Below are 72,089 nucleotides of genomic sequence, written 5' to 3' on the forward strand. Positions count from 1 at the left end.
GGAAAAGGGTTGTACGCCCTTTGAATTTGATATGATATGGTTTGAAGGCTTTTTGAGTTGCCTTATCGTAGTTATGATAAATCGTAGTTTTTGAAAGTGTTTTAGGATTGGGCGTACAACCCTGATTTTTAATATGTACTATTAATCGCAATGATCGATAGATTTGATCACCATAATTAATAGATTAGTAGTGTATTATTACCAATTCTAATTGATAGGTTCAATTATCACTAATAACAAATGAATATGTAATATGGAATTAATTATTTAATTTTTATCATTATCCCTCGTAATCGATAGATTCGATTATAAATAATAATGAATTTTAGAGAAAAAATAGGCTAATCATCGCAACCAATAAGATGGTTGAAACCCTTTAGCCAAATAAAACTTATTTTTATTTTAATTAATCAAATATTCAAGAAATCGATCATTACCCATCACGATTAATAGATTTAATCGGGACGAATAATAAATTAAAATTTAACATTTATAATATCTTAATTAGGATAAAAAATAACTTTAGATTTTATTATTTATAAATAAATATTAAAAGTGATTTAAAGAAATATTTAAATGAATAAAATAAAAATAAGAAAATTAGAGATTTTTATTTGGTGTGGCAGTTTTATGGGTCTATAGTATGGAGAACAGATATGGGGCGTTTGATCTAACTTAGTAGGAATTCTAGGGCCAGATCTGAGGGTTTATGATGCACCCCATAGTGATGTACGCATGGGATGATGAAGTGAAATCCTGAAAAAAAATAGAAAAAGGGCCAGGGATCGAACCCTGGACCCTGAGGACAAACATACGCGCCTCCCACCAAGCCAGCCAAGCTAACCAATTGTTCATTATTTTCACCCAATATATTATATACAAAGTCAGAAAAACCACACATCAAATGCGCGCGAAATTCAAACGCGTCAGTACCATGACGACACATCATCATCGTCCCCAACCTTACCTGAGTTTTCTGCAAAACATTTGCTACGATTTTGCTACAGAATCATTCATAGCAATTAAACCCTGCAACACAAAAATCAATTGCAAGCCATATAAACTTTTCGCGACTGTGGGAACCTCTTTGTCCAAGATCCCTAAACCTAATTACGCCCTTTATTTGTCTTAATTTAACCTAAAACGCAAAGCCCCAATTTCAACCCTAAAAAACCTAACTCAGCCGTTAATGGCAAGACACAATCGGACCACGCAAACTTTAATTGAATAATCCAGAAACGTTCACAACATTGAAACAAAGCATGCCATACAAACAAATTCACATAAAGATGCATGAATTGTCCTAATCGATACAAAGTTCAGAGCAACATACCTGGGCTTATATGGAGGTATTCTGGGGGTGCTGAGGGCGTGTGATGATCCAAACAGGTTCAGAGTAATCCCACCAACGTGTATCAATGCTCGAATCCTTTTGAAAACTCCTCAATCCCTCAATCCGAATCTGAGTTTTCTTGAAGAATTTTTGTTCTTGAATCTCTGCCTCTGACCAGAATGTTCAACCCCTTCTCGTTTGCCTTGAGTATGCTACTTATAGGGGAGTGAATTAGGTTAACAAAAATAATCCAAAACCCTTTTCAATCCAATCTTGCCAAGCTTGGAAATTTGATTTAAATCTTGAATAGAAACCTTCTATTTTTACCAAATTTCATGCCAATCTTATTCACTCATTATAGCACGAAATCATATTGCAAATTTGCAATAAATAATGATTGGAATTGATCAATATGAATCTTTTAACTCATATTTGATTTTTCCTTCAATTACATCACTTTAAATCATTTTTCAAATGAAATAAAATTGTATAAAATTGATAAAATTCGTGGCACATGGTTTGGATAACTCAGGGAGCTTATGGACCAAGGTTGAGTCATAAAAAGATAGGCCCACTTACAAAAAATTCCAATTTGAACATCTGTTATTACCCATTTTGCCTCCAAAATTACCCAACTTTGACAAGGCATATCTCTCTCAATGTTTAAGCTAAGGAGTTCTAGGACTTTTTGGAAACCTCAAGATGTCCTCTATAAGCCACTTTGGAACATATTTTTCATTGGGGGATTTTATCTTGATGATATGCCTTTTGACAAAAAACTGTCTTTGGTTGACTTTTGAAAAGGACCTATAATCTTTTATACTATATCTTCCAAATGAAGCATTTCTGGTGAGGAAATTCTGATGTTCCATGTGAAAGTTATTGCCAGTCAAAGTTGAGTTGACTTTCTCCTATAAAAACCCTAATTTGAACCTTTTGAATTTGTTCATTTCTGAGTTTTTATTGATGATTCATGATCAACCCTTGATCAAATGATGGATATAATCTCCCATACTTGATGATGACCAAAAGTCAGGAGCTTTGTCTGCACTTTGACCATGGTTGACTTTTTAGGTTAACCTAGTCGACTGTGGATCATCTGAGCCATTGAATGAGCAAACTTTGGAATTGAACCTTGATTTTTTACATGGAGGTGCCTTGAAACATAATGAACCGTGGGGAACTTCATTGGAGACCTTATTTTGTTAATTTCCTCAGGAGGGTACGAAACCCAAGTTTTAGGAGATCTTTGCTTAGGAGAATGCCTTGATGACACTCTTGAGCTTTGAATCATTGTGACTGAAATGTGGAAGGAAAATTTTGGGGTATGACAGCTGCCCCTATTTAATTACCTTGGATTGAATGGCGTGAGGGTACACAGTTCTCACGTCTTTGGATCGAAGAGTTATTAAATAATGGAAGACCCCTTGATTTGCCTTGTACCCGGTAGTGAAAAAAGGGAAATGCCTTGCTAACGCCTGAGACTTACATAGAGAGGACTCGTAGTTTGCTGCGTAGAAAGTAGTTACCTTGCTATGGTGCTAGCAAGGGTTTGCAGTTCGTAGGTAACCCACTTACTATAGTCCTAGTAAGTCGTCGCGGTTGGTATACCCACTCCCTATCGTAGTTTGAGTAAGCTTATCGTAGATGGTAGAGCCCACTTACTATAGTTCTATTAAGTCGTCGCGATCGGCCGTACCTACTTAATATCGTAGTTTCAACAAGTTTATTGTAGATGGTATGGCCCAGTTACTATAGCTCTAGTAAGTTGTCGCAGTTAGCCATACCTCCTTGCTATCGTAGTTTGAGTGAGTTTATCATAGATGGTATGACCCACTTACTATCGTTCTAGTAAGTCGTCGCAGTTAGTCATAACTACTCACTATCGTAGTTGGAGTAAGCTTATCGTAGATGGTGTGACCCACTTACTATTATCCTAGTAAGTCGTCGCAGTTAGCCATACCTGCTTACTATCGTAGCTGGAGTGAGTTTATCGTAGATGGTATGACCCACTTACTATTGTTCTAGTAAGTCGTCGCAGTTAGTCATACCTACTCACTATTGTACTCGTGATTAATCCCAAAAGGATTACTTGCCATTACCCTAGCAAGTTCACCTGGACCATTGGGATCCATTTGCCCCGGTGCGGACAAGTTTACCTGCATAGAAGATTGTTTTGCAAATGCGTGTGCTTATGATCTTCTTAATTGCATAATGAGGCGTATGTATGTTTGCGTGCGAATGTTGCGTATACGAATGTTTCTGTGCAAATGAATATGTATGTATGATGACTTCAACGTTTTATCTCTTTGTCAACCATTGAATTTGTTTAACCCTTTCAAGCTATTTGCAAATCCTGGGTTGGATTGTTTTGGGATGATCTACTGGTAACATCCCTGGTAAGAGAGATCGTGGTGGATCAGAATGATTGCAGCGTGAGGCATATATTGCCTGCCGGAGATGTCATGGTTTCGTTCCCATTGCTTTTATTTTGCCAATTTGTAAGTTTCTCATTTTGAGTCCAATGCTAAAGTTTATGAAAATAATTTATCTTTTGCACATGGTATTGAAATGACGAGAAAACGTAGTATGAAAGAAAAAAAAAAAGCTTTTATTGATATTGCCTTAAATCGGCGAATGTACAAAAGTGCGAAAAAGAAAATGACAAATAGAAATGATATTAATACTGCTGTTGCTCTTTTGCTATCGAGGGCCCGAGTAATTCTTTGACCTTAGAATTAGATGATTGCACGACTCCTTATCCTTCGTGGCTTGTCTTTGGCTCGTGTTCTATGATCCTGCCTTTGCTATGATTAATACTTCTTGACAGCATCTGAATTGATTGGGTGTGGCAGCTCGTCCCCGTCCATTGTAGTGAGGAAGAGTGCTCCTCCTGAGAATACCGTTTTTGTGACATACGGACCTTCGTAATTAGGTGTCCACTTTCCGCGGGCGTCAAGTCGAGGTAGTAAGATTTTCTTGAGGACGATGTCTCCTTCTTTGTAAGTTCGAAGGCGGACCTTTTTATCGAACGCCCTTTTCATCCTTTTCTGATAGAGTTGCCCGTGACACAAAGCCGTCAGTCGCTTTTCTTCAACGAGATTAAGCTGATCAAAACTAGTTTTTACCCATTCCGATTCTTCTAGTTTTGTGTCAGCCAGGACCCTTAGTGATGGAATCTCTACTTCGATAGGGAGAACTGCTTCCATACCATAAACCAAAGAGAAAGGCGTTGCCCCTGTGGATGTACGTACCGAGGTTCTGTAACCGTGTAGGGCGAAGCGAAGCATTTCATGCCAGTCCTTGTATGTTTTCACCATATTTTGTGTTATCTTTTTTATGTTCTTATTTGCAGCTTCGACAGCGCCATTCATCTTAGGCATGTATGGTGAAGAATTGTGGTGTTCGATTTTGAACTCCTCGCACAGCTCCCTCATCATGTTGTTATTTAAATTCGACCCATTGTCAGTGTTAATCCTATTTGGAACCCCATATCAGCATATGATGTTATGCTTGATGAACCGGGTGACCACTTGTCTTGTCACGTTGGTGTAGGAGGCAGCTTCCACCCATTTGGTGAAGTAATCTATGGCAACCAATATGAATCGGTGCCCATTAGAGGCTTTCGATTCGATCATCCCTATCATGTCAATCCCCCACATTGCAAACGGCCATGGTGAACTCGGTACGTTCAACGAATTCGGCGGCACGTGTACTTTGTCAGCGTATATTTGGCATTTGTGACATGTTCTTGCATATTGGAAATAGTCCGCTTCCATTGTTAACTAGTAGTACCCTGCTCGTAATATTTTTCTTGCCATTGAGTGTCCATTTGCATGAGTTCCGAAGGTCCCTTCGTGTACTTCTCTGATACTCTCCTTGGCCTCGTTTTTATCCACACACCTTAGTAACACCGAGTCATAATTTCGTTTGTATAGGATATTCCCACTTAGGAAGAATTTGGATGCCAACCTCCTTAGTGTCTTTTTGTCAATTGTGGAAGCATTCTCTGGGTATTCTTTTTTTTTCATGTATCTCTTGATATCGTGGTACCAGGGTTTGTCGTCAGGTTGTTCCACAATTGTGAGACAATAAGCAGTGTCTAACCGTTATCCGTGGTTCGTGGTTTGGCCAAGTTACTTTGAACATAAAGTAGAGTGTCGCTAATGCATCTGCCATTTGATTCTCTTCCCTTGGGATATGAGTGAAAGTAATTGTCTCAAACTCGGCCATCAAACCTAGTATAAGGTCCCTATATGGAATAAGTTTTGCATCTCGAGTATCCCATTCTTTATTGACTTGGTGGATTACTAGTGCTGAATCCCCATACACCTCGAGTAGCTTAATCCTTAGATCGATTCTAGATTCTAACCCCAATATGCACGCTTCGTATTCTGCAATATTGTTGGTGCAGTCGAAACACAGTCTCGCAGTGAAAGGTAAGTGACAATTGTCAGGAGATGTCAAGACTGCCCCTATACCATGTCCCAGCGCATTTGAGGCCCCATCGAACATAAGCGTCCATATTGCCCCTGGTTCAGGTCCTTCGTCGGGTCTTGGTATTTCGTAGTCTCTTACTAACATAATATCCTCGTCAGGGAAGTCGAACTACATAGACTGATATTCTTCGAGGAGTTGATGAGCCAAGTGTTCTGCTAGTACACTCCCTTTTATTGCCTTTTGAGTTACGTATTGAATGTCGTATTCTGACAGTAACATTTGTCATCTAGCAACTCTTCCCGTGAGAGCCTGTTTTTCGAACACGTATTTCAAAGGATCCATCCTCGATATTAACCATGTGGAATGGTTCAGCATATATTGCTGTAGACGTTTGGAGACCCATGCTAGGGCGCCAAATGTCTTTACCAATGGTGAATACCGAGATTTGCAATCCGTGAATTTCTTGCTGAGGTAGTAAATAGCATGCTCTTTTCTGCCTGTTTCATCTTGTTGCCCTATTACACATCCCATAGACCTTTCGAGGACTGTGAGATACATGATCAACGGCCTTCCTGGGACGGGAGGTACAAGTATTGGTGGTTCTAGTAAGTAGCTCTTTATAGTCTCGAAAGCTACCTGACAATCGTCATTCCACTTGACTGGTTGATCTTTTCTTAGTAGTTTAAATATAGGCTCACACGTGGCTGTGAGATGTGAGATGAACCTTGAGATGTAATTCAAACGACCCAAGAATCCACAAACCTCTTTTTCCGTTCTTGGAACAGGCATTTCTTGTATAGCTTTGACTTTATCAGGATCTACCTCTATGCCTCGTTGGCTCACAATGAATCCTAATAGTTTCCCTGACCTTACACCAAACGTACATTTGTTTGGGTTCAACCTCAGTTTGAACTTCTTTAAGCGTTCGAACATCTTTTGTAGGTGCGTAATATGCTCTTCTTCCGTATAGGACTTAGCAATCATGTCATCCACATACACTTCGACTTCCTTGTGAATCATGTCATGGAATTGTGTGACCATGGCTCGTTGATATGTTGCCCCTGCATTTCGTAGTCCAAAAGGCATTACCTTGTAACAAAAGGTGCCCCAGGACTTCATGAAGGTTGTTTTCTCCATGTCTTAGGGGGCCATTTTGATTTGATTATACCCAGAGAAGCCATCCATGAAGGAGAATACCGAAGCTTGCGCTGTATTGTCCACCAGTATATCTATGTGGGGTATGGAAAGTCGTCTTTCGGGCTTGCTTTGTTTAAATCCCTGTAATCTACGCACATGCGTACCTTCCCGTCTTTCTTAGGAACTGGCACTATGTTGGCGATCCATGGTGGATAGTCAACCACGGCAAGAAACCCTGCGTCGAATTGTTTAAGTACCTCTTCTCGGATTTTGTTATCCATGTCGTGTCGAACTCTTCTGCACTTTTGTCTGACAGGTGCACAACCTTCTTTGAGCGGTAACCTGTGCACGACGATATCTGTATCCAACCCTTGCATGTCACGATATGACCAAGCAAATATTTATGCATACTCATGGAGAAGTTTGATCAGCGTTGCCTTTACGTCCTCATTCAACATTGCCCCAATCTTGATTTCCTTAGGTTCCTTGTCTGTACCCAAGTTTATGATCTCAATGGCTTCTCGAGGAGGGAGCATGCTTTTGGATTCCTTATCCATTAACCTCAACAGTTCTTCCGGAAGTTCATCGTCTTCCTCATCTCCTTCTTCGGACTGATTAGCGAGAGCCTCGAGTTTATATTGAGTTTTAGCAGTATTATTATCGGTAGTGTTAGGAAGTGATCTGCACATGTTTTATGTTTTGTTTTTAGTATGCAGCTTATGGTTGTGCTTTTTTTTATGCAAGAAATTTATTTGTCATTTCAAAAGAGTAAATTCAAGAAAGAACAATGTTTTCAATACCAAATGCAAATGACAATTTTATTAATAAACTTAAACTTTGAAAGTAAATGGGGTCCTTACAAACAAACTCTATGCTTCGGGCGAGGCATGAGCGAAATTGTTTTTTTTCTTTATTGAAGGGAAATTAAACACACGACAAAAGCAAATTACTTCGAAATAGAAACTATCTCCGGTATCTCCAGGCTTGTCCAATTCTGGAGCTGCTCTCCTGGTCTGATCATTCGGATGAAGTTGGACGTTCCCTCCTTAGGATCCATGCTAGATATCATAGCTACGTGTTCATATCCGCCTGTCACGAAAGTCTGCATAATCGGGGGGAATCGTTGTTCCTCCTTCGCAGCACTTATGATCTTTGTCGGTTGATATCCTAGCCCCAGGCGATCCTTCTTCTCTCGGATTTCAGGTACTTTGCCCCAGCCTCCTACATTCAAGTCTTGCAGGTCTCTCTAGGATGTTACCGCCCTTCGTATCTTCTCTACAGGTAATGTGATAGCAGTTGCAATTTCTAGCGCTTGGAATGCAGTTTCTAATCCCCCTTCTCCGACCTCGATGTATCGGTACGAGTCCAGGTTGCTAACAAATATATCCTCCTCCCCATTGACGGTTACTATAGAGTTCCCATCCACAAATTTTATCTTCTGATGGAGGGTAGAGGTAACTGCCCCTGCTGCGTGAATCCAAGGACGCCCTAATAAGCAAGTATAAGCTGGTTCAATCTCCATTACTTGGAAATTGATGCATAAAATGTGAGGACCCACTACAATAGGGAGGTCTACTTCTCCGAACACTAGGCTTTGTGACCCATCGAAAGCTTTAACCACCAGACGACTTGGTCTAACCACTAGGCCTTCCAAAGCTATTTTATCGAGGGTAGCTTTTGGCATCACGTTTAGTGACGAACCTGTATCAATCAGAACCCTAGATAGATGAGCTTTCCCACATTGTATCAAGATGTGCAAGGCTTTGTTGTGCTCTTTTCCTTGTGGAGGTAACTCATGATCACTAAACCCTAGAAATGCCCCAGCAGTTAGATTAGCCACCATTCCATCGAACTGATTTACGGTGATGTCTTTAGTCACATGGGCAGCATTCAGGATCTTCATCAAGGCATCTCGATGCTTCTCGGAGTGTACCAATAGTGAGAGGAGTGATATTTTAGACTGTGTATGTTGTAACTGATCCACCACCCTATAATCACTTTTCTTGATCAGAGCTAGAAATTCCTCAGCATCCTTGTCAGTGGCTCCCTTATCCTTGGGTATGCCTTCTACAGTTGGTGTTGCAGCAGTTTGATTACTGGCTTGCGCCAAGTTTTCATTAGATTGTGTGGCTTTGAATATGCGACCGCTACGAGTCATGCCCCCAGGCCCAACAATGTTTGACACGGCAGCATTGGTACCAAAATCGTATTCCCAAGGAACTGCTTTCATTTTGTCCACAGGGTATGGAGCTCTGATCGGGATGATCCTAGTGTGCCCTTGTGTGGGTGTAATCAATGGTGCCTTAGAACAGGGGATAATTAAGGGCTTCCTTGCCCCTTGAGTGGGTATTATCAACGGCTCCTTCTGTCTAGCATAGTCACATATTCCTCTTCAGGATGTTCTTTCCGCTGAATCAGTCCTTGATCCATGAGCCTCTGCAGAGTGTCCTTAAAAGCTTCGTTATGTTCTAGGATGAACCGCTTTGCGAATAGATACCTCTTAAGGGCATCTATGGGGGAGCTCCGTTGTTGAACTAACTCTTACTTAGTGACGACCTCGATTGCATTGACTGTGCCATCGTGATGAGGCATGGGATTCGTCTTCACATTAGGTTTGTCAAAGGCAATTGCCCCTGACTCTACCAAATCTTAAACCTTGTGTTTGAAAGCCCAGCATTTTTCCAATTTGTGTCCGGGAGAATTAGCATGATATTCGCACCTTTCATTAGGGTTGAATCTGGGTGAAGCCTTTCCGGGAAGCGGAGGTGGCATAGGTTTATGCTCTACCAATGACTCGCTCATCAAGTATTTCAGTATTTCATTTCTGGAAGTGGGCAAAGGATCGAATTTCCTTGGAGGGCCTTGGAACCTGTTTTGTTGAGGTGGGAATGACATAGGAGGTTTAGATTCTTGGTGCACTACTGTATTGGTCTCCCCTTCCTTCTTTTTAGCGAAGGTTGAGGTGGGCCTCTTTGAGTGATAAGAATTAGATGATGCTCCTTGTATCTTCTCATTTTTGATTCCGTTTTCAATCCTTTCTCCGATGACCACTAGATCTGAGAATCCTGAGTATACACTTTCGATCATCTTATCGTAGTATGGTCCTTGCAAAGTACTCATGAACATGTCTACCAGCTCTTTTTCCAACAAAGGAGGTTGGACTCGGGAGGTCATCTCTCGCCATCTGTGGGCATATTCCTTGAACGATTCCTCCTTTTTCTGTGACAAATTTTGCAATTGCATCCGATTGGGTGACATATCCAGGTTGTACTTGTATTGTTTTAGGAACGTGTTTTCAAGGTCGTTCCAGCTTCAGATATGTGTCTTTTCCAATTGCATGTACCAGTCGACAGATGCCCCACTTAGACTGTCTTGGAAGAAATGCATCATTAGCTTTTGATTGTGGGCATAAGCAGCCATTTTCCTGACGTACATGCGTAGATGACTTCTTGGGCATGTAAGTCCTTTCTATTTTTCAAAGTTAGGTACCTTGAACTTATGGGGAATAGTCAAATCTGGTACCAAGCTCATTTCATAAGTATCTACGTCAAAGACGCCATATCCTTCTACCGCTTTCAGCCTTTCTTCTAGCGCCTTGATTTGTCCGCTATTCCTAGCTTTTTCTTCAGAATCAAATTGAGTTTGCTTATACTAGGGTCCCTGATTTGTTTCATCCACATCCCCATATTGCAAATCCACGTAGTCCTCATCCTTAGGTGGATTGTTAGCAGGGATGCGAATAGTGCGAGGTACCCCTTCCTTCTGAGTAGTTGGAATGAATCACTCATGGGAAGCTTCTCCCTCTTCCTGGATTTTGATGATTCTCTTAGAGGAGTGGGCATTTGACTTGTGAGGGTCAAAGCCTCGAACAAATCCTAACAACGGGTTGCCATCGTCCGGTATTTCTTCATACTGACCATGAACTTCCTTAGCCTTTTCTTGTTTGTCCATGAGGTCTTTCATGAAACTTAGCATCTGAGTCATTCCTCCCTTAATCTCCTCCACAGTACCTTTCAATTGGGTTACTTCTTCGTGAAGGGCGGCTTGATTCTGCTCTAGTTGTTCCATTGCTTTCTTCTTCTGAGACCGGGTTTGATATGGTGGTGCGGTTGCTTGGTTGTCTTCTCCAATGGTGTGACTGGATATAAAGATAGTTTTTCTTTTTAATGCTTTGAAAATAAATATGATATGCATGATATGAATGTTATGCTTATGCTATGTCCATGTCTTATCTACATAGTATATATATATATATATATATATATATATATATATATATATATATATATATTTTATTAATTTTTTGTAGTAAAACCTTTTTTTTGAATAATCCTTTTTGGTGAATAACTGCAAAAAAAATGGATAATGCGGAAATAAACACACTTCATTAATTCAAAATACTTGAAAAGAAATACAATTTAAATTGTTCATATTGCAAAAGGAAATAAACATCAAAAGAAATTAAACTTCCAAAATTAAAGTTAAAAAACTATAAATGACTAAGAACGCCTATGAATATCCTCCTTGAACTTGTCCACCATGTCTCTACAAAGCTCCATGAATTCCTTCACTACTTCGGGAAGGATGATGGGGGATGATTCTGCTCTTTCCAAACTCTTCGGAATGTCTTGGATTAAGTCGTTGCATAAGAAGACTAGCTTGTTATAATTATCACGACATTTCTTATAATCTTCAAGCATTTTAGGAACCATGCTCACATGCACATTCACCGTGGAAACAATTGTATATTGTCTTCTCCAATAGTCCCTTTCATCCCTTGCCTCCTCAAATATCTCCCTTTGCCTTATGAATACTTGCTTATGTGAGGCCATAGCTAGAAGTGCTCTATTATACTCCCCGGTGCGCTGTAAAAGTGCTTCCTCCGTAGTCAATCTCCTTGTGCGTTCCTCTTGTCCAGAATTGCGGGCTTCTTGAAGGTCAAAATTGAGATTCCTTATTTCCACCTCTTGATCTTTAGTCCTATCAGTTAATTCAAAGACCACAACTTCTAGATTTTTCTCGGATTCCTCTTTATCATGGGAAGCCTTTTCATAACGCCTTCTCCACCTTGCAATTTCCACACCCGCTTGTTCTAACCTTTCATTATGTGCAAGTAAATTAAAGTTAGCACTTAGGACTCCTTCGGTTGCACGCTTTCTTTTACTCCTTTGTCTATCATTTTCTTCCTTAGTGGCTTAAAGCTCTTGGTTCTTTTCTTTAAGATTGAAGCGTAGTTGGCTCTTTTCGTTGGAAAGTCGATGTATGTCAAGCTCTAATTTTTCCTTTTCCTTACGGGATGCCTCTAGGGCAGCCTTGATTCCTTCTATCTCTTTGATGGATAGAGAAACAGGATTAGGAGAATCGGACTTGTATGTGGGATCCACAACAAAAGGAAGTAAAATCTTTCCAACTCTCTCTTGAACCCATTTAGTGTAAGGTTCCTTAGCAATAACATTCTTCGGCCCAAAATTATTTGTTTTAACATGCTTCCGATCTTGAATTATTTTCTTTAATGTCCTAGGATCACCTTTTCCGTTGTAATGTAAAATCAATTCCTCCACTTGTTGCTTGGAGGGCTCACAATCCATAGAATGACCCAATTGGCGCAATGCTAACACGGGGTTATAATTAATACAACCTAAAGTTCCCATTAAAGGCACATTGTTGAATTCTCCACATTTTTAAATAATTCTATCGGAGTTCAATTTCCTTGCAAACCAAAAGATAGAATCCGCTTTGAGAGCCCTTAATTTTTGAGACCATTCATGCCTAGTCAAATCTTTGATCAAATAGTTGCATTTGTAAAGATGAGAAGTCAACCAAGAGTACAATAAATGAACACAACAGAATATCATTCCCCTTTTCTTTTCATATCGATCATGGATGGTATAATAAATATTAGCAAGAATACTAGGAGTTGGATCCTCATTTGAATTCCTGAAGGATGTGAAAACATGAATAGCGCCGTGATCAACATACTCTGCCTTCTTTGGCAACAAAATAACACAAAAAATTAAAAGAGCCAAAAAAATATCCACAAATGTCCCATTGTTTCTTTTGAGCATAAGACATAGCTTGAGCTTCTAAATAAGTTCTCCTAATCCCATGTACATTACCATCAGTTTTGTAGTTAGATTCTAAATCCGCAACGGGCACTTCTAAGGCTTTGGCCAAATCAGAAATCTCAACTTTCTTTCCAGCACCTGTATAAAACTCCTTTTTAATCCTTGAAAACCCAAGCATAGTACCCATCTCTTCCAAGGTAGGAGCTAACTGAAAATCCTGAAAACTGAAACATCTAAGCGGAGGATCATAGAACTGAACCAGAGCGGTGATAGCTTCCTCTTGAACCTTAACCTTGAGCAAATCCAGAATGTCACCGTAGCGACCCACAAACCTGTTTAAAGCATTTGATGACATTTTGTCCCTGGTTATCCTTAGCTTTTTGATATCAGGCACTGAGACAGTAAGGTGGACAATAGTCTTCTTAGTGTTCATTTTCCTGAATATTCACCAAAAAGAATTATTATTTTTTTATTCTTCTTTTTTTTTACCTGTGGATAAGACATGATAAAAAAATGCATATGATGTATGATGCATGCAAACAAATATACTGTAATACGGTGAACTGACTTTATCGAAATACCGCGGTAAGCAAGAGTCGCCACCGACTTTTATTTTATCCAAATTAACAGAAAGGCTAAAAGAACAGAAAAAGACCTTTTAAAAAAGATTTTGAGTTCGGGGGGGTAATTTATACAAAGGGAAGGTTTAAAGCACCGTTTGCATCCATGGTTATCCATGGGCTCTTAATTGCTTAGCTCACTTTGTTTTGTTTGAAATTGTTTGAAGAAAAGATGTTTTGAATAAGGACTTTAGCTTGTAAGTAAGCGTGGCCTTTTTGAATTGATTTGAAAAGAGATTATGAAAAGTAATTTGAAGTATTGAGCAAGCAATTAAGAACTACCTACCCTAATTTTGTCTTTCATGTTCTTTAAGTCTTTCGGGCGAAAGGGTCTATCCATACCATAGGTGGGTAGGGAAGTCCTTTTATTTGGAGGTTGAAGGGTCGTCGAATCATCGTTCCTCACAAGACTGTCCCTGCCATAGAGGGGCAAGTAGTATAAGGGAAGGATCAGAATAGCCATTCGTTAGGCAACCGGAGGATACTTAGCACTTCGTAGGCAACTTCAAGGGACGAGATCATATTAGTGAATTGAAGGCAGCATCATTAGGGACTTATGATCTGAATGAACTGGGGGCAACATTGCTGAGGTATCCTCGTATTCGAGGGAATTGGCTATTCTGCACTGAAAAACATAAGGCAATAGGAAACATGCAACAAGAGGGGTACCATAAAAGGTGTGTGGGTGCAACAATCACGTGATCAGATTCAGAGTAAGTTATCTTGTAATTAAGTGATTCTAGATTCAGTTCAAGGTTGCACTCCCTAAATTACTAACCCCGCGGTAATATAATGCAGCTCGAAGCAGTTACATGATAAAACATGGGGAAGGGGAAAAGGCAATAATAAAAACCCCACCAGAGGAAGGAGGTTTGACATAAGTAATAATTTAAAGCAAGAAAATTAAAAAAAAAGATGAGTTTCTAGGGTTACCGGACATTTGAGCTTTGACCGGTTGGCTAACCCTGAAAATTGGAAAAAGAAAAATAAACACAAAAGGGGTGAGTGTATGGCCAGTTCATTGATATTGAAGATAAAACCATAATTTTAAATTAGAAAGGCAAAAATAAACATTTAAATGAATAAGAATAAAATCAGGGACTTAGTTTTGATCAGATATGGTTAGTAGTCGGAGGAAATCCTGATGCTAACCCTGAAACTGCACAAAGAAAAGGAATTTTTTTAGTGTAGGCGTGATCCTCGTAAACCCTGATTAGGGCACGAATTAATGTGATTAACGGAATAAATAATCAATTTAATTAAATACTGGTTTTTCAACCTAATTAATTAAATCGGTAAAAAAACAAGTTCGATTAAATATATGACCTTAATATATAAATTTTTTTTTATCATTTAATGATTAATCAATTAAATAATCTAATTTAAAACAATTAAAATACAATTGTTTAATAGTAACTTAAAACAAATAAATATTATTTATTAGGTTTTTTTGAGAGAAAAGGGAATTTAGAAAAGAAATTAGTTTTTTAAAGAATTTTTATATGATTTATTATATACATAAACCTAATTAAATAAAAAATATATATATAATAAAAATAAAACACAATGCTATGCAATTAAAAAGAAAAAAAATTAGAAACTTAGCGTGTGGATCAGGTGTTGCGCAGGTCTGAATGTCTATGGTGCATCCTCGCTCTGGTAGGCGCAAGATTTCTGGATGATGGGATCTGATGGCTCTGGGCATGAGGGAGTACCATAACGCTTACATCTTGATGCGCATGATCCATTCGTTCCAAAGTTAAAAACGCGCGCCCAGGAACCACCAATGGGAAACTGACACGCAATCATCCCCTACCTCTGGCCGTCATCTTAGACTCTGCAATAGTCTATAGCGACGGTTCCTTCCGTAGCTAAAAATTGCTCCATTACGAATACCTGCAAACGGCCATGGAAATGTTTCGCGAGGGTGCCGTTAGAATCGTATGATCCTTACGTGTCCCTTTATGGCCTTAATTTGGGAAACAAACACCTGTAGCAAAAATCCCTTAGAACAGAAACCTAATTTCTAACAATGGCATACCTTGGTACAGTCACGTATTCATCCAATAAATTACCCAGAATCAATCTATGCATCATAACAAATCATACTATGCATCCAAATCATGTTTATATGCTATGAATCATGAATTACGAGTCAAGAAAATTCACTATCAAACTTGGACTTAGGGGAGGTAATTCTGGGGTTGCTGAGATCGTTCAATGATCCACACACCTTCAATGAATGCCTAGGAATGTATTGGAATCTTTTAATCTCCCTGAATGGCTCTCCAACTTCAAAACCGAGTTCCAATTTTCTTGAATTTTTGGAAGCTTGTTATGGCTATTAGGGCTGCAAAATTCGTAACCTAATTGTTATACCCCAAAATTTGCCCGCATCTTTTTTCAAGAAAACTTCAATCTAAAAATTAAGAGTTTCATATAATCTTGGATTTTTATATCCTGATTTATGAATACTTGGTTTTTAGAATTTTTCTTATACGGTATTTTGGCTCGCTGTTGAATTTATTCTTACGCAAACGCCAATTACTGTTTATTACTTCACATACGCTATTTATTTGATATTTATCTTTAGATAAATAGTACTGACGCAATTGGTACAGAGTTAAATCTTTTGCAGGCGCATAGTTCAGGGATTCAGACTGTACTGGTAACAAGTAAATTATTATTATCTTTTGTTTTCCACTAATTTTTGTACTATATTCCATTATTTTCAAAATCTTTTCCTTTCTTTTCAAATCTCTTCTTTCAAAATCAAATCCTAACTTTATTCTATACATCTTTCTTTTTTCCAACACTATCATACACTTTCTTTCAAATCTCACTTCCACTCAAATTTACCTTTTGTACGGAATCACTTCATTCCCCAACGTCTCTATCCTTCTTTTCATTCTATAAATACCTCTCATTTTTTCCATAAAATCTCACATCAAATTCTAAACTCATCTCTCAAATTTCTACTTCATATTCATTCTCTCTTCTTCCCCGGCAAAATGGCGAAGCGGATGGAAACGTGTTTTCTTATGATCATCACCGTCGTGGTGGTAATCATGTCTTTCTTCTGTCTGCATAGCCCTGAAAAATGTGGACCTGGGATGTTGACACTCCCAATCATCTACATGTTACTGTTTGTAGCATGGGTTATTAATCTTCATTCCTAAAGTTTGCCGTATCTCTTATTTCTTAACGTACCGTTTACTCATTGTACTGTTCAATAAATTATGTAATGTCTATACTGTCAGTATTAAATGTCGTACTATTTGTCGTACTGTTGCTTAATTATCCAGATAATATTTTGTGTGTTTTCTGCCAGTTAAATATTTATTTTTCTGTGCATTAAATGATTTTCAGGGTCATTATCGGTAATTTTGCTCGCATACAGTATTTATTATTTATTTACTATGTCTGTGTTTTACTAACCACTCATGTAAATAAATTTTCATCATTAACACAAAACAAAAACAAAACAAAAACAAAACAAAAACAAAACAAAAACAACAAAAATATTAACTTTGACTGTTGAATTTTCACTCTAAACAGTCAGTTGACATTCAAACCGCTGACAGTGCAATTCTCCGTGTTTTGCACCCACAATCAAATCAAACTTTTGCATTTCAAAATTCCAAGATTTTTATCCTAGAAGTCTTTTGAATATCACATGATTAGCAGAGACTCAGCACTGCACAAAAATCAGGTACGCTTAACTGTCTCCTACACAAACAGTCCCTAACTAGGGTTTCTTGTTTTTTTTCAGGAGAACAAGTTTTTGAGACCTCAAATGGATTTCATGGACCTCCATATATCTCAAAGTACCATCATACAAATTTTCAAACTTCAAATCGCTCAGACGCACAGTCAGCAGCTCAAACAGTCAACAGACGACCCGTTTGACCAGAAAAGTCAACAGACAGTCAAAAATGAAATTTTTTGTCAAAATCCATATTTTGTCAAAGGATTCATCATTTGATCATTGGTTGATCATAATTCATCAAGGAAAGATCAAAAATCAACAAAACCCTAAGTTTCAAAATTAGGGTTTTCTCCTAAAAAGTCAACTAAACTTTGACTGGTCATAACTCTCTCATCCTTCATCCAAAAAATTCAAACCAAAGCTTATTTTGAAGGAAATTCAATTATCTTTCAAATGCAATTGGTCCCATGGTCATTAGATTCACCATTTGAAAAATATGAATCAAGACATTACAGGTCATTTTCAAAGTCAACAAAAAGTAACTTTTTTCAAAAGGACACACAAGGAGCATGGAAAATCATTTTGACATGAGACCAAAGACATTGGTTAGAGGACTCTTTGAGGTTTCTAAAAAGTGCAAGAACTCCTTCATATGATAAAGATTGAGGGATTTACACCTTGTTGAAGTTGGCTAAATTTTGGGAAAATGCATGAAATCAACATTGATCAAAAATGTTTTTCTTCCAAATGAAACCCAATTTCCATGATCCAAACATGTTTACCATGATGTAAAGGGCCTCCCACGACCAAGACAAAGCCCACATCATTTTTGTTCTTTTTTTGATTTAATTTTATCACATATAAGATTAAATTAAAAAAAGAAAATGGAAGGATAATATGTAGCTTTGTTTCTAAGCATGAGTCATCAAAGAATCTTCAATTATCTGCAGCAAAAGGAAGTACAAAGCAAGAGAAGTGAAGAAGAGCAAGACTTAGTCAAAGTTTCAAAGATTTTTAATATTTAAAAATCAAAGTTTCAACAAAGCTCATCAAAGCTTCTTGGCTTAGATTTTAAGCACATCCTAGCTTATAAATGAAGCAGCATACTCTACAAATAGAGGACACACGAAAAGATAGCAAAGGCATAGCAAAGAAACCACAAAATTCTCACAAAATATCAAACACTTTGTAATTTTCGTTTTGCAACTTCTAGCTTACTTCAATAAAAAATAATCATTCAAATCATCCTTTGGGGTCACATAGAGTAAGATTGATGCACTAAACAAGTCCCATAATGCTTTAAATACATGTATCATCATCTTCATGTTCATAACTTCATAACTTTCGTTTTCCAAATTTTCACGTGTAATAACTTAATCTAATCTTTGATTTGAGTTCCTGACATCATTTGGAGTAGATCCAATGTATCTCATGCAAGGTTTCACTCCTCTAACACCTTCCACCATTGTTGGTTGTCCAAACTTGAGAAGCTTCGAGTTGCATCTTCCAGGAACTTTTAGCAAAAACTAATGCCACTAATGAACTCAGAGGGTCTTAATTAGGCTATCTGGGTTGTTTGCAACCATTTATTTTCTTGTTTTTACAGGTTTAAAGAAGGAGAAAATCGGAGACCAAAACCGTTGCCAAAACCCTTGAAAAACCGTTGCCATAGCTGTGAAGAAGATGATGAACAGTGACTGAGACTTGTTGACCTCCACGCGTGCGTCCCTGATTGGCTCGTCAACCATCAGCGCTCTCTCCCTCGTTTCTATTCGTCCACGCATGCGTAGTGGGACCAACCTGACTTATTAAAAGTCTTTATGATCCCACGTGACTAGTCAATACAAGTGCACCATGTTCTCTCCAATCTAGACCATAGATCTCCAATAAAAAATGAATCCAACGCATCAGACAAGCAGTCCATACCATGGACTCACTAGCATACCACACATGATCATTGTTTGTATATTTTTTTATTTTATTTAATATTCTTTGTAAAATTATTTTAAAAATAGTTTTAAAAATCAAAAAAATACACAAAAAATATTTTTAAGTTGATAAAATAATATTTTATTTTCTGATATAAGAATATTTTATTTTTCTTCATAATTTAAATATTTTGTATAATTAATTAGATAATAGGTATATATTTATCTTTTAATTATTCCAACCCATCAAAAAATCATAAAAAAATTGTTCCTTATATTAAATATAGTTTATACATCATAAGCTAATTTTGTACATATTTAGGATAATATTATTTTTAAGTTTTAATTATTTGTGTAATTATTTATATAATTATATGTTAATTAGCTTAAAATCAACTTCAAAAATTCCAAAAAAAATTAGTTTTGTCTTAAAATTAATTAACAAACATTTTGAACATATTTCAAACTTAATTTTTAGGTTTAAATTTTATTTCCATCTTTTTCTCATTTTAATTAAAATCAATCATCAAAAAATCCAAAAATATTTCTTTTATTTTCTTGCAATTTAAATTCCTAGATCAAGTGTATAGGTTGTCAAATTCATGTAAATAGCGTAGTTTACATTTCCTGCAAAATCGATGTAATAGCGTAGATTTACTTTCCGCATTTTACATTTCCGCATTTTAATTTTCAGTACATATAAAACTGCGTGTATGCAAAAGATTAAAATTGAATCATTAGATCACTAACTTCAAAGATAAAATATATGAATCAAAACACAATCACACTTGCACCTCTTAGGGTAATCCCTCTTTTACTCTTTTCAAAATCAAAATCAAATTCTACTGTTTCAAATGCAAAATCGAACTTTCGTTTACATCTGGTAAAAGGATAGTTTTTTAAAGGAAATAGGAAGAGACCTTATAACTTAGGGTAGACCTCCTAATTTGCTTGCTCAGATCAAAACAAACAAATCTCTCATATATCATTGTTTTTCAAAATAAAACTTTCAAAAAGACAATACTTTGTATATATCCAAACGAGGATCATTACGAAGTTAACGTTCTTTTTTCAAAAACATCTTTTCGAAAGATAAAACACTTTGTATACATCCACACAAGGATCATTACAAAGTCAATTTACAAAAGTATTTGAAACCACATACAAGCATTTCAAGGCAAGAGAAAAGTAATTCAAAAGAAAAGAGCCCATGGATAACCATGGATACAAAGGGTGCTAACACCTTCCCTTTGTATAACCTACCCCCTTACCCAGAATTTGTTAAAGGTCTTTTTCTGTTTCTTTTATAAACCTTTCCTTAATTGGATAAAATAAAAGTCGGTGGCGACTCTCTGATTTTCAAAAACACAAAAGCAGAAAGAAAAGAGTCAGTTCGCGTATCTCTCCGCGAAAGGTACGGTAAAAAACCGAGTGCATGACAGAACTGGCGACTCTGCTGGGGAATACTTTCTAAAACAAAATGTTTTCAAAAGGGGTTACCTTTAGAGTTTAGATCACTTCGATGTTTTCAATTGCTTGACTTGATTGCTCTATTTTCCAAAGGTTTGTTTGGGTATTTTGCTTGTGTGAAAGATTCTAACCCGAATCTTGAGATACCTTAAGTATGTGACAATAGACCAAGGAAACTGTACGGCATGTACCGATATGGTTGATCTGGTAGTCACCGTTAGTGCGATACTTTGGTTTATACTGATGTCCCTTGAAAACGATCAAGGAGTATATTAGGCTTCCGAAATATCATTAAACAGTAATTTGTCTTAGAACCTTTTAGTTGAACTTGACTTGTGGCCTATTAAGTGGCTAGCTTTGAAATTGATCGAAGTTAGTTATCCTCGAGGAATATTTTTGATCGGCCGTCCGAGCGCCGTATTGAGATGTTGTCTCCAAGGATCATAGAACCCGAATACTATTCTAGGACAGGTTTTAACCAACTCAACTTCAGTGGGGAGGGTATCACCTATGAACTTCATGCAAGCCTTTAAACCTAAGGCTATTGTTTGATTTGTTTGTGTTTGCCACATGTTTGACATCATAACATCATAAGCATCATAAGCATATCATTTTCTCACTAATCATTTCAAGGATCAAAGAGTTTACCTTTGTTTTGTTATTGCAGGTAATGGCTCCCGCTACCAGAGATTACATCCGAATCAACAACTCAACGGTGCCATCTGAACTAAAGGACTTAATATCAGAGTTTCCCAAGAATGCTCGATTCACCGAAAAGCACGGTCACCTACTCCATTTGGTTACCTCAAAATTTGAGGAAGACATGATACGGGTCCTGTTCCAGTTCTTTGATCCCGAACATCATTGCTTTACCTTTCCTCATTACCAGCTAGTACCCACATTGGAAGAGTTTTCTGAACTAATTGGATTACCTGTTCGAGATCAATTACCTTTCACTGGTTTAGAAAAGATTCCAAAACCTGAAATCATTGTTGCTGCCTTACATTTGCGAAAGTCAGAAGTCGAGTCCAATTGGGAAATAAAGAGTGGAATCCAGGGTTTGCTTGCTAAGTTCTTAATGGAAAAGGCTCGATTGCTACTTAAAAACAAAAGTTACCCAGCTTTTGAGGAGGTTGTGGCTCTTTTGATCTATGGGTTGGTTTTATTCCCTAATCTCGACCAGTTCATAAGTGTGCACATTATCAACCTTTTCTTAACCCGTAACCCGGTACCAACCTTGCTGGGAGACATTCTACATTCTCTACACACTCGTACCATGAAGAAACGAGGAACTCTCATGTGCTGTGTACCACTATTGGCTAGATGGTATACATTTCATCTTCCCCGATCAATGTTGAGAAATGAACAAAGAATGCAATGGTCTCGCAGGATTATGTCTTTGTCTCATTCAGATATCCGATGGAACAACTTCTTTCAAAGAGACATTACTATCATTGACCATTGTGGAGAATACCCTAATGTGCCACTACTTGGCATCAAGGGAGGCATCACTTACAATCCCTCTTTAGCTTTACGCCAATTCGGATATGCACGGAGAAACGGTCCTCATGACATGATTATCCGTGGCATTGTGTATGATTACGAGGATGATTCCCACAGACATCGACGAAGGTTTATACATGTGTGGGGAAGTGGAATTCAATTCCTATGGAACCTTACCTCAGATGGGTGCGTACTCATGCTCAGAAGTTCATCATGCCATATCCCGCTATTCTACCTGTGACTATCGAGCCAGAAAACGAAGGAGACGAACCTCAAGTTATTTTACATCCGGATATGCCAACTGACTTGGAAGAGTTGCAGAAATCTTGGGTTCAACTAAAAGAGGAAAGAGAAACCTTCAAAGCACACTGTCAAGACTATGAGAGAAGATTATTGGAGCTCACCGGACAACTCCAAGAAGAACAGTAGATCAACACATTCCTGGGTGCAAAGAGAAAGCGTCCATGGGAGACCTGAGGGATCCTTCATTTTCTTTATTTCTGTTTTGTAAGCCCGAATGAGGCAAAAGAAAAAAAAAGAAATAATTGTTTGACTAACAAATGTTTGTTTTTCTTTTGTTTTAACAAATCTAAATTCTAAGATCCTTGAAAACATTGCATATACATTTCATTCATAAACATTGCATATGCATTTCATTCATACACATTGCATAACAGGTTCACATGACGGATTTCTCATCTCCTCGCTGTTTATTTCAGTTAGAAGAGATGGAATCTGAGACAAGCATCAAGAATCTCGAAGCACAGAACGCCCAAGTTCAAGTAGCAATTCTGGAATTGGCAAAGGGGCAACAAGAACTGAAAGCCCTGATAACCAAGAAGAAAAAGAAGCCCAAAGGATCTGTAGGCTTGAGTCACCTGAAAAGGAAGATCAAAATCCCAGTCAAAAAGTCCAAAAAGCCACCGATCCCTGAAATAGTCGGTGATGGTGAACAAGGAGACAATCATAGCAACCAGGGTTCTTCCAAACCTTCCCTCTCTTCTAATGAAGAAGATTATCATTCTAGAGACGAACAGGATGATGACAAATACCAGCAGTTGGAAGAACGCATGAAAGCTATGGAGATACAAAAAATACCTGGTTTAGATTTCGATGATCTGGGACTCGTCTCAGATGTTGTTATCCCTCCAAAGTTCAAAGTTCCTGTCTTTGCAAAGTATGATGGAGTTTCTTGTCCAAAACTACATCTGAGGTCCTATGTAAGGAAGATACAACCTCATACAGCAGATAACAAATTGTGGATTCACTTCTTCCAAGAAAGTCTGTCGGGTACACAACTCGAGTGGTACTACCAACTGGAAAGTACAAAAGTTCATACCTGGGAAGATTTAGCTGCTGCTTTTTACAAACAGTATCAATACAATGCTGATCTTGCACCAACCCGTACTCAATTAAGGGGCATGTCCATGGCACCAAAAGAAAGTTTCAAAGGATATGCACAAAAGTGGAGAGATCTGGCTGGAAGGGTTCAACCACCCTTATCTGATCGCGAGCTAGTTGACATGTTCATGGGCACTTTAACTGGCCCTTTCTATAGCCATTTGCTGGGAAGCTCATCATCAGGTTTCACTGACCTGATATTAACTGGAGAACGTGTCGAAAGCGGCATTCAAAGTGGAAAAATTCAAATAGGCTCTTCCTCTGGTACTACAAAAAGGCCCATCAGTGGGAGGAATGAGGTCAATACAATGCAAAGTCAGAAAGGTCGCAAAAACGAGCATCACCAATCTGTAGGGGCAGTTCTGATCTCCGCATCTGCGACTCAAAAAGATCAACCGCCAAAATATACGCGTCGACCAGATGCGCCAAGAAGAAATTTTACCAAAATCAATATGCCAATCTCTCAAGCATTGCAGCATTTGTTAAAAGCAGATCTGATCACATTAAAAGACCCTCCAAAGAATGTCAACACTTCCTCTCCGAGTTATCGCCCCGATGCAACATGTGCGTATCACTCCAACTGTCCAGGACATGACGCAGATCACTGCTGGGCCCTGAAAAATAAAATACAAGACATGATAGATGCTGGGGAAATTGAGTTCGATCCTCCAGAGACTCCAAATGTCATCACGGCACCTATGCCGAAGCACGACAAGACCGTCAATGCTATCATAGACACTGTTTACATCTATGATGTGAGGGAATTGTCAACTCCGCTCCTTGGAGTCAAAGGAAAGCTAATCCAAGCTGGTTACTTTCCAGGTTGTGACCCTGATTGCTTTTATTGCACACACCTACCCAATGGTTGTGAAAATCTGAGAATGGGAATTCAAAAGTGGATGGATCGCCGTATCATTATGTTTGAGAGGCTACCTTCCATGGACGTTTTATGTGAAGTCTTTTCAAACGGCATGAGAATAGAGGACGTCTCAATGGTTTCCAACATACCATTGAAAATCCCTACCAAAGCTCCTTTCAAAATTTCTGCTACACCTAAAGTGGCATCGGTAATCATCACCAGTCCAACTCCATTTCCATACTCCTCAGACAAAGCTGTCCCGTGGAGTTATGACACTAATGTTTATGTCCATGGAGTTAAACAGGATACCTTGACCGAAGAGGCCCTGAATTTTACTACTCCAACTGTTGATAATATTGTGGGTACCAGTAAGATTACGAGAAGTGGAAGGATATTTTCACCAGAAATTTCTCCAAATATGGTTACTAATCCAGTCCAGGTCCCAGTTCCTAATCAAGATGTCAACGCCCGAGGCAAAGAGCCACAAGTTGAACCAGTTCAAATACCAGTGGAAGTCACTGTTGAGGATCCATCAAAGCAAGAAATGGAGGAAATATTGAAAATCATCTGCAAAAGTGATTACAATATTGTCGAACAACTGGGGCACACTGCTTTAAAAATCTCAATGCTGTCTCTGCTAAAGTATTCAGAAGCTCATGCCAAAGCCCTGATGAAGTTCCTGAAAGCTGCACATGTGCCGCAAGAGATTTCGGTCGATCAATTTGAAAATTGTGTTGCCAATCTAACAGTATATAATGGCCTCGGTTTCTCTGATGTTGATCTAACCCCTGCTGGAAAGAATCACAATAAAGCCCTACACATCTCCATTGAATGTAATGGCACCACTCTATCTCATGTGCTGGTAGATAACGGTTCTTCTTTGAACGTGTTACCAAAAACAGTACTAGAAAAGCTTGACTTCGAAGGAATTGTGTTACAACCAAGCGATGTTGTGGTAAGAGCCTTCGACGGATCAACAAGAACAGTGTACGAAAAGGTGAATCTCCCAATCAGAGTGGGCTCTCAGATCTTTGATTCTACCTTTTACGTAATGGAAATTCACCCAGCATATTCCTGTTTACTGGGACGCCCTTGGATACATGGGGCAAATGCTGTAACTTCTACCCTGCATCATAAGTTGAAATATCCAGTAAAAGGAAAGATTGTCACAGTTTATGGCGAAGAGGAATATGTGGTTAGTCACCTGAGCAATTCCAAGTATGTTGAGTTGGATGACGAATTCATCGAAACTCCCTGCCAATCTTTTGAGGTGGTCTCCCCAGATGTCTCTACTACCAAGCATATTTCTGCTACTCCAACTACAACTATGGCTTCTCTCAAAGATGCCAAAGTTGTGATCGAAAAAGGTGGTTGCACAGTATGGGGACAGCTCCTCGATATACCTTACAAGTCCGACAAGCTAGGCCTGGGCTATGCTAATGGAAATCAAAAGAACGATTAAAGTCCTTGTTCTGGAGGATTAATGTCACATTTCATCAGCCAAGGAGTAAACGCTATTGAAGACGATATCATTCAGCCATATCCAAATGAAGTTCCACCTTTTCCATGGGAGTTTGGGATACTTTGGGAGAACCAAGCAGCAGATATAATTTTCAATATACCGCACCTCAGAGTTCTTTTATTGCTACGGAAGACATTACCCCAACTGGATGGGGCGATCAATTTGAAAATGGCAAAAGTTTCACAAGTTCCATCACTGAGCAATATCAAAGTCCACCTAAAGAAGTTTGGGATACGCTAGGAGAGCCAAGTGGAAAATATGACTTTATGGTGAAATATTCCGCTCCTCCGAGCTCACAAGTCGCCATCGAAGACATTGTCCCAACTGGATGGGACGAACATTGCGAAGACAATTTCACTCCTGGAGAAGCCTGGGAGATACCAAATAACGAGGGTTATTTTCTGTCACAGTACACTACTCAGCAGAATGCACAAGTCTCCCTCAAAGACATCATCCCGACTGGATGGGACGGCCTTATCGAGTATCTCGCTCAGCCAACAGAGGTACCTCAACCTGGATCCTCATATCCAACAGATCATCCTACTTATCCTGAAAGATCACCGGCTCATTTCTCCACCAATGAAATCAATGCTGTGGAAGATGAAGAAGACAACTGCAACTGGAACAGCTGGATACTCCCTGCTCACAACAATGGATTGAACAACTGGGAAGCTGAGGATGTGATCTCCTTTGATCAGGAGTAAATGCAATTTCCTGTTTTCGTTGTTTATATTGTGCAAAGATAAAAGTGGTTCCTGTACTATCGAACCATGAACTTGAAAGCCGTGTGCCTTGCCCGAAGCACAGTGGTCCTTTTTATAAGGGTTTGTCATATCATGATCATGTTCATTCAATAAAATCATGGGATGTTTGCATATTCAAATTTTGTGTTCCTTTTTCTTTCTTTGCTTTTTCAAATAGCTATGTTTTCTTACACACACCCACATAAATAAATGCAGATTCACATTCACTTTGGATCCAGTCAATAACGATTCTGCTATTGCCCGTCATGATTTTGAAAATCCGATCTACCAAACTGAGGACGAAAGTGAGGAAGATTGTGAGGTACCAAGAGAGCTTGCAAGGCTGCTAGAACAATAAGAAAAGACTATACAGCCGCATGAAGAACCAATTGAGGTCATCAACTTGGGCAGCGACGAAGAAAAGAAAGAAGTCAAGATAGGGGCTGATCTAGAAAACAGTGTCAAGCAAAGACTGATTCAAATGTTACAAGACTACGTTGAGATATTCGCTTGGTCCTACGAAGATATGCCTGGCCTTGACACGGACATTGTGGTTCATCGCCTGCCAATCAAAGAAGGTAGCACTCCAGTTCAGCAGAAATTGCGGAGGAGTAGGCCCGATATGTCAAAGAAGATCAAAGACGAGGTTGAAAAGCAGTTCAATGCTGGCTTTCTGAAAGTTGTGAGTTATCCTTCTTGGATAGCTAACATAGTGCCTGTGCCTAAAAAAGACGAGAAAGTCAGAATGTGTGTAGACTACAGAGATCTGAACCGGGCAAGCCCTAAAGATGATTTCCCTTTACCTCACATTGATGTACTGATTGACAATACCGCACAATGCAAGGTATTCTCCTTTATGGATGGATTCTCAGGATACAATCAAATCAAGATGGCACCCGAAGACATGGAAAAAACAACCTTCACAACACCCTGGGGAACCTTTTGTTACAAAGTAATGCCCTTTGGTTTAAAGAATGCGGGAGCTACATATCAACGTGCAATGGTAGCTCTGTTCCATGATATGATTCATCAGGAAATAGAGGTGTATGTCGATGATATGATTGCAACGTCCAACACCGAAGAAGAACATCTGGGTCATCTACACAAGCTGTTTGGCAGACTCAAGAAATACAGGTTGCGACTAAATCCGAACAAGTGTACCTTTGGAGTAAGATCCGGCAAACTCTTAGGTTTCATCGTCAGCAGCAAAGGTATTGAGGTTGATCCTGCCAAGGTCAAAGCCATTCAAGAAATGCCTATACCCCGTACTGAGAAACAAGTCAGAGGATTCTTGGGACGTCTGAATTACATAGCCAGATTTATTGGCCATATGACTACTACTTGTGTGCCGATCTTCAAACTATTGAAGAAAGATCAAGTGGAAAGATGGAATGACAACTGTCAGTTAGCCTTTGATAAGATCAAAGAATATCTCCAAAAACCACCAATCTTGTTGCCACCTGTGGAAGGAAGACCTCTGATAATGTACCTAACTGTGTTAGAAGACTCAATGGGGTGTGTACTGGGGCAACATGACGAGTTCGGCCGAAAGGAGCATGCAATCTACTATCTTAGCAAAAAGTTTACCGATTGTGAAACAAGATACTCACTGCTCGAGAAAACTTGTTGTGCCTTAGCATGGGCGGCTCGCCGACTAAGACAGTATATGCTAAACCATACCACTTTGCTGATCTCCAAAATGGATCCTATCAAATATTGTTCGAAAAACCTACTATCTCTGGAAGAATAGCAAGATGGCAAATGATCCTAACAGAGTATGACATCCAGTACACTTTGCAAAAAGCAATCAAAGGAAGTATGGTAGCTGATCATCTGGCTCATCAAGCAGTGGATGATTATCAAGCATTGAACTTTGACTTCCCAGATGGAGACATTATGCTAGTCACTGACTACGAACAACCAGGACCGGAAGAAGGACCCAAGCCAGGATCCCGATGGACTATGGTTTTTGATGGAGCTTCTAATGCACTTGGCAATGGCATCGGAGCTGTGATCATTTCCCCTGCAGGAGGTTATACACCTTTCACTGCCAGATTATGCTTCAACTGCACTAACAATATAGCCGAGTACGAAGCATGTATTCTGGGTCTCAAAGCTACAATTGATCTAAGAATCAAGTTCCTGGAGGTCTACAGAGACTCGGCGCTTGTGATTTATCAAGTCAAAGAGGAATGGGACACAAAGCACCCAAACCTAATTCCATACAAAGAATATGTGCTGAGTTTGATTCCTTATTTCGAAGAAATCACTTTTGAACACATCCCGCGCGAAGAAAATCAACTAGCTGATGCTCTAGCTACCATGTCATCCATGTTCAAAGTCAGGTGGGACAACGAGGCGACAATGATCACCATTTACAGACAAGATGAACCAGCCTATTGCAATAAGATCGATGTCGAAGGAACAGAAGAAAAACCATGGTTCCATGAAGTAAAAAGGTATCTCGAAGCTCAGGAGTACCCTGAAGGAGCATCCATTAACAACAGAAAGTTTTTAAGAAGATTTGCTGCCAAATTCTTTCTAAGTAATGGAACCCTATACAAACGCAACCATGACTCGATTTTACTTCGTTGTGTAAACAAGAAAGAAGCAGAACAGATTCTGGAAGACATACACGATGGTGTTACGACCGGCTTTAAAATTTTAAGCTTCTAACTTAAAAGATACAGAGTCGCCACCTATGTTTTTATTTTATCCTAAGATAAGGGTAAACATGGGATAAAAACCTAAATAAGAGTTTCTAGGTAAGTTGAGAAATTAGGGTCGAGGGAAGGTGTTAGGCACCCTTGACCCTTCCTTAAGGTTTTCTAAATGTCTCTGAGGCTTGTAAGAGTATTATGGTAAGGTTTATAAAAAACAAGTTATGGTTAAAGGTATACAATAGGGTAGAGAATAAAATCTCAAACCTACTTAGTTTTGGGGGAAGGGGACTCGTTTCGGTTGTCCGAATGCCTACGTACCTCCTTAATGGAGGATCAGAGTCAACGTAGTTCGTAGTGTTTGTTGGTGTTTTTTATGGGATTATATGATTTATTGATTATTTGAATCGTTGTGGTGTTTTGAAGTGTACGCAGTTCGTGGTTTACGTAGATTCGTAGTTAAAAGAAACAAATTTACAATTTGCATATAATCCCTTTTTTTTATGTTTTAATACTTAGATAATTGATTAAGAATTTTAATTGAATTAGAATAGTTGTATTTTGAATTTTTAATTGTGTTTTAGATATTTGATTGGTGCGACATCGAGAGTCGACCAATTCGAAGATGCGGTGAGATTGCCACTCATTCATCGAGTTATTCCTAAAATATTGAGTTAATTGATTTTAAGATAATGTTTGATTGAACATGTTTGAGATTTACCCGCGGAGATTAAAAGTATATTATTTGTATTTTAATATATTGTATTTATTTGTTGTTTTCATGTTTTGAATAATTTTAATTAAAATAAATAAATTAATTAATCAAACCTAATTAGATTTAAATATCAAACAAATAATAAAATAAAATATGATGATTTAATTTAATAAATAATGAACAAGAAAACTAGTCCTACTAATTTCCAGTGTCACGTGTTACAAAATTTTTTAGGTTAGATTTTAAACAAACTTTTTTTTTAATTAATTTCTAATAATTACAATAACCATGAAAAATAAATTATTGACTTTTTCAAACCAAAGTTAAGGTCCTATAGAGTGACGCCATGTGGAATTTAGATAATATAAAAAAATGAAATCAGAACCACACATTACTAATCCCGAATATTTACGTTCAGTAAAAAAAAAGATCTATTTCTTCTTCAAATTTTACGGTCTCCTCTCTCACTTGTTTCAAATTAGATCCAAAAAATATCTCAATCACACAACATTCATACTTTCATCAATTTATGTTACCCCATCAAAAATGAACAAGGAGATACAATACAGAACAGTACTTACCGGAACCGGAAGAACGACCATGGCTTGAACGCACCCGAAGATGCGATGCGGCGGGGGCACTTCCGCGACGGGACTCATGAACGGTGGACGTCGAAGAGCCGGCCAGATGCGGTGGCCGCGCGTGTGAGCTCAGCCACGAGGTATGGTTTCTGACGGCGGGGAGGAGTGCCGCAGTTTTGATTCGAGTCTCGGCTTCAAACTTCCTCCTCTTTTTAATGATTATGGTTCGTATTTGGTTTATGTTGATGTTATGCTTCAAGGTACTAGTTTGAAGATGTTGTATGTTGTCGTAATTTGATTGAGGACAGGATGTTTGGGATTTGTTTGGATTGGAGGTTAATAGTATGAGTTTGGTTTCTTCGCCATAAAGGAACGAATCTCTCTCTATCTCTTATCTAGTTATTCTTGTTTTTTATTGGACATAATAGTAATAATAATTATTATGTAACAGAAATAGTACTTATAATAACTATAATAGCCTAACTATAACTTTAAAATAATAATAAACTTAAATCTAATATTAATAGTTATTTAGAATTAATAATATAGATAATAGATAATAATAATTAAAATCTAAATCTTTTTAACTACTCGGCGGTGGGATTTGAACTCATGAACTGGCATTTGCAAGCTCTAATTCCTTACCAACTATGCTAGGCTATTCATTCAAGATAAATAGCCTTTTGCAAGTATGTGAAAGGTAAGCAAGTTTTTTTTTCTATAAAAATATAACTCAAAATAAACCTAAACGATTTACAAACTCAAGTTTATAAAAAATCATTTATATGTTTGAAATTGGGCGGTCAAATTTTGGGGTATGACAGTTGCCCCTATTTAATTACTCTTCGATTGAAAGGCGTGAGAATACGCAGGTCTCACACGTTCGAATCGAAGGGTTATTAAATACTGGAAGACCCCAAAATTTGACCCGAGTTTAGAAATAATTTGTGAAAATAAACAATAATAGGCTTACTAGCGCTGGCAAGGTTACCAGATGAAAAACATAGTAAAGCCAATATCGTTGGTAAGGTTACCGGAAAGAGATCAAGATAGTAAGTTTACTTAACATCGGTAAGGTTACCGGGATACGTCAATCAGGTGATTGGAAAATGAACAGACAGTAAGGTTACTGGCATCGGTAAGGTTACCGGAAAACATCGATCAGGCGATTGGGAAGGATATCTCAGTAAGGTTACTGGCATCGGTAAGGTTACCGGGAAGCAGACGTGTGATTGGACTTTGAAATAATTTTCCAGACGGAAATTGGGTTTTTATGTAACAGTCAGACGGGAACTGACTACCAAACGAGAATTGGATTTAGACATAACAGTCAGACGGGAACTGACTACCAAACGAGAATTAGATTTTGCAGTAACAGTCAGACGAGAACTGACTACCAAACGAGAAGTGGATTTTTATGTAACAGTCAGACGAGAACTGACTACCAGACGGGAACTGGATTTTGTAAGGATTTTCCAGGACGAGAACTCGACTCTGTAATGATTTGCCAAGACGAGAACTGGACTTTGTAAGAATTTGCCAGGACGAGAACTGGACTTTGTAAGGATTTGCCAGGACAAGAACTGGTCATTGTAAGGATTTGCCAGGACGAGAACTGGACTTTGTAATGATTTGCCAGGACGAGAACTGGTCTGTGTAATGGCTTGCCAGGACGAGAACTGGACTTTGTAATGATTTGCCAGGACGAGAACTGGACTTTGTAAGAATTTGCCAGGACGAGAACTGGACTTTGTAAGGATTTGCCAGGACAAGAACTGGTCTTTGTAAGGATTTGCCAGGACGAGAACTGGACTTTGTAATGATTTGCCAGGACGAGAACTGGACTTTGTATGATTTGGATGTTTTGATGTATGGGATAATGCTTATGATCATGCATATGTTGATTGATGTAACGAGTGGAGTGAAATAATGTCTTCTATAAGACTACCTGAAAAGGTTTCCGGAATGGATATGAACATTTGTCTTAAAGAAGACTACCTGAAAAGGTCCTTAGAAAGGATAAAATTTGTCTTAAAGACTACCTGAAGAGGTTCTTAGAAAAGGATGAGGAATGTCTTAAAGAAGACTACCTGAAGAGGTTCCTGGAAAGGATGATGAATGTCTTAGAAAAGACTACCTAGAAAGGCTCTAAGAAAAAGAAAGTCTTAAAGAAGACTACCTGAAGAGGTTCCTGGAAAGGATGATGAATGTCTTAGAAAAGACTACCTAGAAAGGCTCTTAGAAAAAGAAAGTCTTAGAGAAGACTACCTGAAGAGGTTCCTAGAGAGGATGACAATTCGTTTTAAATAAGACTGCCTGAAAAGGTTCCTATAAAGGATTGTAAGATTTGTCTTAAAGAAGACTACCTAAAAAGATGTGGTGTAATGTATTAACCAATGTATGTAATGCGTGATTTATACGTATTTGCATGATGCTCCAATGATAGGTTGTTGATAACCAAAGCGTATATAATTCGCTAATGTTGTACGATAGGATGTTAGCGCGACTTCCCAATCCTGTTTTTTTTAACTTTGAAGATCGTAGTTAAGAGGAAGATTGGTTCGAGGTTGTAAAGTGTGAGGATGCCTTTTCCTTTTGCTGTGCGTCTTATGGATTTGATATCCATTGCCCCAATATTTTCGTGGGAAAAGATGCTTATGATCTTCAAGCTATGAAGGAAGTACCCCGGGAAATAATCTTGTCACACGTTTCGACTTTTATATTGAAGGGTATGCCCTTGATCTCCAGGATATGGAGGGTTATCCATATTGTTCTATCCTTTTAGTTTAAATACCTCCCATGTTTGACATGCCCCTGATTGAGATTGCTTCGAGATGTGACCCAAGTCAATTGGACCTTAGGAAGAATGCCCCTAGTAAATAGGATCTTTGATCGCATGCCTTTATAATCCTTGAGATTTTGCCCCTGTTTAGGAAAACCCTCTGGAGGTGGTTCCCCATTCAAGAGTCTTTTGTTAGAAATGATCGCCTTTGGTTAAACCAATTTCGAGATTTCTTTGATGCTAAGTATTTATTTGTAGATAAAGTCGTACCCTTTGAAAAGTAATTCTTAGTTATGCACATACCAGTTTTGAAATTGAAGTTCGTTATGAAATAAAGATGGATGATTAGAGATGGATGTTTGAAGAAACGAAGTGGTTAGCAATAATTTAACAAACACAGGAGTCAGTATAACACAAATTATGCTTAATATGCTTTCATAGTCGACCTAGCTTCAATTAGGACTTTCGCAGGTTGTAATGTGGCCTTGGTTCGCGGTTTAAGAAACAAAGGATATAAGGCTCAAAATTTATTTAAACCCACCCAATTCTCCTTGATTTTCTCCAATCCTAAAATCCACTTAATCCAATGAATGCATTCAGTTTGCAAGAGAATTTTTCGTAGTCGTAGTATTGATAAAGATTCAAGCGCCAATGAAGAGCATTAATAAGATCCAAGCGTTGATAAGAAGCTTTTGATGATTTTTGAGATGGAAGTCACTAGATTATTCTCTAATTTCCTTGTTTTTAATCCCTTATTTTTGCATGAACCAATTCTTTCGAATTTGCGGTCCATCGGGATGCCCTGATTTTTTTGCCTAAGTTTTATTTTTTAACTTAGCGGGCTTTCTTTTCTTAGAATTGTTCTTTTGAAATTTTTCTTTTTTGATTTTGAACGTTGTGACTGCCGTGTTGACTTTGATTATTGTAAGCTTTGTCCTTATTAATTCATTGATCATGGATGTGAGGAAACAAATGTGCTTGAACCATTGCTTTAATTTACCAATTCTCCTGAGAATAAAATGCACCATTGAATTAATTGAAATCTACCCTGCCCCTGGTTAAAAGTAAGGTTTATTTGAAAAAAATAGAAACAACTCCAACTTTTGGCTCGAGGGGGTTGACTACGGATTATCTCCTTATTTCTCCACTGTTTAGGATTTTGAAACAATGCCTTACATCATCAGCTCGGTCTTACATTGAAAGCGTACGTTTAGCAAAATTTTAGTCATTTTAATTCGTCATTCTCCCTCGAAGTTTGTTAAAATGGAAGTGGAAAGTTGATAATTGCAATGGAAAAGTATTGATATTCACATATATGAAAGAGTGAAACGAATGGATTTCATTCAAAACATGCATGATTATTTTATTAGAATTATTGATCGAAAAGTACAACGTTTATACCAAATAACACTTAGCGATCATATAAATTACAATTTGAGATGACAAAACCTATTGATCCTATGAACATTCTCCTTTGTTGATCCAATGACTTTGTTTTACTTCTTAGTTCTTTGACTTGTAGAAGTAAAGGGTGATCTTTTATTCTCCTTGGGCATACCAATTTTGTTGAGAAGGTAGTTGATCTCGATGCAGGGGAATCTCCAATGATAATTGAATTTGGGGCGTATGTGTAGGCGTAAGCATGTAGCTTGTATAGTGAAAGGCGGCCTTTTCTATTCGTAGGACCAAACTCATTTGAATCTCCAATAGTTAATTTTCCTCTCTCCACAGTTTAAGACGTTTCGAGTTTCTTCACGGGTCTTGGGAAATCAGCTAGCATAGCAAATATTGGACACGGGCGATGGTGGAAATGCAAATGCAAATGTATGAATGTAAGACAATGTGTGGTACGAGGAAAGAAACCAACATAGGCTAAGGATTATGCTAGATAGACGGAAATCCCTACAGGCTAGCGACTATGACACAATAAAAGAAATCCCTACAGGCTAGGGAATGCGTAGAAGATAGCATTTGGTTACTGTTCAACAGACACCAGATCCCATGGCCGTCGGGAGGCCATGTGACGTGCATTAACGAAGATGTCCTTCATGGGAAGAACAAGATCTTCAAAAGGAATTCCTATAGGCTAGGGATTGCAATAAACAAAGGAAACCCCTACAAGCTAGGGAATGCGTGGGAAAGAACACATGGTGACCGTTCAAGATGGTCACCAGATCTCATGAGTCGTTCGCTTCAAATATAATGGCCCTCAAAATAGATATCCGAGGGCGTAGATTCAAAGTCTAATGAACGGATGGCTTGGATTGCCTATTGGCGTTAATAAATCCCATGGACGGCTCACTTCAAATCTAATGGCCCTCAGAATAAATATCTAAGGGTGTGGATTCAAAGTCTAACGAACGAATGACTAGGTTTGAATATTGATTGAGGATACGCGGTATGCGAGCGCTCGGGGATCCATCAAGAGTCTCCTCATCACGTGGCCATCATGAGGCCACATGTTACGCATTCGGGGACGGAGGAACATCCACTTAAACCAAAATCTAAGAGGTCTTATAGACAATGTCAGATTAAAAGGGAATCCCTACAGGCTAGGGATCCAGGTTAAGCGAAATAATATCCTTATGAGTCTAAGGGATGATAATCGTGGGAGGTGATCCCATGTAGACTTAGGCTTACAAAACAAAGTCCTTCTCGGGAAGGTTTCCCAAGATGGATGGGATGATATAATTACCTTAGTACGTAGGTTCATAAGTTCGTCCTACGAAATTTCTACCCTTCCCAAAGGTGGTTTAATTCTAAGGGTCTCATGGGGCCCTTCATATCCTCCGAAACTTCTTGTTTCTTTGGATTTTTAGAAGGACTCTTTTGTCCATGAGGTTTGAATTTTAGGGGTAGGTTCCCAGAGAGATCAGCCAAATTCCGCATCCTACCCTCGATAAGTTCTAGCCTCGTCTAAGATATTTCTCGGAATTCAACCCACTCTGAGTGGAATTGTCACTAAAGCTCGTAGGCGATGCAAGTCTCCTCTTACTTAGTGACACTTCCCACACTTAAGGTTTAACAAACACATATATGATAATTCCCCAATATTAAATAAGAAAAAATATAAACATAAGCATGCAATTATATAACAAAATATAATAAAAATATTTATTTTTGCCAAATAAAAAAAAACCATAAAATAAATAACCCCATAGACCCTAAAAACAAAAAGAGACATGCCCTAAACCTTAAGTGCTTCTCTGCCCTAAGGGTCCCCAGCAGAGTCGCCAGCTGTTACGACCGGCTTTAAAATTTTAAGCTTCTAACTTAAAAGATACAGAGTCGCCACCTATGTTTTTATTTTATCCTAAGATAAGGGTAAACATGGGATAAAAACCTAAATAAGAGTTTCTAGGTAAGTTGAGAAATTAGGGTCGAGGGAAGGTGTTAGGCACCCTTGACCCTTCCTTAAGGTTTTCTAAATGTCTCTGAGGCTTGTAAGAGTATTATGGTAAGGTTTATAAAAAACAAGTTATGGTTAAAGGTATACAATAGGGTAGAGAATAAAATCTCAAACCTACTTAGTTTTGGGGGAAGGGGACTCGTTTCGGTTGTCCAAATGCCTACGTACCTCCTTAATGGAGGATCAGAGTCAACGTAGTTCGTAGTGTTTGTTGGTGTTTTTTATGGGATTATATGATTTATTGATTATTTGAATCGTTGTGGTGTTTTGAAGTGTACGCAGTTCGTGGTTTACGTAGATTCGTAATTAAAATAAACAAATTTACAATTTGCATATAATCCCTTTTTTTTATGTTTTAATACTTAGATAATTGATTAAGAATTTTAATTGAATTAGAATAGTTGTATTTTGAATTTTTAATTGTGTTTTAGATATTTGATTGGTGCGACATCGAGAGTCGACCAATTCGAAGATGCGGTGAGATTGCCACTCATTCATCGAGTTATTCCTAAAATATTGACTTAATTGATTTTAAGATAATGTTTGATTGAACATGTTTGAGATTTACCCGCGGAGATTAAAAGTATATTATTTGTATTTTAATATATTGTATTTATTTGTTGTTTTCATGTTTTGAATAATTTTAATTAAAATAAATAAATTAATTAATCAAACCTAATTAGATTTAAATATCAAACAAATAATAAAATAAAATATGATGATTTAATTTAATAAATAATGAACAAGAAAACTAGTCCTACTAATTTCCAGTGTCACGTGTTACAAAATTTTTTAGGTTAGATTTTAAACAAACTTTTTTTTAATTAATATCTAATAATTACAATAACCATGAATGATTAATAAATAAATTATTGAGTTTTTCAAACCAAAGTTAAGGTCCTATAGAGTGACGCCATGTGGAATTTAGATAATATAAAAAAATGAAATCAGAACCACACATTACTAGTCCCGAATATTTACGTTCAGTAAAAAAAAGATCTATTTCTTCTTCAAATTTTACGGTCTCCTCTCTCACTTGTTTCAAATTAGATCCAAAAAATATCTCAATCACACAACATTCATACTTTCATCAATTTATGTTACCCCATCAAAAATGAACAAGGAGATACAATACAGAACAGTACTTACCGGAACCGGAAGAACGACCATGGCTTGAACGCACCCGAAGATGCGATGCGGCGGGGGCACTTCCGCGACGGGACTCATGAACGGTGGACGTCGAAGAGCCGGCCAGATGTGGTGGTCGCGCGTGTGAGCTCAGCCACGAGGTATGGTTTCTGACGGCGGGGAGGAGTGCCGCAGTTTTGATTCGAGTCTCGGCTTCAAACTTCCTCCTCTTTTTAATGATTATGGTTCGTATTTGGTTTATGTTGATGTTATGCTTCAAGTTACTAGTTTGAAGATGTTGTATGTTGTCGTAATTTGATTGAGGACAGGATGTTTGGGATTTGTTTGGATTGGAGGTTAATAGTATGAGTTTGGTTTCTTCGCCATAAAGGAACGAATCTCTCTCTATCTCTTATCTAGTTATTCTTGCTTTTTTTGGACTTAATAGTAATAATAATAATTATGTAACAGAAATAGTACTAATAATAACTATAATAGCCTAGCTATAACTTTAAAATAATAATAAACTTAAATCTAATATTAATAGTTATTTAGAATTAATAATATAGATAATAGATAATAATAATTAAAATCTTAATTTTTTTAACTACTCGGCGGTGGGATTTGAACTCATGAACTGGGATTTGCAAGCTCTAATTCCTTACCAACTATGCTAGGCTATTCATTCAAGATAAATAGCCTTTTGCAAGTATGTGAAAGGTAAGCAAGTTTTTTTTTCTATAAAAATATAAATAATTAAAATCAAACTATTTTATATTTTTAAACGGCAACTTAAATTGCAAATAAATATGACTCAAAATATAAGAATAAACTTAAACGATTTACAAACTCAAGTTTAAAAAAATCATTTATATGTTTGAAATTGGGCGGCCAAATTTTGGGGTATGACAGTTGCCCCTATTTAATTACTCTTCGATTGAAAGGCGTGAGAATACGCAGGTCTCACACGTTCGAATCGAAGGGTTATTAAATACCGGAAGACCCCAAAATTTGACCCGAGTTTAGAAATAATTTGTGAAAATAAACAATAATAGGCTTACTAGCGTTGGCAAGGTTACCAGATGAAAAACATAGTAAAGCCAATATTGTTGGTAAGGTTACCGGAAAGAGATCAAGATAGTAAGGTTACTTAACATCGGTAAGGTTACCGGGATACGTCAATCAGGTGATTGGAAAATGAACAGACAGTAAGGTTACTGGCATCGGTAAGGTTACCGGAAAACATCGATCAGGCGATTGGGAAGGATATCTCAGTAAGGTTACTGGCATCGGTAAGGTTACCGGGAAGCAGACGTGTGATTGGACTTTGAAATAATTTTCCAGACGGAAATTGGGTTTTTATGTAACAGTCAGACGGGAACTGACTACCAAACGAGAATCGGATTTAGACATAACAGTCAGACGGGAACTGACTGCCAAACGAGAATTGGATATTACAGTAACAGTCAGACGAGAACTGACTACCAAACGAGAATTGGATTTTTATGTAACAGTCAGACGAGAACTGACTACCAGACGGGAACTGGATTTTGTAAGGATTTTCCAGGACAAGAACTCGACTCTGTAATGATTTGCCAGGACGAGAACTGGACTTTGTAAGAATTTTCCAGGACGAGAACTGGACTTTGTAAGAATTTTCCAGGACGAGAACTGGACTTTATAAGGATTTGCCAGGACGAGAACTGGTCTTTTTAAGGATTTGCCAGGACGAGAACTGGTCTTTGTAATGGCTTGCCAGGACGAGAACTGGACTTTGTAATGATTTGCCAGGACGAGAACTGGACTTTGTAAGAATTTGCCAGGACGAGAACTGGACTTTGTAAGGATTTGCCAGGACAAGAACTGGTCATTGTAAGGATTTGCCAGGACGAGAACTGGACTTTGTAATGATTTGCTAGGACGAGAACTGGACTTTGTATGATTTGGATGTTTTGATGTATGGGATAATGCTTATGATCATGCATATGTTGATTGATGTAACGAGTGGAGTGAAATAATGTCTTCTATAAGACTACCTGAAAAGGTTTCCGGAATGGATATGAACATTTGTCTTAAAGAAGACTACCTGAAAAGGTCCTTAGAAAGGATAAAATTTGTCTTAAAGACTACCTGAAGAGGTTCTTAGAAAAGGATGAGGAATGTCTTAAAGAAGACTACCTGAAGAGGTTCCTGGAAAGGATGATGAATGTCTTAGAAAAGACTACCTAGAAAGGCTCTAAGAAAAAGAAAGTCTTAAAGAAGACTACCTGAAGAGGTTCCTGGAAAGGATGATGAATGTCTTAGAAAAGACTACCTAGAAAGGCTCTTAGAAAAAGAAAGTCTTAGAGAAGACTACCTGAAGAGGTTCCAAGAGAGGATGACAATTCGTTTTAAATAAGACTGCCTGAAAAGGTTCCTATAAAGGATCGTAAGATTTGTCTTAAAGAAGACTACCTAAAAAGATGTGGTGTAATGTATTAACCAATGTATGTAATGCGTGATTTATACGTATTTGCATGATGCTCCAATGATAGGTTGTTGATAACCAAAGCGTATATAATTCGCTAATGTTGTACGATAGGATGTTAGCGCGACTTCCCAATCCTGTTTTTTTTTTTAACTTTGAAGATCGTAGTTAAGAGGAAGATTGGTTCGAGGTTGTAAAGTGTGAGGATGCCTTTTCCTTTTGCTGTGCGTCTTATGGATTTGATATCCATTGCCCCAATATTTTCGTGGGAAAAGATGCTTATGATCTTCAAGCTATGAAGGAAGTACCCCGGGAAATAATCTTGTCACACGTTTCGACTTTTATATTGAAGGGTATGCCCTTGATCTCCAGGATATGGAGGGTTATCCATATTGTTCTATCCTTTTAGTTTAAATACCTCCCATGTTTGACATGCCCCTGATTGAGATTGCTTCGAGATGTGACCCAAGTCAATTGGACCTTAGGAAGAATGCCCCTAGTAAATAGGATCTTTGATCGCATGCCTTTATAATCCTTGAGATTTTGCCCCTGTTTAGGAAAACCCTCTGGAGGTGGTTCCCCATTCAAGAGTCTTTTGTTAGAAATGATCGCCTTTGGTTAAACCAATTTCGAGATTTCTTTCATGCTAAGTATTTATTTGTAGATAAAGTCGTACCCTTTGAAAAGTAATTCTTAGTTATGCACATGCCAGTTTTGAAATTGAAGTTCGTTATGAAATAAAGATGGATGATTAGAGATGGATGTTTGAAGAAACGAAGTGGTTAGCAATAATTTAACAAACACAGGAGTCAGTATAACACAAATTATGCTTAATATGCTTTCATAGTCGACCTAGCTTCAATTAGGACTTTCGCAGGTTGTAATGTGGCCTTGGTTCGCGGTTTAAGAAACAAAGGATATAAGGCTCAAAATTTATTTAAACCCACCCAATTCTCCTTGATTTTCTCCAATCCTAAAATCCACTTAATCCAATGAATGCATTCAGTTTGCAAGAGAATTTTTCGTAGTCGTAGTATTGATAAAGATTCAAGCGCCAATGAAGAGCATTAATAAGATCCAAGCGTTGATAAGAAGCTTTTGATGATTTTTGAGATGGCAGTCACGAGATTATTCTCTAATTTCCTTGTTTTTAATCCCTTATTTTTGCATGAACCAATTCTTTCGAATTTGCGGTCCATCGGGATGCCCTGATTTTTTTGCCTAAGTTTTATTTTTTAACTTAGCGGGCTTTCTTTTCTTAGAATTGTTCTTTTGAAATTTTTCTTTTTTGATTTTGAACGTTGTGACTGCCGTGTTGACTTTGATTATTGTAAGCTTTGTCCTTATTAATTCATTGATCATGGATGTGAGGAAACAAATGTGCTTGAACCATTGCTTTAATTTACCAATTCTCCTGAGAATAAAATGCACCATTGAATTAATTGAAATCTACCTGCCCCTGGTTAAAAGTAAGGTTTATTTGAAAAAATAGAAACAACTCCAACTTTTGGCTCGAGGGGGTTGACTACGGATTATCTCCTTATTTCTCCACTGTTTAGGATTTTGAAACAATGCCTTACATCATCAGCTCGGTCTTACATTGAAAGCGTACGTTTAGCAAAATTTTAGTCATTTTAATTCGTCATTCTCCCTGAAGTTTGTTAAAATGGAAGTGGAAAGTTGATAATTGCAATGGAAAAGTATTGATATTCACATATATGAAAGAGTGAAACAAATGGATTTCATTCAAAACATGCATGATTATTTTATTAGAATTATTGATCGAAAAGTACAACGTTTATACCAAATAACACTTAGCGATCATATAAATTACAATTTGAGATGACAAAACCTATTGATCCTATGAACATTCTCCTTTGTTGATCCAATGACTTTGTTTTACTTCTTAGTTCTTTGACTTGTAGAAGTAAAGGGTGATCTTTTATTCTCCTTGGGCATACCAATTTTGTTGAGAAGGCAGTTGATCTCGATGCAGGGGAATCTCCAATGATAATTGAATTTGGGGCGTATGTGTAGGCGTAAGCATGTAGCTTGTATAGTGAAGGGCGGCTTTTTCTATTCGTAGGACCAAACTCATTTGAATCTCCAATAGTTAATTTTCCTCTCTCCACAATTTAAGACCTTTCGAGTTTCTTCACGGGTCTTGGGAAATCAGCTAGCATAGCAAATATTGGACACAGGCGATGGTGGAAATGCAAATGCAAATGTATGAATGTAAGACAATGTGTGGTACGAGGAAAGAAACCAACATAGGCTAAGGATTATTCTAGATAGACGGAAATCCCTACAAGCTAGCGACTATGACACAATAAAAGAAATCCCTACAGGCTAGGGAATGCGTAGAAGATAGCATTTGGTGACTGTTCAACAGACACCAGATCCCATGGCCGTCGGGAGGCCATGTGACGTGCATTAACGAAGATGTCCTTCATGGGAAGAACAAGATCTTCAAAAGGAATTCCTATAGGCTAGGGATTGCAATAAACAAAGGAAACCCCTACAAGCTAGGGAATGCGTGGGAAAGAACACATGGTGACCGTTAAAGATGGTCACCAGATCTCATGAGTCGTTCGCTTCTAATATAATGGCCCTCAAAATAGATATCCGAGGGCGTAGATTCAAAGTCTAATGAACGGATGGCTTGGATTGCCTATTGGCGTTAATAAATCCCATGGACGGCTCACTTCAAATCTAATGGCCCTCAGAATAAATATCTGAGGGTGTGGATTCAAAGTCTAACGAACGAATGACTAGGTTTGAATATTGATTGAGGATACGCGGTATGCGAGCGCTCGGGGATCCATCAAGAGTCTCCTCATCACGTGGCCATCATGAGGCCACATGTTACGCATTCGGGGACGGAGGAACATCCACTTAAACCAAAATCTGAGAGGTCTTATAGACAATGTCAGATTAAAAGGGAATCCCTACAGGCTAGGGATCCAGGTTAAGCGAAATAATATCCTTATGAGTCTAAGGGATGATAATCGTGGGAGGTGATCCTATGTAGACTTAGGCTTACAAAACAAAGTCCTTCTCGGGAAGGTTTCCCAAGATGGATGGGATGATATAATTACCTTAGTACGTAGGTTCATAAGTTCGTCCTACAGAATTTCTACCCTTCCCAAAGGTGGTTTAATTCTAAGGGTCTCATGGGGCCCTTCATATCCTCCGAAACTTCTTGTTTCTTTGGATTTTTAGAAGGACTCTTTTGTCCATGAGGTTTGAATTTTAGGGGTAGTTTCCCAGAGAGATCAGCCAAATTCTGCATCCTACCCTCGACAAGGTCTAGCCTCGTCTAAGATATTTCTCGGAATTCAACCCACTCTGAGTGGAATTGTCACTAAAGCTCGTAGGCGATGCAAGTCTCCTCTTACTTAGTGACACTTCCCACACTTAAGGTTTAACAAACACATATATGATAATTCCCCAATATTAAATAAGAAAAAATATAAACATAAGCAGGCCATTATATAACAAAATATAATAAAAATATTTATTTTTGCCAAATAAAAAAAAACATAAAATAAATAACCCCATAGACCCTAAAAACAAAAAGAGACATGCCCTAAACCTTAAGTGCTTCTCTGCCCTAAGGGTCCCCAGTAGAGTCACCAGCTGTTACGACCGGCTTTAAAATTTTAAGCTTCTAACTTAAAAGATACAGAGTCGCCACCTATGTTTTTATTTTATCCTAAGATAAGGGTAAACATGGGATAAAAACCTAAAGAAGAGTTTCTAGGTAAGTTGAGAAATTAGGGTCGAGGGAAGGTGTTAGGCACCCTTGACCCTTCCTTAAGGTTTTCTAAATGTCTCTGAGGCTTGTAAGAGTATTATGGTAAGGTTTATAAAAAACAAGTTATGGTTAAAGGTATACAATAGGGTAGAGAATAAAATCTCAAACCTACTTAGTTTTGGGGAAGGGGACTCGTTTCGGTTGTCCAAATGCCTACGTACCTCCTTAATGGAGGATCAGAGTCAACGTAGTTCGTAGTGTTTGTTGGTGTTTTTTATGGGATTATATGATTTATTGATTATTTGAATCGTTGTGGTGTTTTGAAGTGTACGCAGTTCGTGGTTTACGTAGATTCGTAGTTAAAAGAAATTTGCATATAATCCCTTTTTTTTATGTTTTAATACTTAGATAATTGATTAAGAATTTTAATTGAATTAGAATAGTTGTATTTTGAATTTTTAATTGTGTTTTAGATATTTGATTGGTGCGACATCGAGAGTCGACCAATTCGAAGATGCGGTGAGATTGCCACTCATTCATCGAGTTATTCCTAAAATATTGACTTAATTGATTTTAAGATAATGTTTGATTGAACATGTTTGAGATTTACCCGCGGAGATTAAAAGTATATTATTTGTATTTTAATATATTGTATTTATTTGTTGTTTTCATGTTTTGAATAATTTTAATTAAAATAAATTAATTAATTAATCAAACCTAATTAGATTTAAATATCAAACAAATAATAAAATAAAATATGATGATTTAATTTAATAAATAATGAACAAGAAAACTAGTCCTACTAATTTCCAGTGTCACGTGTTACAAAATTTTTTAGGTTAGATTTTAAACAAACTTTTTTTTAATTAATATCTAATAATTACAATAACCATGAATGATTAATAAATAAATTATTGACTTTTTCAAACCAAAGTTAAGGTCCTATAGAGTGACGCCATGTGGAATTTAGATAATATAAAAAAATGAAATCAGAACCACACATTACTAATCCCGAATATTTACGTTCAGTAAAAAAAAAGATCTATTTCTTCTTCAAATTTTACGGTCTCCTCTCTCACTTGTTTCAAATTAGATCCAAAAAATATCTCAATCACACAACATTCATACTTTCATCAATTTATGTTACCCCATCAAAAATGAACAAGGAGATACAATACAGAACAGTACTTACCGGAACCGGAAGAACGACCATGGCTTGAACGCACCCGAAGATGCGATGCGGCGGGGGCACTTCCGCGACGGGACTCATGAACGGTGGACGTCGAAGAGCCGGCCAGATGCGGTGGTCGCGCGTGTGAGCTCAGCCACGAGGTATGGTTTCTGACGGCGGGGAGGAGTGCCGCAATTTTGATTCGAGTCTCGGCTTCAAACTTCCTCCTCTTTTTAATGATTATGGTTCGTATTTGGTTTATGTTGATGTTATGCTTCAAGTTACTAGTTTGAAGATGTTGTATGTTGTCGTAATTTGATTGAGGACAGGATGTTTGGGATTTGTTTGGATTGGAGGTTAATAGTATGAGTTTGGTTTCTTCGCCATAAAGCAACGAATCTCTCTCTATCTCTTATCTAGTTATTCTTGTTTTTTTTGGACTTAATAGTAATAATAATAATTATGTAACAGAAATAGTACTAATCATACTAAATTATAATTCTAGAAGTTCTTCCCACTAAAAATTTCTCGCCAAAACTTTTAATAAATAATAAATAAATTAATTAATTAAAAAAATTGTAATGAATTAATTTATTAAATTAATTAATAAATTAAAATCATACTAAAATATAATAAAAATTTCAAATTAAAATTAATAATAGCAAAACATTCAAGCACCTACTAACTATTAACCAAAATTTATTTAAAAGAAACTGTTCACGTTAAAATACCACATCAAGCACCCACTAACTATTAACCAGGAGATATATCTCCCACTAACACATGTTTCACATATTGCTACAATTTATTATATTTTTTCTTAACCGTTTATACAATTTTTATTTAATAATAAAAACCCTTCCAAGCATCTCTCCATTGCACACTAACACGTTGGTATAAATAATATCTTTCACCTTTTTGTTTACGAATGCCCCAAATTCACTGTTTATCTCAAGCATAATCATCACACAAAAAATTCTATTCACAATCTCATATAATAGTTTCTTTTTCTCATGTTAAAAGAAGTATTTACTTCTTCACATTTATGATTTTCATCTCAATATGTTTGAAGAAATATCTACTTCTTTAAATATTTTATCGATTTTGTTCTTTCTTTTTAAGTTTATCGTTGTTCTTTACATTTTAGTTATGTTTTTGTAGGTATATATTTGCAAGTACCACCAAATACTCTTGAATAAATTGGATCATAGGAGAGAACAATTTAAAAGAAATCTCTCTATTTTCTCTTTGTGATTTTTTGTTTTCTCTCTCATGCAAATATTCAATGAAATAATAACTTTAAGTTTATAGTTTTTAATTTTTATTGTTCATTCTACTTCTATATTGTTTTTATGCTCTCTTCCTATTTTAATTTTAATTTTCTAATTTTTAATTATTATTTTTTAGGTGCAAAATATAAAGCGAATATAAAGCTTCACAAAAATTGTTTTTAAAAGTTGAAATTTAAGAATAATTGTTGTTTTCTAATTTTTAATTATTTATTTATATATTCGTAATTTGAAGTGGATTTAAAGCATCGATTTTTTTTAAGTTGATATATTAGAGGCGACAAGTAAGAAGAAGGATATATATTTTAAAATCTAAGATTTTTATCATACTTTTTTAATTTTATTATTGTTTTCTAATTTTTAATTATGTTTTGAACCAATACAAAATATTTTTGAACAATAACTAAATTTATGTTTTATATTTTCTCTCACATTCAATTTTAATTAAGTTTAAAATTAAAAGGCAAGTTAGAAGAATTATCTTCCTCTTTAAATCTATGATTTCTTTTTGTTTTTTTAACTTTAGAGTGTTTTTTTTTTTTTGTGTACGTTTTGTAGGCGTTTTGTAGATGAAACTTTGAGGTATAAAAAATATGTGATTTGTGGAAGAGAGAAGTTAGTAGATAAAGTAAAAAAATTTATTTATATATATTTTTTAGGTATACATTTTGAAGCATCATGGTTTTTTTTTTTTTTAAATTGTGATAAATTATGTTTTTCAGTTCTTGACTATGTTTATGTTTTTAAAGTAAAATATTGAGACAAAAAATTATTCTTTATAATCTCTTATTAATTTAATTGTTCTCTAATTCTTAGTTATGTTGTATTTGTGAACGTCCATATTTTAAAGTAACACATAACATGGAAGAATTAATCCACTCATTAAACTTTGTTAGTTTTTTTAAAAATTTATTTTATCCTCTATCTCTAATATTAATTAAATATTAAATCTTAATATTTAATTAAAATGTGTGTAATTTTTCTTTCTTTAAGAAATATTTTTTAAAAGGAACCTATACTTAATTTCAAATCATGTACAATATGTTCAAATAAATAATATTTAACTCTCTTCAAATGGGCTAATAAAATTCAGTCGTACATTTAGAGATCTAATTTTTTTTATCATTAAATAAAAAAAATATTTAGATAAATATTCATATAAAATTATAGATCCAAAATGTTTTTCTTTTATATTAAATTAAATCAAATTCTAAAAATTTCATTAAATATTCATATAAAACTATATTAAACTATTTTTCAAATAAAATATATAATAAATTCTTATAAGTGTTGTCCCGTGCATTGCACGGGTAGACGACTAGTAATAACTATAATAGCCTAACTATAACTTTAAAATAATAATAAACTTAAATCTAATTAACTTTAAAATAATAATAAACTTAAATCTAATATTAATAGTTATTTAGAATTAATAATATAGATAATAGATAATAATAATTAAAATCTAAATTTTTTTAACTACTCGGCGGTGGGATTTGAACTCATGAACTGGGATTTGCAAGCTCTAATTCCTTACCAATTATGCTAGGCTATTCATTCAAGATAAATAGCCTTTTGCAAGTATGTGAAAGGTAAGCAAGTTTTTTTTTCTATAATAATATAAATAATTAAAATCAAACTATTTTATATTTTTAAACGGCAACTTAAATTGCAAATAAATATGACTCAAAATATAAGAATAAACCTAAACGATTTACAAACTCAAGTTTAAAAAAATCATTTATATGTTTGAAATTGGACGGTCAAATTTTGGGGTATGACAGTTGCCCCTATTTAATTACTCTTCGATTGAAAGGCGTGAGAATACGCAGGTCTCACACGTTCGAATCGAAGGGTTATTAAATACCGGAAGACCCCAAAATTTGACCCGAGTTTAGAAATAATTTGTGAAAATAAACAATAATAGGCTTACTAGCGTTGGCAAGGTTACCAGATGAAAAACATAGTAAAGCCAATATTGTTGGTAAGGTTACCGGAAAGAGATCAAGATAGTAAGGTTACTTAACATCGGTAAGGTTACCGGGATACGTCAATCAGGTGATTGGAAAATGAACAGACAGTAAGGTTACTGGCATCGGTAAGGTTACCTGAAAACATCGATCAGGCGATTGGGAAGGATATCTCAATAAGGTTACTGGCATCGGTAAGGTTACCGGGAAGCAGACGTGTGATTGGACTTTGAAATAATTTTCCAGACGGAAATTGGGTTTTTATGTAACAGTCAGACGGGAACTGACTACCAAACGAGAATCGGATTTAGACATAACAGTCAGACGGGAACTGACTGCCAAACGAGAATTGGATATTACAGTAACAGTCAGACGAGAACTGACTACCAAACGAGAATTGGATTTTTATGTAACAGTCAGACGAGAACTGACTACCAGACGGGAACTGGATTTTGTAAGGATTTTCCAGGACGAGAACTCGACTCTGTAATGATTTGCCAGGACGAGAACTGGACTTTGTAAGAATTTGCCAGGACGAGAACTGGACTTTGTAAGAATTTTCCAGGACGAGAATTGGACTTTATAAGGATTTGCCAGGACGAGAACTGGTCTTTGTAAGGATTTGCCAGGACGAGAACTGGTCTTTGTAATGGCTTGCCAGGACGAGAACTGGACTTTGTAATGATTTGCCAGGACGAGAACTGGACTTTGTAAGAATTTGCCAGGACGAGAACTGGACTTTGTAAGGATTTGCCAGGACAAGAACTGGTCTTTGTAAGGATTTGCCAGGACGAGAACTGGACTTTGTATTGATTTGCTAGGACGAGAACTGGACTTTGTATGATTTGGATGTTTTGATGTATGGGATAATGCTTATGATCATGCATATGTTGATTGATGTAACGAGTGGAGTGAAATAATGTCTTCTATAAGACTACCTGAAAAGGTTTCCGGAATGGATATGAACATTTGTCTTAAAGAAGACTACCTGAAAAGGTCCTTAGAAAGGACAAAATTTGTCTTAAAGACTACCTGAAGAGGTTCTTAGAAAAGGATGAGGAATGTCTTAAAGAAGACTACCTGAAGAGGTTCCTGGAAAGGATGATGAATGTCTTAGAAAAGACTACCTAGAAAGGCTCTAAGAAAAAGAAAGTCTTAAAGAAGACTACCTGAAGAGGTTCCTGGAAAGGATGATGAATGTCTTAGAAAAGACTACCTAGAAAGGCTCTTAGAAAAAGAAAGTCTTAGAGAAGACTACCTGAAGAGGTTCCTAGAGAGGATGACAATTCGTTTTAAGTAAGACTGCCTGAAAAGGTTCCTATAAAGGATCGTAAGATTTGTCTTAAAGAAGACTACCTAAAAAGATGTGGTGTAATGTATTAACCAATGTATGTAATGTGTGATTTATACGTATTTGCATGATGCTCCAATGATAGGTTGTTGATAACCAAAGCGTATATAATTCGCTAATGTTGTACGATAGGATGTTAGCGCGACTTCCCAATCCTGTTTTTTTTAAACTTTGAAGATCGTAGTTAAGAGGAAGATTGGTTCGAGGTTGTAAAGTGTGAGGATGCCTTTTCCTTTTGCTGTGCGTCTTATGGATTTGATATCCATTGCCCCAATATTTTCGTGGGAAAAGATGCTTATGATCTTCAAGCTATGAAGGAAGTACCCCGGGAAATAATCTTGTCACACGTTTCGACTTTTATATTGAAGGGTATGCCCTTGATCTCCAGGATATGGAGGGTTATCCATATTGTTCTATCCTTTTAGTTTAAATACCTCCCATGTTTGACATGCCCCTGATTGAGATTGCTTCGAGATGTGACCCAAGTCAATTGGACCTTAGGAAGAATGCCCCTAGTAAATAGGATCTTTGATCGCATGCCTTTATAATCCTTGAGATTTTGCCCCTGTTTAGGAAAACCCTCTGGAGGTGGTTCCCCATTCAAGAGTCTTTTGTTAGAAATGATCGCCTTTGGTTAAACCAATTTCGAGATTTCTTTCATGCTAAGTATTTATTTGTAGATAAAGTCGTACCCTTTGAAAAGTAATTCTTAGTTATGCACATGCCAGTTTTGAAATTGAAGTTCATTATGAAATAAAGATGGATGATTAGAGATGGATGTTTGAAGAAACGAAGTGGTTAGCAATAATTTAACAAACACAGGAGTCAGTATAACACAAATTATGCTTAATATGCTTTCATAGTCGACCTAGCTTCAATTAGGACTTTCGCAGGTTGTAATGTGGCCTTGGTTCGCGGTTTAAGAAACAAAGGATATAAGGCTCAAAATTTATTTAAACCCACCCAATTCTCCTTGATTTTCTCCAATCCTAAAATCCACTTAATCCAATGAATGCATTCAGTTTGCAAGAGAATTTTTCGTAGTCGTAGTATTGGTAAAGATTCAAGCGCCAATGAAGAGCATTAATAAGATCCAAGCGTTGATAAGAAGCTTTTGATGATTTTTGAGATGGCAGTCACGAGATTATTCTCTAATTTCCTTGTTTTTAATCCCTTATTTTTGCATGAACCAATTCTTTCGAATTTGCGGTCCATCGGGATGCCCTGATTTTTTTGCCTAAGTTTTATTTTTTAACTTAGCGGGCTTTCTTTTCTTAGAATTGTTCTTTTGAAATTTTTCTTTTTTGATTTTGAACGTTGTGACTGCCGTGTTGACTTTGATTATTGTAAGCTTTGTCCTTATTAATTCATTGATCATGGATGTGAGGAAACAAATGTGCTTGAACCATTGCTTTAATTTACCAATTCTCCTGAGAATAAAATGCACCATTGAATTAATTGAAATCTACCCTGCCCCTGGTTAAAAGTAAGGTTTATTTGAAAAAATAGAAACAACTCCAACTTTTGGCTCGAGGGGGTTGACTATGGATTATCTCCTTATTTCTCCACTGTTTAGGATTTTGAAACAATGCCTTACATCATCAGCTCGGTCTTACATTGAAAGCGTACGTTTAGCAAAATTTTAGTCATTTTAATTCGTCATTCTCCCTCGAAGTTTGTTAAAATGGAAGTGGAAAGTTGATAATTGCAATGGAAAAGTATTGATATTCACATATATGAAAGAGTGAAACGAATGGATTTCATTCAAAACATGCATGATTATTTTATTAGAATTATTGATCGAAAAGTACAACGTTTATACCAAATAACACTTAGCGATCATATAAATTACAATTTGAGATGACAAAACCTATTGATCCTATGAACATTCTCCTTTGTTGATCCAATGACTTTGTTTTGTTAGAACAAGATTTGTTCTTATCAATTATCTTAGTTTTGATGATAACAATAATATGAATTTTGCTTAAGTTAATATGGTACTCTAATCCAATGCAATTTCCCTTTCAGGAAATATATATAAAGAGTACGCATAATTCAGCGCTCAGAAGATGTGTCTCAAATGGTTCAGCATGCAACATCAGAACATGGTCTGGCAAGACATCAGAAGATGGTCGAAGCAGAATCAGAACATGGGTCTATGGAAGCATCAGAAGAACATGAGATCAGAAGCACTGAAAATCAGAAGATGGTATCACGCTCAGAAGCACTTCAAGGTCAGAAGATCAGAAGATGCTGTGCACCAAGCTGTTTGACTCTGATGATATTCAAACGTCGTATTCACAAACATCAGATCAGAAGGAAGTACACGTGGCAGACTACGCTGACTGACAAAAGGAACGTTAAAGCTACTAAAGGCTACGTCAGTAGACACAGCGTGAACAAGGCTCGAGGTAGTTGACAAAAGCGTATAACATTAAATGCAAAGCTGTACGGAACACGCAAAGCATTAAATGCATTCAACGGTCATCTTCTCAACGCCTATAAATATGAAGTTCTGATGAGAAGCAAGGTTAACGATTCTGCACAAAATCAACTTATATCAAACTTGCTGAAACGCTGTTAAAATCAAAACTCAGAATCTTCATCTTCATCAAAGCTCACTACATTGCTGTTGTAATATCTTAGTGAGATTAAGCTTAAACTGTAAGAGAAATATCACAGTTGTGATTATCGCTTTTAAGAAGCATTTGTAAACTCTTGAATTGATTACATTAAGTTGTAAGGAACTAGAGTGATCGGTTGATCAGTATACTCTAGGAAGTCTTGGCAGTTGGCTGAGCAGTTTGTAACTAGAGTGATCAGGTTGATCAGAATACTCTAGAGGAAGTCTTAGCAGTTGGCTGAGCAGAAAGTCTTAGGAGTGAACTAAGCCTAGAGTGATCGTGTTGATCAGTAGACTCTAGAAAAAGTCTTAGGAGTGAACTAAGCAGTTGTTCCTGGAGTGATCAGGTTGTGATCAGAAGACTCTGGAAGACTTAGTTGCGGCTAAGTGGAAAACCATTGTAATCCGTGCGATTAGTGGATTAAATCCTCAGTTGAGGTAAATCATCTCTGCGGGGGTGGACTGGAGTAGCTTCGTTAACAGCGAACCAGGATAAAAATATTTGTGCATTTATTTTTATCGTCCAAGATTTAAAGTCACACTTATTCAATCCCCCCCCCTTTCTAAGTGTTTTTCTATCCTTCATGTTTTACTTCTTAGTTCTTTGAATTGTAGAAGTAAAGGGTGATCTTTTATTCTCCTTGGGCATACCAATTTTGTTGAGAAGGTAGTTGATCTCGATGCAGGGGAATCTCCAATGATAATTGAATTTGGGGCGTATGTGTAGGCGTAAGCATGTAGCTTGTATAGTGAAGGGCGGCCTTTTCTATTCGTAGGACCAAACTCATTTGAATCTCCAATAGTTAATTTTCCTCTCTCCACAATTTAAGACCTTTCGAGTTTCTTCACGGGTCTTGGGAAATCAGCTAGCATAGCAAATATTGGACACGGGCGATGGTGGAAATGCAAATGCAAATGTATGAATGTAAGACAATGTGTGGTACGAGGAAAGAAACCAACATAGGCTAAGAATTATGCTAGATAGACGGAAATCCCTACAGGCTAGCGACTATGACACAATAAAAGAAATCCCTACAGGCTAGGGAATGTGTAGAAGATAGCATCTGGTGACTGTTCAACAGACACCAGATCCCATGGCCGTCGGGAGGCCATGTGACGTGCATTAACGAAGATGTCCTTCATGGGAAGAACAAGATCTTCAAAAGGAATTCCTATAGGCTAGGGATTGCAATAAACAAAGGAAACCCCTACAAGCTAGGGAATGCGTGGGAAAGAACACATGGTGACCGTTCAAGATGGTCACCAGATCTCTTGAGTCGTTCGCTTCAAATATAATGGCCCTCAAAATAGATATCCGAGGGCGTAGATTCAAAGTCTAATGAACGGATGGCTTGGATTGCCTATTGGCGTTAATAAATCCCATGGACGGCTCACTTCAAATCTAATGGCCCTCAGAATAAATATCTGAGGGTGTGGATTCAAAGTCTAACGAACGAATGACTAGGTTTGAATATTGATTGAGGATACGCGGTATGCGGGCGCTCGGGGATCCATCAAGAGTCTCCTCATCACGTGGCCATCATGAGGCCACATGTTACGCATTCGGGGACGGAGGAACATCCACTTAAACCAAAATCTGAGAGGTCTTATAGACAATGTCAGATTAAAAGGGAATCCCTACAGGCTAGGGATCCAGGTTAAGCGAAATAATATCCTTATGAGTCTAAGGGATGATAATCGTGGGAGGTGATCCTATGTAGACTTAGGCTTACAAAACAAAGTCCTTCTCGGGAAGGTTTCCCAAGATGGATGGGATGATATAATTACCTTAGTACGTAGGTTCATAAGTTCGTCCTACGGAATTTCTACCCTTCCCAAAGGTGGTTTAATTCTAAGGGTCTCATGGGGCCCTTCATATCCTCCGAAACTTCTTGTTTCTTTGGATTTTTAGAAGGACTCTTTTGTCCATGAGGTTTGAATTTTAGGGGTAGGTTCCCAGAGAGATCAGCCAAATTCCGCATCCTACCCTCGACAAGGTCTAGCCTCGTCTAAGATATTTCTCGGAATTCAACCCACTCTGAGTGGAATTGTCACTAAAGCTCGTAGGCGATGCAAGTCTCCTCTTACTTAGTGACACTTCCCACACTTAAGGTTTAACAAACACATATATGATAATTCCCCAATATTAAATAAGAAAAAATATAAACATAAGCAGGCCATTATATAACAAAATATAATAAAAATATTTATTTTTGCCAAATAAAAAAAAAACATAAAATAAATAACCCCATAGACCCTAAAAACAAAAAGAGACATGCCCTAAACCTTAAGTGCTTCTCTGCCCTAAGGGTCCCCAGCAGAGTCGCCAGCTGTTACGACCGGCTTTAAAATTTTAAGCTTCTAACTTAAAAGATACAGAGTCGCCACCTATGTTTTTATTTTATCCTAAGATAAGGGTAAACATGGGATAAAAACCTAAATAAGAGTTTCTAGGTAAGTTGAGAAATTAGGGTCGAGGGAAGGTGTTAGGCACCCTTGACCCTTCCTTAAGGTTTTCTAAATGTCTCTGAGGCTTGTAAGAGTATTATGGTAAGGTTTATAAAAAACAAGTTATGGTTAAAGGTATACAATAGGGTAGAGAATAAAATCTCAAACCTACTTAGTTTTGGGGAAGGGGACTCGTTTCGGTTGTCCAAATGCCTACGTACCTCCTTAATGGAGGATCAGAGTCAACGTAGTTCGTAGTGTTTGTTGGTGTTTTTTATGGGATTATATGATTTATTGATTATTTGAATCGTTGTGGTGTTTTGAAGTGTACGCAGTTCGTGGTTTACGTAGATTCGTAGTTAAAAGAAATTTGCATATAATCCCTTTTTTTTATGTTTTAATACTTAGATAATTGATTAAGAATTTTAATTGAATTAGAATAGTTGTATTTTGAATTTTTAATTGTGTTTTAGATATTTGATTGGTGCGACATCGAGAGTCGACCAATTCGAAGATGCGGTGAGATTGCCACTCATTCATCGAGTTATTCCTAAAATATTGACTTAATTGATTTTAAGATAATGTTTGATTGAACATGTTTGAGATTTACCCGCGGAGATTAAAAGTATATTATTTGTATTTTAATATATTGTATTTATTTGTTGTTTTCATGTTTTGAATAATTTTAATTAAAATAAATAAATTAATTAATCAAACCTAATTAGATTTAAATATCAAACAAATAATAAAATAAAATATGATGATTTAATTTAATAAATAATGAACAAGAAAACTAGTCCTACTAATTTCCAGTGTCACGTGTTACAAAATTTTTTAGGTTAGATTTTAAACAAACTTTTTTTTAATTAATATCTAATAACTAGTGGATATACCCGTGCGAGGCACGGGATAAAATTAAATTTCTTATGTTACAGAAATATTTTATAACTATTTACAACTTACAAATGAAGCTATGGTAATATTATAAATTGTTATTAGTAGTATGAAAAAAAATATCTTTGTTGTTTAAAGCACACACAACTCAACTTAAATTAATTAATTTAAACATTAAAAATTGGAGTATTGATGACAATTATCAAACTATTCAATTATCAATTTGCTCTTTGTAACTTTTGTCATTCTTGAGTTTCCACTTATTTCAAATTCAAAGTAGTACATCACTTTTTTAGAAATGTAACTTTAAAACTCACGTAAAAGAAATCCTGAGTATCGTTTTGTGGCATGATGTTGAAGAAATTTAAAGGTAAGAGAAGAATAAAACTAATAAATTAGCTTGAACTTCCATTAAACTTGACTAAATAACATATTTCAAAGACTTGAAAGTTTGACATTGTTCTCTACTATATTTTACCTTCATTTCACATGAATTTCCTTCACCATCTAAAATAAGAATCTTCAATTTTTTTCTAGACTTTACCCTTAAAATAGCCACATATAATTGACCATGAGTGAATATATGGAGTTGTAAATATAAATTGATAGTACTATTTTGTCTTTATAGATACTATTGTCATAATTGTGGATCATTAAGAAAGCATGAATAAAATCTTAAAAATTATATTAAAGAATATTAATATATTAATATAATTATGAGATGGATTGTGTATGATTAAATATTATTGTAGAGAAATATCATATAGGTCACACGTGCATTAAAAAAATATATTTGTTCCATTAAAAATAATTAATTCCCGTTAAAAGATCATATCAATTTATAAGAAAAATTATTTGAGATCATATTAATATATAATCATTCATATAAAATATCACTAAAAATAGGTATTTGTATTAATTTAAAATAAAAATTAGGCACATATAATTTATAAAAACAAACAAAGTTATGGTATAAATATATAATAAAAAATTTATGACCCATTAAATTTTACAATAAATAATTAAGAACTAATTTTGTCCCGTAAACATTATAATAATTTATAAATTAATAAAATAACATATCAAAAATGAAAAGCAGGAAGAATACCTATTAAGACATTTACATTTATGTAGTATTAATTTTCTTAAAAAAATAAAGAGATAGTGATCTTATAAACACTATCATACAAAAAACACAATTATTTGTGCCCGTTATAATTAATAAAATAATTTTTGTTGATATATACTGTCAAAAAAATTAGCATTCAATTACCATTATAATCATTATTGATTTGTTATTTTATTAGTAGTTAATTATTATTATTATTATTATTATTATTATTATTATTATTATTATTATTATTGATTTGTTCATTATCAATAAAGTGATATTGATTAAATTTTATTATGCACACTATTGCTCAATTGCTTAGTATTTATTTTCTTTCTATAATAGTATTATATTTTGATAATTATTCATTATAAATCTGCCGCAATCAAATGTTATTATTTATTACTGCATTAGATACTTTGTGTGTCTTCCAAGCTTCTAATTTTTATTTGGACAAAGAGAAAAAGAGTATTATATATATATATATATATATATATATATATATATATATATATATATATATATATATATATATATATATATATATATATATATATATATATATATATATATATATATATATATATATATATATATATATATATATATATATATATATATATATGATGAGTTTTATTTGATGCACACATTTTGAATTTATGAGTATATGAGTATATATACAATTATTGTCATTTTGAATTTATAAGTATCTATACAATTATTGACAGTCAGCCTAATAAATACTCCAAAAAAATATAAATATCCTCAAACAATTATTTAGAGGTATATCTAAGTTTGTTCCATTCCACTGTTACAAATGCAACACTAATCAATAAAAGATAATATCAAATTCATCCCAAGCCCAAATCCTCCTCCAAAACTATATGTTTCAATATGTTTCACCCTACCAAAGTGTCAGATATGGCGCATCAGCCTTGCTAGAAACATAATGTGGCATATAGTTGAATTGTCACATACTATATCTAAATGTTTGCGCGCTCTTGTGATGGCAACATTAATTCTTCTGCTATCGCTGAGGAATCAAACAGCTCCCAATGTGTTTGATCGTACCTATTTTATTATAATTTCGAAAAACAGAGGAAAACAAATCTGAATATGTTAGTTCTGAGCAAGACCAATGGAAAATATGTTATGTATGGCTATTACTATGGATATAAAAATTAAAATATAAGTCAAATTTTGTCCATATTAATTATAAGTTGTTTATACATCTATCTTAAGCAGCTTATTGAAATAACACTAAAAACAACTTATTGAATTATTGAAATTGTGGTTGTAGCGATTGGATTTAGATCTTACCATAGATAAAGTTACAGCATCAGCTTCCTAACCTTGAAAGCTATGAATTGTGAAAACTTATGTACCATCAGCTTCTGGAAGCCCATTAAGCATGTCCCTCAAACACCTGAATTTTTCAGATTCAAATAAGAAGAATCTACTGCCAACAAACACAAATGACAAATAAGTGAAGTCGCAAGATTTCGAAACTTTGAAAGACAACAATTTGCATTGCAAAACTACCACAATATCAAATGGAATGCAATAATATCTGTATCAATTACAATCAACAGAGTCAAATTTAATTACCAAAACATAAATTAAGGAAAAGACATGCTGCAAAACTATATCAGCTTCTCCTTCATCATATAACGATTGAGTTCCAACCGGATCTAGATGCTCTTCGTAGCCAACTGATAGACTTCCGTACGGTATTCGAGTGTCGAGCAGTAGTATAGGGCACTGTGTTATCCACGTAGGCTGCAACAACATCAAGTAATAAGAATTTGCTTATGAAAACAACGTGTTGAAAACTATTTGATTTGATTTTATGTTTTGTTTTAGAAATAACTAATACAACAATATAAAGATATAAATTAGTAGCATAATACCTTCACAATAGAATATAAACAATAACAATTAAAACAAAACCATATAATAATATCGAGCAAGAATAATTAAAGGAAACAACAACCTTATCTTCCAATAGAGCCATCGTAAATTTTTTTTTGTTTAGCATTCATATCCGGTATAAACCATAAACTAATAACTCGAACAACAATGTCCCAGGGTTTCTTTGCAGGAGTGATTTTCTTAACAAAGTATTGTCTTTCGGCGACCATTCAAAAAACCTGATACAGGATCGAGTAGTAGAAATTTAAATATACCAGAGATGAACTAATCATAACCAGTGTGAGATGAGAGAAGAAATTGTTCCAATTTATATAATTGAAATCATCATAAATCAACAGAAATCAACCGAAATTTAAAGTAATTACCTGAAAAATTGAAGAGATGACTTGATGATGAAATGAATCTGGATTGGAAGAAGAGAAATTAAAATTTAAGGGTTTGCATTGAGAAACCCTTTTGAAAGTTAACCAACAGTGTAATTGTTTGTGTTCACGGGTAGAATTCTAGGGTTTGTATTGAGAAACTAATTTGAAATCTGGAAGTGAGCCAACTTATTTGCTTGTCTTCCCCCAAATGATTCGCTTATGGATGTATTATTGAGAAACACAAATTGAATACGAAGAGACTGTGGGAGATGATAAGGTTTTGTTAGCTTTGGAAAGTGAAATTGGTTTGTTCGGTCTTCCCAAAAAATATTCGTTAATGGATCGAGAAACATAAATACTGGCATTGTTTTTGTTTATTTTCAAGGCCAATCAATTATTATTGATATTAATAAATCATATATAAATATATAATAAACAATAAGTAATTAATGAAATATAAAAATAAACTTAAAGATAATTATAGTAAAATTTCCATTAATAGTATTTTTAAAAATAGAATGGACTTTAAAAATTTGACAAGTGGCAAACTTGCCAAAAAACTCCTTTTGCTTTATTCTATTTAATGATTACAATAACCATGAATGATTAATAAATAAATTATTGACTTTTTCAAACCAAAGTTAAGGTCCTATAGAGTGACGCCATGTGGAATTTAGATAATATAAAAAAATGAAATCAGAACCACACATTACTAATCCCGAATATTTACGTTCAGTAAAAAAAAAGATCTATTTCTTCTTCAAATTTTACGGTCTCCTCTCTCACTTGTTTCAAATTAGATCCAAAAAATATCTCAATCACACAACATTCATACTTTCATCAATTTATGTTACCCCATCAAAAATGAACAAGGAGATACAATACAGAACAGTACTTACCGGAACCGGAAGAACGACCATGGCTTGAACGCACCCGAAGATGCGATGCGGCGGGGGCACTTCCGCGACGGGACTCATGAACGGTGGACGTCGAAGAGCCGGCCAGATGCGGTGGTCGCGCGTGTGAGCTCAGCCACGAGGTATGGTTTCTGACGGCGGGGAGGAGTGCCGCAATTTTGATTCGAGTCTCGGCTTCAAACTTCCTCCTCTTTTTAATGATTATGGTTCGTATTTGGTTTATGTTGATGTTATGCTTCAAGGTACTAGTTTGAAGATGTTGTATGTTGTCGTAATTTGATTGAGGACAGGATGTTTGGGATTTGTTTGGATTGGAGGTTAATAGTATGAGTTTGGTTTCTTCGCCATAAAGGAACGAATCTCTCTCTATCTCTTATCTAGTTATTCTTGTTTTTTTTGGACTTAATAGTAATAATAATAATTATGTAACAGAAATAGTACTAATAATAACTATAATAGCCTAACTATAACTTTAAAATAATAATAAACTTAAATCTAATTAACTTTAAAATAATAATAAACTTAAATCTAATATTAATAGTTATTTAGAATTAATAATATAGATAATAGATAATAATAATTAAAATCTAAATTTTTTTAACTACTCGGCGGTGGGATTTGAACTCATGAACTGGCATTTGCAAGCTCTAATTCCTTACCAACTATGCTAGGCTATTCATTCAAGATAAATAGCCTTTTGCAAGTACGTGAAAGGTAAGCAAGTTTTTTTTTCTATAAAAATATAAATAATTAAAATCAAACTATTTTATATTTTTAAACGGCAACTTAAATTGCAAATAAATATGACTCAAAATATAAGAATAAACCTAAACGATTTACAAACTCAAGTTTAAAAAAATCATTTATATGTTTGAAATTGGGCGGTCAAATTTTGGGGTATGACAGATGGTGCCTCTGGTACTCATTCAAGTGGACATACAATGGCAAAATAGATTCTGAGAGCAGGTTATTATTGGTCTACCATGGAGACAGACTGCCATCATCACTCCAGAACCTGTCACAAATGCCAGATATATGCCGACAAAGTACATGTACCTCCAGTTCCGTTAAACGTCCTGACGGCTCCTTGGCCTTTTGCAATGTGGGGTATTGATATGATTGGAGAAATCAAGCCTACCGCCTCCAACGGACATCGCTTTATCCTAGTCGCTATTGATTACTTCACAAAGTGGGTAGAAGCAGCTTCATTTGCTTCTGTCACCAAAAATGTTGTGGCCCGATTTATCAAGCACAATCTCATTTGTCGGTATGGCATCCCTGAAAGGATCATCACAGACAATGGCACAAATTTAAACAACAGAATGATTACTGAACTCTGCACACAGTTCCAGATCAAACATCATAATTCCTCTCCATATCGACCAAAGATGAATGGCGCGGTGGGAGCTGCCAACAAGAATATCAAGAAAATCATAAAAAAGATGACGGTAACCTACAAAGACTGGCATGAGATGTTACCTTTTGCTCTTCATGGTTATCGCACATCAGCGCGTACTTCAACAGGGGCAACTCCATTCTCCTTAGTCTATGGTATAGAGGCAGTTCTTCCAATTGAAATTCAGATTCCTTCCCTAAGGATTATGAAAGAAGCCGATCTAGATGAAGATGATTGGATTCAGACTCGATTGGACCAGATAAACTTGATTGATGAGAAGAGACTCGCAGCTATTTGTCATGGTCAGTTGTACCAAAAGCGTATGACCAAAGCCTTCAACAAGAAAGTCAAAAGTCAGGCATACCAAACTCGTGGCTTGGTTGTCAAACGCATCATCTTACCACAAGGTGACCCCAGGGGCAAGTGGACTCCCACTTATGAGGGACCGTTTATAATCAAGAAAATATTCTCCGACGGAGCCATGTTGCTTACCACCATGGATGGCGAGGATTTCCCACACCCTATGAATGCGGACATAGTTAAAAAGTACTTCGCTTAAAGAAAAGCTCGCTAGGTTGAAAACCTGAAAGGGCAACTTAGGCAAAAAATGAGCGTCTCGGTGGATTGAAAACCCGAAAGGGCGATCCAGGCAAAAATTAAAGACTAAATAATACTATCCCTGTAATACGGTGAACTGACTTTTTATCGATCGAAATGTCGCGGTTAAGCATGAGTCGCCACCGACTTTTATTTTATCCAAACTAAATCAGAAAGGCAAAAAGAAACAGAAAAAAACCTTTTTAAAGAAATCTAAGTTCGGGGGGTAATTTATGCAAAGGGAAGGTGTAAGGCACCCTTTGCATCCATGGTTTTCCATGGGCTCTTAATTGCTTTGCTTGCTCGTTTGTTTAGAAAATGTAGATGAAAGAGATAGGGACTTTAGCTCGTAAATGAGCGTAGCCCTTTTGAAAAATTATGAGAAAGAATATAATGAAAGTTTGAGCATTGCAAGGCAATTAGGGGCAATTACCTTAAACTCAGATGATAGGTCTCTTTTTAGCCTTTCAGAATGAAAGGGTCTATCCTTGCCATAAGAGGGCAGGAAGCCTTTCGTTTGGAGGTTGAAGGGTCGTCGAAGCATCCTTTGCCACAAGACTGTCCCATGCCATAGAAGGGCAGGTAGTCTAAGGCAAGGATCAGAATAAGCCATTTTTCCGTTAGGCAACCAGAAGATACCTCAGCCATTTTCCGTAGGCAACATCCGAGGGTCGAGGTCATAATTGTGTATCGAAGGCAGCATCATTTAGGGTCGTATGACCTTTTAATTATCGAGGCAACAGGCTGAGGTATCCTCGTATTCGAGGGACATGGCTTATTCTGCAAAAAAACACAAAGGCAACAGGCAACAGGCAACAAGGCAACCAGGCAACAGAGAGGTTACCCCCAAAAGGGTGCGTGTGTGCAACATTCACGTGGTTATGTTCAGATAATATTTATCTTGTAATTAGTGATTCTAATTGATTCAGAGTTGCACTCCCTAAATTACTAACCACGCAGTATATAAAGCAATAAAGGGGAAGGGGAAAATGAAACCAGCGGATCCCAACAGGGTTTGACATAAGTAATAATAACAAATCATGAAATAAAAATAGGGTTTAGGGTTACCAACGACGTGGCTTTGGCATTCGACCATCCCTGAAAAGGAAAAATGGCAAACAAAGGAGGGTGAGTGCATTATCAGGTTCGAAGGCGAACTTTATTAACTATAAAAAATAGACTAATGAAATTAAAAGTAAAATAGAGAAAGGACACTTAGCTTGACATTTACTCTGACAGGGTTAATGGGCAAAGGTTTGCCTTGAAGCATTGACTCTGACCATTAAAAATTTTGAATTCGACGTGGCGCGTTATCGGGAGAAACCCTGTTGGTAACCCTGAAAAAGGCATGGCAAAAGAATTCTTCAGTGTAGAGATTAAAATTCAAATGAGATATAATGATAAATCGATTTAATTAATTATTGGTCTTGCGACCTAATTAATTAAATCGGGGCAAAAGACTTAATTGAGTAAAAATAAATTTTTGGAAATTTTTTTTAGCATTTAAATAAAATACATGTGAATTTTAAAAGTATTTTAATAATTAAATTAAATTAAGTGAGTATTTTAAATGAAATAAATGATATAAAAGAAAAATAAGTAAATATATTATAAAAAGATATTATTAAACAATATGTAAATATTATTATTATTATAAAAGGTTAGAAGAAAATTAATTAAAAAAACAAATACATATAAATAAGTATAAATAGGTTTATATAATAATAAATAAAAAAAATTAAAAATCTTAGCTTTTAATCCAGTGTTGCGCACACGTGATAGTCCATGGTGGATGCGCAGATTCGCAGACGTTAGATATGAAGCCAGCAAGATCTGATGGTGGAGAGGCGAATGCACATGGTGAACTTTTGCTGACGGTACGTATAGGATCTGCAGGCAATTATATTCAAGAAAATACTTCAAAAATAGTGCCAGAAGCAGGGATCGAACCCCTGCCCTTGCATTTGAGAACCCAGGACGCTCCTTGCTACCGCTACACCATATGCGATTTGCTGTTAACCAAGCTGACTCGTAGCGTAATAATAACGTAGGAACCACCTAATTTTTTTTAAAGAAAACGCGCTGTATCTCTTCGTCTTCTTCGTTGGATTTTTTGGAATTTCAGACACCTATGGCCACGGTTTTGTATCGTGGCTGCATCCTGCAAACATTCAACTCAAACAAATACGCATAGTAAATCATCCCCAAGGACATAATCCAACCGGAAATCATCTTCTAAAACCAACGGTACTAATAATTTCGTCTAATTTTCCCTATGTTAAGAGACCCTAAAAACAAAACCCTAACCATCATCCATGGCATGTTGCGATTTAGGCATGAAAAACAAGGATTAGTTGTCCAGAAACATTCATAACTTCATGATAATCAATAATATAAGGCCTATATGCATTCATATGCAAAGAATCAGAGAGATCAAAATCGAATTTTAAAACACTGCAAACCGTGGATTTCCCAACGTGCTTCTGAACGTGTTGGTGCAAACTGACGGCCTGCACAGCTTCGGAATCCTTCAAGGGTTCTTATTCGATGCTTCGGATCCTTGAATTTGTCTTGAATTCCAACCTTTATGTTACTTGCTTCCGCGGCTTTTGGAACTTCCGCCGAATTTTCTTGCAGCAAAAAAAAACCCTTCTCTCGGCTTGGAATTGTTAAGCATATATAGCAGTCACTTAGGTTTACAAAACTGAATCATATATTTCCAATTTGCATCATTGAGATTTGATTTGCCAATCATATATAATCTTGATATTTTGGTTAAAAATTATGCCAAATTAGATCTCTATCAATCTTCACACGGCTCCTCAGTCCTTGGCTTTTTAGAAAGGTTTATCTTTCACTTATAATTTAATCTTTTTATTTCATCATCATTTTTTAATAGTTTATTTGGTATTCAAATAAACATAAATAAAATAATAATAAAAATAATAGAATGATATCATAAGGTCATGGACTTCTTTAGAAACCAAGTGATGGGCCCATTTACTCAAAGCATCAAATTTTTCCACTTTAATTTAGGAACTCTAGAATTGTTGATTTTTTTATTTTTTCTTGATGAACTATGATCAATTATTGATCAAATGGTGAATGATACTTCAATATGAGGATCTTGACAAAAAATCAGGAGTTTTGACTTCGTTTTGACCACAATTGACTTTTAGGTCAAGATAATCGACTGTTGACTTTCTGAACAACTGAGTGACCAATTATCTGACATGAGCCTTGATACTTGTCATAGAGATAGTGTGAGATATATTGAGCCATAGGAGATGCCTTGGAGCCATTGATTCACTGAGTTTCCTTTGAATGAACCAAGCCCTAGCTTTAGAGCCTTGTGAAGGAGAGTGTGTCTAGGAGCTTTGTGTATTGATTTGAACTTGTACAAGAGAAATAGTATGGGCAAATTTTGGGGTATGACAGCTGCCCCTGTTCAATTATCTTAAACCTGAAGATGTAGAGTGGTTTGTGCACTAGTCGGTATCTGAAGGTGGAAGATGATTGAACACTAGAATACCAAGAAATTTGCCCTAGCTGAAGTAGGGACTTTTGTCGGAGATGGGTTTAAATATGCCATCGAAGCCTTGAGAGAAAGTTTATTGGAGATTGATCGTGTCAGTACTGTTCGTAGTGACTGAATTAGACCTAAGTCCTTTGAACTATTCATGGAGGATGCTCGAAACTAAGTATCAGAACTAAATCGTTGTCTTGATTATCTCTGAACTATCTTCGAAATAATTGTCACAATTAAATCTCTATCTTGATTATTTCTGAACTATCTTTGGAGGATACCCAAAATTAAGTGTCAGAATTAAATAAATATCTTGATTATCTCTGAACTATCTTTAAGTGTCAGAATTAAATAACTATCTTGATTATCTCTGAACTATCTTTAAGTGTCAGAATTAAATAACTATCTTGATTATCTCTGAACTATCTTTGGAAGATACCCAAAATTAAGTGTCAGAATTAAATAACTATCTTGATTATCTCTGAACTATCTTTGGAGAATACCCAAAATTAAGTGTCAGAATTAAATAACTATCTTGATTATCTCTGAACTGTTAAGTATCAGAATTAAACCTCTGTCTTGATTATCTCTGAACTATCTTTGGAGGATACCCAAAATTAAGTGTCAAAATTAAATCTTCGTCTTGATCATTTCTGAACTATCTTTGGAAGATATCCAAAATTAAGTGTCAGAACTAAATCTTTGTCTTGATCATTTCTGAACTATCTCTGGAGAATATCCGGAACTAAGTATCAGAATTTAGATATATGTGTTGATTATCTCTGAGCTATCTTTGGAAGGTATCCAAAATTAAGTATCAGAACTAAATCTCCATCTTGAATGAGCGTCAGAATTAAATCTTTGATTTGATTATCTCTGCACTATATCTAGAAGACAATGTTTATTTGATTGTAGAAGTAGGCTGAAAAAGGAACATTAGTTTTATGCAATGTTGTGATGCATGTATTGTAATGTTTATGAATGAAAATGTTATGCATAGGCAATGAGGCGTATGTATGTTATGTATGAATTTACTATGACACATGATGTATGAAAGTGATTTATGCTATTTGGAGTATCTTGAGAAAATAAATCTCTGTATCATTGTGATTTTGTTGTTTGATTTTGTCTTGAAGAAGTACAGCTGGGGATTTATGATTCTTGCTTGGGGATGATCAGTACCCTGTGTCGGGACGAGAACTTTTGAAGACATCTTCTTAATGATTACTTTGTGGGGATATGATCTTGTGAACCCGGCTCGGTGGGGAGACGTGGGTGAAAGTTGCCCTCAGTATTATAGTAACTACCATTCCTGAATTTAATTAGGACACATCACTAAGTATTGATCAAGATGTCAAACTGGACTTTCATAGATTTGCCCCTGCTAGTAGGAACTTGAAGAGATTCGCCTCGCGAGAACTTTATGAAGTGTATACTGTAGGCGACATGCCCCTAGTAATTGTAAACTCAGGATGATGCCCCATACTGTTTGGCTTTTGAGAGATTCTTCGAATCTTGACTTGATTGCCCCAGATTGATTGGGCAAAACGTGCTATGCCCCTTGTACGTAGGAGACACTACTTCTCAGAGTAGCCTTGTCGGTCGGAATAACTTTCAGTCATTAGTTGTACCCTGTGCAAGTTCTTTCTGATGCTAACATTTGAAATTATGTAGCAGAATATGTTTAATAATGTACTCATGAGATGCAATGCATACGTTTGTCTTGAGTTTTTTTTTTTTTGAAAAACATTTAAACAGGAGATGTAAAAGTGTGGCATTTGTAAAAACATGCTATTTTTTGTAGAAGCGAAATATCGACTCAGCATTTTAGTAAACCTTAAGGAGTCGGGATACCTTTTTGGTGATAGTATGCTTTCGAACTAACCATGCTTCAGTTAGGACTTTCAAGGGTTGTAACGTGGCTTGGTTCACGGTTTAAGAAACAAAGGATAAAGGCTCAAAATTTGATTTTACCCACCCCTCTTCGTGATGATCTTCAATCCTAAGCTCAGTTGATTCAACTTATGCATTCAGGTTCCAAGAGACTTTTGGATTTGCACCTTTGATAATGATGATGGTTCACAAGCAGAGAGAACTTTTGAGATGACAGTCACTTCTTCCTTTTGGTGGCTACAACTTTGAGTTGTTCAAGAATTTATTGACTTCTTTTTTTTTCATCTTTTTGACATCCCTAACTTTTGCCTGAACTGTCTATTTTGAGCTTACAATCAACGGGAGGCCTTGATTTTTTTGCCTAAGTCATCTTTTTTATTTTTGACTTAGCAGGCTTTTATTTGTATATATGTTTTTCGTTTTTTCCTTTTTGAAAGATAATGACTGCCTTGTTTGATTGATGAACCGTCATTGTCTTTTGATTGACATTTCCAACACTTCTTTGATGCGTGCGGTTGAACGTTTGTGATTGAAACCTTTGTTGAAAGGTGTACCAAATGGTTCTCTTAAAATAGAATGTACAGCCAAATTAACTGAGAACTACCCTGCCCCTGGTTAGGATCAAGGGTTTTAATTAGTACAAGAAAGAAACTTCTACTCCTTAGGCTCAAAGGGGTTGACGAGGGATTAACATCCTTATATCTCCACTGTTTAGGAATTGAAACAATGCCTGTACATCGTCAGCATAGTCCGTTTAAAAGCATACTGTATGAGGTCGCGGTATCGTTTTCGTCATCCTCCCTCAAAAGGCTTACAGCTTAGCAGGAGTTGAATAAACACAAAACATATGCAAAGTAAATACGTGATTTGAAATGAATGATAATGAAATAATGTATTCAAGACAAACATATGCAATGCACTGATGATAATTATTAAAACAGATAATGTCTATCATAAGTCGAATGTTTAAACAAACAGAATAGGAATTGCAAACAAAAGTAAATCTAATGATCTAGAAGTCTATCTTTCTAGCCATCCACAGCATTAGCAATCTTGTTGTGATTAGTCATGGGAGCAGTGATCACATTAGGAGTTGCAGGAGAGTCGAACTCAATTTCACCAGCGTCGATCATATCTTGGATCTTGTTCTTCAACGGCCAACAATTCTCTGTGTCATGTCCAGGACTATTAGAATGATATGCGCACCTCGCATTAGGCTTATAACTAGGAGCAGAGGTGTTAGGATTCTTAGGAGGATCCCTAAGGGTGATCAAATTTGCCTTTAGCAGATGTTGTAAGACTTGAGCTAGCGACATATTGATCTTTGTGAATTGACGTCTGGGTGTATCTTGTTTGTTTTGACGACCTTGTTGAGGCGCCGGTGTGGAGCTCAGAATTGCCCCAATAGATTGGTCATGATTTCTCCTTTTCTGCCCATACACAGCATTGGAATCTGAACTCCCATTGTAATGCTTCTTTGTAGTACCTGAGGATGCAGCCACTTGAATCTTACCACTTCGAATGCCACTCTCTACACGTTCCCCAATCAGTATGAGTTCAGTGAATCCAGATGATGAACTTCCCAGCAAATGGCTATAAAAAGGACCATTCAGTGTACTCATGAACATATCGACCAATTCTCTGTCAGCTAGAGAGGGTTTGACTCTTCCAGCTAAATCTCTCCATTTCTGAGCATAGTCCTTGAAACTTTCATTAGAGCCCATAGACATGTTTTGTAGTTGCATTCGAGTTGGTGCGAGATCGGAATTATATTGGTATTGCTTGTAGAAAGCAACAACCAAATCTTCCCAAGTACGGATGTGGGTACTCTCCAGTTGATAGTACCATTCGAGTTGAGTTCCAGATAAGCTCTCTTGGAAAAAGTGGATCCAGAGCTTCTTATCAGCAGTATGAGGTTGAATCTTCCTTACATAAGACCTCAAGTGTAGTTTAGGGCAGGAGACTCCATCATACTTAGCAAAGGCGGGAGTTTTGAATTTTGGAGGAATAACGACCCCAGGAACGAGTCCAAGCTCTTCAAAATCCAGCCCAGGTACCTTCTGAATTTCCACGCTTCTCAGACGCTCTTCTAACATCTTGTATTTGTCATCAGGATGTTCATCCTCATGGTGATAGTCCTCTTCTTCTTCATAGGGTTTGGCAGAATCATGGTTACTTTTTGCATCAGTTTTGATACTAGCATCATCATCTTGCTCATCCTCATCACTGTCTTTAGAGGGTTCAGCATCCCTGAGTTGCAAGATCGGTCTAAGCTTTTTCCCCAGAGTCTTCTTACCCTTCTTCTTCTTCTTGGTCAGGAGTGCTTTCAGTTCATCTTGCCCCTTGGACAGGTTCAGGATCAGATCTTGAAACTGGGCGTTCTGAGCTTGAAGGTCTTTGACTGATTGCTCGAGATTCATGATGCTGAAATAAACAGTGAGGTGGTAAGAAACCTGTGGTGGAAACCTGTGATGCAATGTTATGAATGCAGATGCAATACTTCCAAGGATCTCTGGAAATTTAGTTAGCAACATTGGAACATGATTCGATCGCTTCTTCGTTTGAAGAACTCTGATTTTTTTGGATGTTCTTCTATGGGAATCAAGCTCACCATATCCAGTTGGTCATAGCCTCTGATTCGGGAACGTCTGAATTTGAAGGTACATGGCTAGAGGAAAATAAATCCTCTTGCCCCTTGATAGATGTTGAGTCTCTGAATTGGAAGGTATGTGGCCAGAGGAAAATAAATCCACTTTCCCCTTGATAGGAATTCAGTCTTTGATAAGAGCACCTCAAATTGTGCGCCCTAAATTCCTAAGATCCTTGAAAGGGTTAGTTAAATCATGTTATGCTTATGATGTCATGATGTCATGATGTTATGCGAATGCAGTTTATTAGGCATAGTGTGAGATAGTAAGGACAAACGAGTCCTTTTAACAAAACCTGCAAGGAAACAAAGGTTAGTAGCAAACACAGACAAGTCACGCAGGTCACATAAGTCACACAAGTCACACAATTTTCCTTAGGCTCGGCTTGCATGGAGTTTAGATCATGTGAGATACCCTTCCCCAAAGGTATTTCTAAGGATAAGGATGATATCAGCAACGGGTTCTACCAAGTGACTTAGAATTGTCAGCCCCCTCTAAAGCACCCTCGAACATGGTACATGCATACCACGCAATGATACTTTAGGAAGAAACCTATCTGAGCTGTAGTATCGGGTAGCGACCATAACTTGGCATGCACCAAGAATAGCCCTCCCACTACGTTCCTAAAAGTCAGGATGGGTTAAAGGTGACTAAAGGTCCTTGAGCTCCGACGCACCCAAAGATACATGCATAAACCTCTCTCATGCAAAAGAGGTACACAATAACCAGTGGAGGCCTAACTCAAGTGCGAACTTCATTTTGACCAACCCCAAGCATGCACAAGGGGGGTCTCCATGACTATGCCGCTCCTAATCTTAAGTGTTCTTGAATCCGGGAATAGGATTCGTCCTTCATTTAATTCCCAAAACGCCCCTGAAAAATAAAACAAACAAAGCAAACAATAGAAAACATTTAAGGTGAATCCTAAACTTTTAAGGTAACCCCTCTTTTAAATCGAAAAATCCCCAGCAGAGTCGCCAGTTCTGTAATACGGTGAACTGACTTTTTATCGATCGAAATGTCGCGGTTAAGCATGAGTCGCCACCGACTTTTATTTTATCCAAACTAAATCAGAAAGGCAAAAAGAAACAGAAAAAAACCTTTTTAAAGAAATCTAAGTTCGGGGGGTAATTTATGCAAAGGGAAGGTGTAAGGCACCCTTTGCATCCATGGTTTTCCATGGGCTCTTAATTGCTTTGCTTGCTCGTTTGTTTAGAAAATGTAGATGAAAGAGATAGGGACTTTAGCTCGTAAATGAGCGTAGCCCTTTTGAAAAATTATGAGAAAGAATATAATGAAAGTTTGAGCATTGCAAGGCAATTAGGGGCAATTACCTTAAACTCAGATGATAGGTCTCTTTTTAGCCTTTCAGAATGAAAGGGTCTATCCTTGCCATAAGAGGGCAGGAAGCCTTTCGTTTGGAGGTTGAAGGGTCGTCGAAGCATCCTTTGCCATAAGACTGTCCCATGCCATAGAAGGGCAGTTAGTCTAAGGCAAGGATCAGAATAAGCCATTTATCCGTTAGGCAACCAGAAGATACCTCAGCCATTTTCCGTAGGCAACATCCGAGGGTCGAGGTCATAATTGTGTATCGAAGGCAGCATCATTTAGGGTCGTATGACCTTTTAATTATCGAGGCAACAGGCTGAGGTATCCTCGTATTCGAGGGACATGGCTTATTCTGCAAAAAAACACAAAGGCAACAGGCAACAGGCAACAAGGCAACCAG

General features: G+C 36.6%; 1 protein-coding gene across 4 annotated transcripts; it reads right to left on the bottom strand.

Moving 5' to 3' along the window:
• Nucleotides 1–4,354: 4,354 nt before the first annotated feature.
• LOC131609162 (uncharacterized) lies at nucleotides 4,355–45,852 on the bottom strand. Of its 4 annotated transcripts, none has more exons than XM_058880820.1 (3): nucleotides 30,687–45,852; nucleotides 14,529–14,560; nucleotides 4,355–13,412 (listed from the first exon to the last, which is right to left on the bottom strand). In XM_058880820.1, exon 3 carries the CDS (start codon nucleotides 9,138–9,140, stop codon nucleotides 8,157–8,159), a length of 984 nt encoding a protein of 327 aa, XP_058736803.1. In that variant the 5' UTR covers nucleotides 9,141–13,412; nucleotides 14,529–14,560; nucleotides 30,687–45,852; the 3' UTR covers nucleotides 4,355–8,156. The 4 variants fall into 4 exon arrangements, with proteins under 4 accessions (XP_058736803.1, XP_058736802.1, XP_058736801.1 ...); XM_058880819.1 differs by having other exon boundaries at nucleotides 13,938–14,560; XM_058880818.1 differs by having other exon boundaries at nucleotides 13,882–14,560.
• Nucleotides 45,853–72,089: the final 26,237 nt, after the last annotated feature.

Source organism: Vicia villosa, linkage group LG6 (assembly GCF_029867415.1).
Source record: "Vicia villosa cultivar HV-30 ecotype Madison, WI linkage group LG6, Vvil1.0, whole genome shotgun sequence".
NCBI lineage: Eukaryota > Viridiplantae > Streptophyta > Magnoliopsida > Fabales > Fabaceae > Vicia > Vicia villosa.

What these genes read in the sequence shown, in the direction of transcription:
- LOC131609162 (XM_058880820.1), bottom strand. Translation starts at nt 9,140, where the DNA reads ATGAAAGCAGTTCCTTGGGAATACGATTTTGGTACCAATGCTGCCGTG.